Raw genomic sequence first — 72,089 nt, 5'->3', positions numbered from 1 at the left:
TTGGTTGTCTGTGGGATGAAGTACATGCTCCTTAACTTGCACACAAGACCGTAGGACACGTGAGTTTGCCTCTTCTACCTCTGTGGCAGCAACCTCCCCTGCTCCTCTCTGCCCTCGACTTGATTCTGCAGCAACCCAACCATCCTTGTTTGTTCCCATAAATGCAATGTCATCATTCACCTTGCTGCCTTTCTCCATGCTGTCACAGTTGTCTGGAATGCCAGCTTTGCTCAACTTTTACTCCTCCTTGTATACCCAGCCCTTTAATCCCTGACTTCAATAAACCTTCCCAGAGAGTCCCTTTCAGAACCAATCTCTCTTTTTGCTCTCACTTTTCGCACTGTCATAAGAGTCCTTGCATTTACAAGTCATCTTCACATTTGTCTCTGGACTTGATTCTAAGCTGGGAACCCCCAAGACTCCTAGCGTGGAGCTTGACATACAGTAAGTGCTCAGTAAAGTCTGTCTGCTTGCATTTTAATTGAGAATATAGGTGCAGAAGAGGGAACAAAAGATCTTGCTGTCTAGGGGATCTAGGCAAAAATGCAAAGCAGCCAACACAGGTCTGTATTTCCTCTCTGTTATGCCTATTTCCCCATCTTTCAGATCCAGTACCCTCACGCTTCTTCTAATGTGCTCTGTGCACTCCAAAAATTACCTCTTCCCTGCTGGCACCTCAAGTCAATTTTCAAATCTCCATTCTCTCAGTATAGCCGATCTCATTTGGGCATTAAGAAAGAAAGCAATTAGTTTCAGGTAATTCCAGGTGGGGTATGGGCAGTGGGACAGACCTTTGCATATATCTACAGAAAGCTCACTGGAAATATTTCATGGGAAGCAATGAATGAGATTCAAAGTTGTTCTTACCAGCCCATTAACTATTGGTTTATTTCTGTCCTCTTGCCAAATAAATGAATGCTCTTGAGTATATTGGATTCAACCACAAGATTCTATTCTTCCTATAAAATTGGCTTCATCTATATAGGACTATACAGGGACTGGGGCATGGTAAACCCAGGCCATGCTGAGCTAATATAATTAGTCTCTTCTAGTTAGTCCCAGTGAGCTACGCACAATAGCTATAGACAGTTTGATGGAATCACCTTGGAGTCAGAAGACTTGCATTTAAGTCTTAGCTCCAGCAAAGAGCGTCAGTTTGGGTCCTTCAGATAGCAGATACAAAGACAGAGTTAGAAATGAAAAGGTTTATTGGGAGTAACCGCTGTGACAGATAAAGAGGGAGAGAGAGCAGGAGTGGAAAGGAAAAGATTTCAGCTAACAATACAGATAAGACACATGGGAAAGGAGGGAGAAAGAAGGGAGGATTGATTAGGAAGAGCCTCAGACTGTGGTGTAGGTTTTAGAATGCCTCATCCACCCCAAGAGTGGCCTCTAGAGCGCTAGGTAGAAATAGCAAGACCCTAGTACTCCACTGTGCTGTCATTGGCTAGAGCTGCCCAAGGACAGCCTGTCCTGGGCTTGAATGCTGCAATAGAGACCAAAGGCAGTGCATCTGGATGTTGTCAACTGACTGGACTCCTTATGGAAAGTTCTCTCTTGGAAAATCTGAGAGGCACACCTCCATGGCTGCCACATAAGGGAAGTCATTTAATCTTGCCCCATTCCTACCTCCTCTTCTGTAAAATCAGGAAAACAAGATTTACCAATCATATTGATCAAATAAAGCAACATGGCTTACCTATTGGTTGGTTTTGATGTGGCAAAATAGGGGGTTGTATACAGAGCAGACTTTCTGTAAAAGCACAATTTAGATGATACTTTACCAAGTGAAAGGCTGACATAGTTTTGAAAGTCACTCAGAGAAAGAGAGTACATGTTTAATCAAATGATAGCTCATTATTTTTTATAATTGCATACCTTCCAAATCACTTTTATATACATTAATTAATATGCTCGTGGCAATATTGTAGACCTATATTTTGCTGTCCCTATATTGAAAGGAGAAAATGAAGACTAAGAAAATTTAAGTAACTAGCTTAAGGTTGCAGAGCTAGTAAGTGGCAGGACTAGGTTTCAAATCAAGATCTTCTGATTCCAAATTCAGTGTTTTCCCTATGATTTCACTATATCTCTTAAGAAAAATAGAGCTAGTGGCAGAATGAGGCAAAAATCCACATGACAAGTGACCTGGAATTTGTAGGGGACTTTTCAGATATACATGTCAATAACACTAGGCTGAGCCTACTTTGAGGTCCTATTACATAGTACTTGGTTCACTGATAAGGTACATGTCAAAGGACGTGTCTTTTTGATCTGTACTAAAAACTCCAAAGGATTCTTGGATCTTGCATTTAAGGAGTCAGCAATAGAATTTTACTGTAACAGCTTTATTAAGATATAATTCACAAATCATACAATCCTCCCATTTAAAGTGTACAATTCAATATTTTTTAATATATTCACAGAGTTGGGCAACCATGCTCACAATCGATTTTCACCATAATCATTTCTATCATCCGAGGAAACCTTGTATTCATCAGCAGTCACTCCTCATTCTCCTCAGTTTCTCGTGTCTGACCCCTTTCACTTAGCAGGATGTTTCCAAGGTTCATCCATGTTGTAGCATGTCCTTCATGTTGTAGCAATATTTCATTCAGTTTTATGGCCAAATGATATTCCATTGTACTGTTATACCACATTTTGTTTATTCATTCATCAGTTGATGGTTTGAGTTGCTTCCACTTTTTGGCTTTTATGGATAATATGGCTATGAACACTCGTATACGAGTTTTTGTGTGACCATATGTTTTAATTTCTCTTGGGTATATACTTGGGAGTGGCATTGCTGGGTCATGCAACTCTATGTTCAACTTTTTGAGGAGCAGCAATAGAAGGTATCTGGAAATGACAGTTCCAGAAAGACTGCCTTCTTCTCTGCACCAGGACAAGGAAGAACTCCATATCATGGGGCTGGTAAAAGTTATTGAGATCTCCTAGATCTGATCTGGTGGCTTCAGTTTCCCCTAGCTCTGGGGCTACAGCCTGCTGCCAATTCTAAAGTCTTCCATAACAATGTGTATAAGCTGCGCCTCCTGACATACCCTGTAGGAGGAAAGGGATGACTACCGGCAGGACAGTCACCTGCCCAAAGCTCCAGAGGCTAAATGAATGGCATGTGAGGATTTGGTACTCTGAGCCTCCCAGGAAAAAGAAGGAGAACCGCTTTATAAGGACAGACAGATTGGACAGAGAACACCAGAAACACTAGCCAGACTAGTGTTTCTTGCTCACCTAACATTCAAATTAAGGAAACCACATTACCTACATGATGGATAGTGTGGAAATAAGTTTTTAATGTTTGGTTTAATTGACCAACAGAGAAGACACGATAAAATTTACTGAAATTATCTTATTCTTTGGCCTTATATGTTTCCCTGTTCCATCTGAGGTTAGTTAAAAAATATAATTGGCTACAGTCACTGACAAAGTAATAAGTACTCTCTTCTTGAGGGATATGTTAGTGGGTATAAAGTGGGTATATAGTGACGTATACCTGTAAACAGAGAGAAGTAAAATTTGAAATAAGAGAAAAAGCCATTCAAGTGACGTTTATACCATACCTCCTATGCACCAGGCACTACACTAGATGTTCGGGTATTTTCTCTCATTTAATCTACCCAGGGATTCTGCGTGGTAAAGATGATTATCTCTCTTTTAAAGGTAAAAATCTAAGGTTCAGAAGTGTTTGATAACTTGTTCCAGGTCGCAGAAGCAGTAAGTGGCAGAGCTATATTTCAAACTATGACCTTCTGACCCCCAGTATGGTGAGAGTTGAAGAAAGGGGTGTTCTAGCTGCACATGCTAAATGACATTCCATTCCTTATTTCCCTGCCAGCACCAGCAGAATGGGCTGCTTTGTGAGGAAGTGAGCACCTCATTAATAGAAACATTAATCGAAGTAGTCAAGCATACACTGGACAACCACTTGTGGATAATATTGTAGAAAGAGCTTAAGCATGCACTAGAACTTGGATAAAATAACATATTATATTCCTTCACTGAGTTCTAATATTATATGAATCAGTGTGTATGTCAGCTTTGATGATTCATTGGTGAAAGTCATTAGACACAATACTTCATCATCATTCAAGATTTTAATGAAATTTCCCCTTTCCTGTCAAAAACTAGAGCCTCAATACCTGGAGGACAGAAAAAGCACAGGTATACATTACCATTTATTTCATTCATGTATTCAATATTGATTGACTACCATGTTCCAGGTACTATTGTAGGTTTTAGGGATACATCTATGAGCAAGACAGATGATGTTCCTGTTCTCATGTGACATATTATCTAGTGGTGGAAGGAGAGCAATAAACAAGGAAATGTTAAAATATATATGCATATATAGTATATATAGGAAGTCAGATGGTAATAAGCAGTATGGAGAAAAATCAAAATAAGAAGACAACGAATGACTGAGTGGGATCTACTTTAGATTGGACAAAGAGAGAATATTTGAGCTGAAGTGAGTATGATACAAAGGCGAACCATGTGACCATATAGAGGACGAGTGTCTCAAGGCAGAGGAACCAGCAAGTGCAAAAGCCCTGAGATAGGAAGGAGTATAGACTTTTGAAGAAGATGAAAGACGCCAACGTGGATGGATCAAAAGTGCAGGAGAGATCATAGTAGTTTAGACTGGAGTGAGGGTGGTGGAATTGGAGATAAATGGTTATATTCAAGCCAAATTTAGGAGGTAGCTCTAAGTGTAAATGGTAATGAATTGGATGTAAAGGGTGAGGAAAATATAAGAATACAAAGTAACTCTAAATTTTTCTGGATTGACAACTAGGTGAATGGAAATGACATCTATAGTGATGTGAAAGACAGGAGTAGGAAAAAATTGGGAGTTGGAGCTGAATCAAGAGTTCTGTTTTTGCCATATTAAGTTTTAGATTCTGTTCTGGCTATGGATTTATTGCATCTCACCTCCAAATTGACCATTATTGCCTGCTCTATGAAAAAAGTCTGAGCGCTTTAAATACGTTTGCTCTCAGCTGGCATGGTAAGTTTGGTCAATAGAGGGCGCTGCAGAGACATGGCTGAAGAAAGGAATTTTGCTTCCTGGTTCCCAAGTGCACTCTTGCTAGGTACCTGTAATACCGGTAGTTTCCACATCCGCAGCTTCACCACTGCTCGGCTCCTACAGTGAGGGCACCTTCCCCAGAGCGCAGCTCCCACAGAGCATCCAGATTCTCTAGTGCCCCTCTCCTGCAGTGTGGGCCGGTTCCCCAGCACTCAGCTCCCGTGGCACTTGCAACTCCCGTGTCCAGTTCCTGCAGTGCATTGTGGCCAACATCACCCAGCTACTGTATTGTTGAGTATTTGATTTCCATTGGGGTGATTGAAGTGATAGTCCAGGAAAATTTTTTGTAATTTTTGGGGGCATTTTTTTGGTTTGGTTTGGTTTTGGTTTTCTTCCTCTCCTCCAACTTTATTGATGTATAATTGACAAATAAATATTGCATTGCGTATATTCAAGGTATACAACTTGATGTGTTGATTTACATATACATTGTGAAGTAATCACCAAAATCAAGCTAATTAACATAGCTTTCACCTCACATAGTTACCATATTCTTTTTGTGTGTGTGATAAGAACACTTGAGATTTACCCTCTTAGCCAACTTCAAGTGTACAATAGAGTAAGTCTTTCTAGTCTCCCACGCCCCCAGCCCCTGGCAACCACCAACCTACTCTCTGTTTCTATGAGTTCAATGTTTTCAGAATCTACTTATAGGTGAGATCGCAGGGCCAGCTCTGGTGGCCTAGTGGTTAAGTTTGGCATGCTCCGCTTAGGCGGTGAAGGTTCAGTTCCCAGGCACAGACTTGCATGGCTCTGCTAGTGGCCATGCGGTGCTGGTGGCCCACATGCTGAAAAATGAGGAATGTTGGCATGGATGTTAGCCAAGGGCAAATATTCTTCAAAAAAAAAAAAAGTGAGATTGCACAGTATTTGTCTTTCTCTGAATTATTTCACTCATAATGTCCTCAAGGTCCATCCGTGTTGTCACCAATGTCCGGATTTCCTTCTTTCTCATGGCTGAATAATATTACATTGTATATATATACACCAGAATTTCTTTATCCATTCATATATTGATGTACACTTAGGTGGTTTCCAGGTCTTTGCTATTGTGAATAATGCTGCAATGAACATGGTAGTGTGAATAACCCTTTGAGATAGTGATTTCATTTCCTTTGAATGTATACCCAGTAGTAGGATTGCTGAATCATATGGTAGATGTATTTTTAATTTTTTGAGGAACCTGCATATTGTTTTCAACAGTGGCTGTACTAATTTATATTCCCACCAACAACACACAAGGGTTCTCTTTTGTCTGCATCCTCTTCAGCATTTGTTTTCTCATATCCTTTTGATAATAACCAGTCTAACAAGTATGAGGTAACATTTCATTGTGGTTTAGATTTGCATTTCCCTGATGATTAGTGATGTTGAGCACATTTTCAGGTACCTGTTGTCCATTTGAATATCTTCTTTAAAAAAATGTATCTTTAACTCTGTTACCCTTTTTTTTAATTCAGTAACTTGTGTTTTCCTATTGAGTTGTATGACTTCCTTATATATTTTGGATATTAACACCTTGTCAGATTTATGGATTGCAAGGTGTTTTTCCTACTTCATAGGTTGCCTTTTCATTTTGTTGATTGTTTTCTTTGCTGTAAAGAAGCTTTTTAGTTTGATGTAGTTTTTGCTTTTTTTGCTTGTGTTTTTGGTGTGATACCTAAAAAATCAATGCCAACACTAATGTGAAGGAGCTTTTCCCCAGGTTTTCTTCTAGAAGTTTTATACTTTCAGGTTTTATGTTTAAGTCTTTATTCCAGTTTTGAGTTAATTTTTGTGAATGGTGTAAGATAGTGGTCCAATTTTATTATTTTGTATTTGAATATCCAATTTGGCCACACTGTTTATTGAAGATGCCATCCATTCTCCATTGAGTATTCTTGGCTCTATTGTCAAATATTAGTTCATCATATAAGCATGGCTTTATTTCTGGGCTCTCAGTTGGGCTCAATTGGTCTGTGTGTCTGTTGTTGTGCCAGTACAATACTGTTTGCTATAGCTTTGTAATATATTTTGCAATCCGGAAGTTTGATGCCTGCAACTTTGTTCTTCTTTCTCAGGATTGCTTTGGCTATGTGGGATCTTTTGTGATTCCATATAAATTTTAGGATTGTTCTTTCTATTTCTGTAAAAAATACCATTGGAATTTTGATAGAGATTGCGTTGAATCTATAGATGGCTGTGGGTAATAGAGACATTTTAATAATATTTAAATATTTATTTAATTTTAATTAATTTAATTTAATTTATTTAATTATGAATTTAATTTATATTAGATATTTTTTATTATTAAATATTTAATAATATTCTTCCAATCCATAAACACAGGATATCTTTCCATTTATTTGTGCCTTCTTCAATTTCTTTATTCAATATATCATGGTTAGCAGTGTACAGATATTTCACCTCCTTGATTAAATTTATTCCTAGGTATTTTAGTGTTTTTGATGCTATTGTAAATGTGTTTGTTTTCTTTATTTCTTTTTCGGATAGTTCATGTAAGGGTATAGAAATGCAATTGATTTTTGTATGTTGATCTTGTATCCTGCCACTTTATTAGTTCTAATAGGTTTTTGGTGGAGTCTTTGGGATTTTCTATATGTAAGATCATAGTATCTGCAATCAGAGACAATTTTAATTCTTCCTTTCCAATGTGGATGACAATTATTTTTTTCTTCTTTTTGGCTAATTCCTCTGGCTATAACTTCCAATGCTCTGTTGAATAGGAGTGGTGACAGTAGGCAAACTTCTTCCTGATCTTAGAGGAAAAGTTGGCAACCTTTCACCAGTGAGTCTGATGTTAGCTGTGAGCTTGTCATATATGACTTTGATTCTTTTGAGATATCTTCTTTATATCCCATTTGTTGATTGTTTTTACCATGAAAGAATGTTGAATTTTGACAAATACTTTTTCTACATCTATTAAGACAATCATATAATTTTTATCTTTCACTCTATTAATGTTCAGTATCACATTTATGATTTGCATCCATTCAACCATCCTTGCATCCCAGATACAAATTGCACTTGATCATAGTGTATGATCCTTTTAATGTGCTGTTGAATTCAGTTTGCCAGTATTTTGTTGAAAATTTTTACATCTATATTCATCAGGTACATTGGCTTATAGTTTTCTTTTCTTATAACGTTCTTATCTGGCTTTGGTATGAGGGTAATACTGGCCTTTTAAATGTGTTTGGGAGCATTCCTCCCTCTTCAAGTTTTTGGAAGAGTTTGAAAAGGATTGGTGTTAATTCTTCTTTATATGCTTGGTAGAATTCACCAATGAAACCATCTGGTCCTGGGGTTTTTCTTTGTTGGGAGATTTTTGATTACTAATTCAATCTCTTTACTCATTAGTGATCTGTTAAGATTTTTCTATTTTTTCATGACTCAGTCTTGGTAGGTTGTATGTTTATACACATTTATCCATTTCTTCTAGGTTGTCCAATTTGTTGGTGTATAGTTGCTCATAGCAGTCTCGTATGATTCTTTGTATTTCTGTGCTATCAGATGTAATGCCTCCTCTTTCATTTATAATTTTATTTATTTAAATCTCCTCTCTTTTTTCTTGGTTAGTCTAGCTAAAAGTTTGTAAACTTCATTTATTTTTTCAATAAACCAACTCTTAGTTTCATTGATCTTTTCTATTGTTTTCCTCCCTATATTTCATTTTTTTTCCACTCTATTGTTTATTATTTCCTTCCTTATGCTAACCTTCGGCTTAGTTTATTCTTCTTTTTCTAGTTTTTTGAGGTGTAGTATTAGGTTCTTTTTTGAGATTTTTTTTCTTAATGTAGGTATTCATAGCTATAAACTTTCCTCTTAGATGTTCTTTTGCTGCAGTCCATAAATTTTGGTATGTTATGTTCCCAGTTTCATTTATCTCAAGATATTTTTCCTTTCCTTTTTGATTTCTTCTTTGACCCTTGGTTGTTAAGAAGTGTGTTGTTTAATTTACACTTATTTGAGAATTTTCCAATTTTCCTCTTGTTATTGATTTCTAGTTTCAGACTCTTGCAGTCAGAAAACTTGATATAATTTCTATCTTCTTGAATTTGTTTAGACTTGTTTTGTCGCCTAACATATGACCTATCCTGGAGAATGTTCCATGTGCCTTTGAGAAGAATGTGTTTTCTGCTGCTGTTGGATGGAATGTTCTGACCATGTCTGTTACACCCATTTGTCTATAGTGTTGTTCAAATCTGCTGCTATGGTCTGCTGCTACGGTCAGGTAAGCTGGGGATGAAAAATTGGCCATGGGGTTAGCAACATGGGAGTGATTGGTGACCTTGACAAAAACAGTTTCAGTGAAGTTTTAGGGGTGAAATCCTGACTAGAGTGTACTCAAGACTGTTAAAATTTACCTGGAGGATTTTAATTTATGGAGGTGACTAAGTGACAACAAGGAAAGGCTAATGCCATTAAAAGAAGACTTTTATTCCTTATATTTCCTCGCAGGAGAGGGCATGCCACACCATGCAGGGCCACATGAGGAAGTGCCAGACTTGGTTAGGAGCCAGAAGCAGGAGCAAGAGGAAAGCATGATGCAGAGCTTTTATTGTGTATTCCTTAAGAAAGGCAAGGCAGGACTGGGAAACAGCTTAGAATTGCCTTGTTTGAATAATGTCAGTGGGTTCTGGGCTATAGTTATTGAAGGCAGAGGAAATACTGGCTTGGTTTATGAGAGTTAGATAAAGGACATGATTGGGGTTATGGACTTGGAATTGGTTTGAGGGTATATAACATGATTTTTGCATGCCAGCAAAAGCTGAATCACACAGGAAACATAAACAACTTTGGCCATTAGTTTGGACCTCTGATTGATGGATACCAAATAGACAAATACAGAATCTAAGAAAACTCAGAACAAAGACAGAAGGGTTAGTGAGGAAGTACAGAAGACAAAAATGTTTTTATCTTTGCTTATTTATTTGCTATCTGTTTCACTCTGAACCTAGCCTGTTTTCAAACTAAATAGCCAACATTTTCTTATGCTTTCCACAGCTATCTAAGTTAAAATACATAAATGAGGATAACCAGTGAATTGACATTTCTTGTGAAATGTTCGATATAATGCTGTCTTTTCACAATACCAAGATGAGAAAAAAGGCAATCTTGAATCAAAGACAGAAATCAAATAACCATGAGATAAAGTATTACTTCCTGTTGACATTTTATAACACTTAATTTACCTTTAGAAATGTCAAATAATCTTTTCTCTTTTCTTCAGCAAGTCCTCTTTGCTTTCTTTCAAAAAGACTCCTCTCTTTCCTTCCTAGAATTTTTGAACACAATGTAATAGCTTAACTAAAATGAGAGAGTAAGAGAGGAAGCAAGCCACTGCATTATGGAAAATGCATTCTATTTTTCAGGATAACTAAAATTAAGGATTCTAAAATATTTAGTCTTTATATTCATAACAACTACAACTGCCAGAATTCCTAAATGGAAAAGTAATTTGGATCTCACCAGTTCATTAAGCCCTTTATCAGTTTAACCCATAGACAGATAAAACATTACAGCTAGAAGAGCCCTGAGAAATCCTTCACCACCGTTCTTCCTGTAAACACTCAGAGATCTCCAAACGTGTCCAGAGGGTTCAAGTAGTAATAGTGGGAATCATGTTCATTTCAATTTCTATTTTTAAAAATCAGTCTATTATAAAATAATTATCTGAATGTTTGATTTCCATTTAAAATATATATCAAGTGGCACGTGGTGGTTGATTGATAGATGAGCTTGTTCTTGATGCCTCTCTATCACCACCACTGAAATCGGAACTTTGACTGTTACATAATATAAACTGTTTTTATCCTTATCATATATGTTTAATTCTCACCCTTAGTAGATCAAGTTAAATACAGAAAACCAAGGGAACACTGATTCTGATATACAGCATGTGACATAGGAGTCTAGAAATGACAATAATTCTTCCAATTTGCCTTCTGATGATCTATGACTTCTGACTCATCAATATTCTCATTTAAAAATGAGACCATCTCTAGGACTTCAAAATCCAGCCTTAAAAGAGAAAATGATGAATATACAATTTGTCCATTTATTTACTAGGAATAAAAACTATCCCTATCCATAAAGTGTGATTTGTGGAGAAATGCTTTCAAATAGTACCTGAAGCTTTCCCTCCATGTCAATATTTAGAAACTGATACACATTATAGAAATAAACACCAGAATAGCCAACACAATATTGAAGGAAAAGAACCAAATTGGAGGACTGTACCTACCTGACTTCAAGACTTACCATAAAGCTACTGTAATCAAGAAAGTATGGTATTAGAGAAAGAATAAACAAATACATCAATGGAACAGAATAGAGACCCCACAAATAGACCCACATAAATATAATCAACTGATCTTTGACAAAGGAGTAAAGGCAACACAGTGGAGCAAAGACAGTCTTTTCAACAAACGGTGCTGGAACAACTGGACCTCCACATGCAAAAAAAAAAAAAAGAATCTAGACACCTTATATCCTTCACAAGAATGAACTCAAAATGGATCATAGGCCTAAATGCAAAACAGAAAACTATAAAACTCCTAGAAGATAATAGGAGAAAACCTAGATGACCTCGGGTATGATGATGGATTTTTCGATACAACACCAAAGACATGATCCATAAAAGAACTAATTGATAAGCTGGACTTCATTAAAATTAAAAACCTCTGCTCTGTGAAAAACACAGTGGAGAGAATGAGAAGACAAGACGCAGTCTGTGAGAAAATATTTGCAAAAAGCATATAATATATTTGGATGCATCTACAATATACAAAGAACTCTTAAAACTCAACTAGAAGAAAAAAAGACAACCCAATTAAAAAATGGGCCAGAGGCCTTAACAGACTCTTCACCAAAGAAGATACACAGATGGGAAGTAAGCATATGAAAAGATGATTCTTATCATATGTCATCAGGGAAACGCAGGTCAAAACAGCAATAAGATACCACTACACACCTATTAGAACAGCCAAAATCCAAAATATTGACAACATCAAATGCTGGAGAGAATATAGAGCAACAGGAACTCTCAATCATTGATGGTGGGAATGCAAAATGGTACCGCTATTGTGGAAGACAGTTTTAAGCATACACTTACCATATGAACCAGACCTCACGCTCCTTGGTGTTTACTCATAGGAGTTGAAAACTTATATCCACAGAAAAGTCTTCACATGTATGTTTATCACAGCTTTATTCCTAATTGCCAAAACTTGGTAGCAACCAAGATGTCCTTCAGTAGGTGAATGGATAAATAAACTGGTATATTGAGACGATGGAATATTATTCAGTGCTAAAAATAAATGAGCTCTCAAGCCATAAAAAGATCTGGAGGAACCTTAAATACATCTTACTAAGTGAAAGAAGCCAATATGAAAAGGCTACTTGCTGAAAGATTCCAACTATATGACATTCTGGAAAAGACAAAACTATGGTGACAACAAAAAGAGCAGAGGCTGCCAGGGGTTAAGAGGGAGGATAGATGAATAGGCAGAGTACAGCAGATTTTTAGGGCAGTGAAACTACTCTACATGACATTACAATGATGGATATATGCTATTATACTTTGGTCTAAACCCATAGAATGTACAACAACCAGAGTGAACCCTAAGGTACACTATGGACTCTGGATGATTATGATGTGTGAATGTAGGTTCATTCTTGGTAAAACACAAATGTACGATTCTAGAGAGTGATCTTGATAATGGGGGAGGCTATGCATGTGTGTGGACAGGGAATATATAAGAAATATTTGTTGTAAACCTAAAACTGCTCTAAAAAACAAAGTCTTAAAAAAACCAAATTGATTGTCAAGTACAGAGTACAAGGTTTTCAAATACCTACTTATCAATCAGTAATCCAGATACTTTCAAGTAATTTAAGATATCGCTCTAGCAAATTATGAAACTGGGAGAAAGCTGGGTAAGAGTTGGTTTTTCCATGTAAAGATGCTATTGTTAGCTCTCCAGTAACGATTTGCTAAAGAAATTGGATATGGCACCCTTTTCCATAACACATTATCTCAAAGTGCACACGGTGTGAATGCAATTATTGAATTCCTTATTATAAGAAGAGTGAAATAAAACCACCTATTTGTGGGTGAGAAAACTGATGTTTCTAATTTGGCCATTTTAACATGCATTCAGAAAGTCCCCAAATACAACATGATATAATATATATTTTACAAGTTATCTATCAACACAGAGTGAAAAAAATCTGAGAAGTGATAGTTTAGCCTACTCACCTCATTTTACATCAGAAGTAAAGGAGGGTCAGAGAGGGGAAGTAACTTATCCAAAGCCACACAGTGAGTTAGAGTAAAGGCAGAATAAGAACAGTTTTCTGTCCCCCAGACCCTATTGGTCATATAGTATATTCCTGCATCCCAGAGGAAAAGTCCATCAGAAGGTCTTTAGGGGCTCTTATTCTGCTTACTCATTTTAAACAATATTCTTTATAATATCAATATGTAAACTTGCTAATAACACTGGCAGAATCAATTAATTCAGATATTCCTAGCTCTTTTTAGTCCTAGTAGCAGTACATGGGGGAAAGAGGGAGATGAAGGGTGGATGGTGGCAGACCAAAGGCAAGCTAATAAAGGCAAGCAGTTAAAAAGGCTTGGGTGACCATCCAAATGTAAGGCAAGATGAGCCTGAGGAAATGATGACATGAACGTGAAGGAGGAGAAATGTAGGAGAGAAGGCTGAAGGCTTGACGGGAGTTAGTGACTATCTGCAAGTTGTCGAAAAGACAGAAATCAAAAAGGATTCCAAGGGTTTTCACTGAGGTAGCTAGGAGACTAGGAGAGCCATGAGAGAGAGAGAGAGACAAAGGGAGTGAGTTGAGGACTGACCCTCAAGGGAATGTGTGCCAGAGAGTGTTGTTGATATTCAACCCTATCACTTCTTTCTCAGGGACTGGAGGCTTGGAAACTCTATTTCCCAGATTGCCTTGCCATCGGCGTTCTGTGAGATTTGGAAGGCAAAATACAAAGAGAAGCAGGAGCAGATGGTAGACATGAAGTTTGCAGTGGCTTCTGAGCGAGCTCCCTTTGGTGCTGCAGGCTGCTAAAAACATGGCTAACAGCTTCTTACTATTCCTATACTTCCTGATTTCCTCAACCTCCTGACCTTTGCCCCATTCCAAGGGTTATGCAAACATAATGTTCCCTGGGCTATATCCTCCTGCTAAAATACCTGGAGTGGTTTCTGTATTTCTGACCAAACCCTGATTGATGTAGACCCTAGCTATTCAAAGGGTAGCAATCAGTATCACCTGGGAGCTTGTTAGACCCTCAGAATCTCAAGCCCCACCCCAGACCTTCTGAATTAGAATCTGCTTTTTAACAACATCTCCAGGTGATTGGTATGCGGATTCAAAACTGGAAAGACTTTCTGTAGAGCATTTAGAGAGGTAGGAAGTCAACTTTTGGAGAAGTTTCAGTGGATTGATGGGGGAAGAGAAGACAATTTATAGGAAGAAAGACATAAACAGGAGGTAAGAAAATGGAGTCAATAAATAGACGTCACTGTTTTGAAGAATTTATCCATAAACTAGAAGGGGCCAATCTAAGAAACGACCTCTCCCTCCCCTGTCGTTTGTGACTCTAAAACAAATCACATCATAGTGGCTATTACACAAGTGTTATTTCTCAAAGTATCTTTATTTTCCACTGGACTGTGGAACTCTAGAGCCATAATGTCCAATGGAGTAGCCACCAGCCCCAGGTGGCTACTGTGCACTTGAAGCATGGCTAACCCGAACGGAGATGTGCTGTGGTTAGAAAATCCAGAATGGATTTCAAAGATGTGAAAGGAAAAAAGGAGTCCAACATATCACATTAGTATTTTTTATATTTGTCACATGTCAAATGAGAATATGTTAGATATATTGGGTTAAATAAGTTTTAAAAATCAATCCCACCTGTGACTTATCTTTTTTAATGTGGCTACTGGAAAATGGAAAATTGCGTAAGTGGCTCACATTATATTTCTTCTTTTTTCCTAGACTTATTGAGATGTAATTGACATATAGCATTGTCCATGTTTAAGCTAACAATATGATGATTTGATACGGGTATATATATCAAAATGTTTTCCACAATAAGGTTAGTTAACGCATCCTTCACCTCACTTAATTACCATTTTTTGTTGTTGTTATGGTGAGAATATTCAAGCTCTACTCTCGTAACAACTTTCAAGTCTACAGTACAGTATTGTTAACTATAGTCACCATGCTGTACATTAGATCCCCAGAACTTACTCATCTTATAATTGAAAGTTTGTATCCTTTGACCAACATGTCTCCATTTCCCCCATCTCGCAGCCCCTTGCAACCACATTTCTACCCTGTTTCTATGAGTTTGACTTTTTTTTTAGACTACACATATAAGTGAGACCACACAATATTTGTCTTTCTCTGCCTGGCTTTTTCCACTTAATGCAATGCCCTCAAGGTCCAACCATGTCACAAATGGCAGGATTTCCTTCTTTTTTATGGCTGAATAATATTCCATTGTGTGCTAATATGTATGTATGTTTACATATGTGTGTATGTGTGTGTATACATACATATATATATATATATCACATTTTCTTTACCCATTCATCTGTCTATGGACACTTAGGTTGTTTCCATGTCTTGGCTATTGTGACTAATGCTGCAATGAATGGGTAGATATCTCTTTGAGATCCTCATTTCATTTCCTTTGGATGTACACACCCAGAAGTGGGATTGCTTGAATCATATGGTAGTTCTATATTTAGTTTTTCTATTTTTAGTTTTTTGAGGAACCTCCATACCATTTTCCAGAGTGGCTGTACCAATTTTCATTCCCACCAACAGTGCACAAGTGTTCTCCTTTCTCGACATCCTCATCAACACTTGTTATCACTTATCTTTTTGATAATATTCATTCTAACATGTATGATATTTCATTGTGGTTTTGATTTGCATACCCCCGATGATTATTGATGGTGAGCACCTTTTCATGTACCTTTTTGCCATTTATATGTCTTCTTTGTAGAAATATCTATTCAACTCCTCTGCCTGTTTTTATATGGGATTGTTTGTGTTTTGCTATTGAGTTGTATGAGTTCCTTATATATTTTGAATATTAACCCATTATCAGATAGACGGTTTGCAAATATTTTCTCCCATTCTGTAGGCTGTCTTTTCATTTTGTTGATCATTTCTTTTCCTGTGCAGAAGCTTTTTAGTTTGATGTAGTCTCACTCGGTAATTTTTGCTTTGGGCGTCAAATCCAAAAAATCATTGTCCAAACTGGTATCAAAGAGCTTTATCCCTATGTTTTCTTATAGTAATTTTACAGTTGGAAGTCTTACATTTAAGTCCTTAATCCATTTCCAGTTAATTTTTGTGAATGGTGTAATATTGGGTCCAACTTGATTGTTTTGCATCACATTAAATTTCTATTAGTGCTGTCCGAGGGTGCTGGGACAGGATCTTAGTCACAGTTGAATCCTCAGCACCATGTGCTCTATTTTCTCAGCAGTGAATTGCTAAATGGAGGAGGTGAAGACCCTAACGTCTCCAGCCAAAGCTGATTTTTTTTTCCTGAGTCCTCGCAGCACTTAATATTTACACTTCCTTGTACCTGACTATACACAATTTAGAACTGACTTGGCATAATTTCATATTATGAATTATAGCATGTCTGTCATTATTGTCACCACTTCTGTGCATTGTATTATTCCTATTATGCCTATCACAATGCTCCGTACACAGTAGAAGCTGATTAAATTTCTGCTAAATTAAAGTAGATGTTTTTAATTTTCTGCGCTCGTGGTGAACTTTACTGCCACAGTAATAATAGTTCTGTCTACATATGACACATGAGGCTGACCTACTTAAAGACAATCTATCTTGGATGTGAATATGACCCCATAAGAATGAATTAGCCCATTGAGATATTAATTCATTCAACAAATGTTTGACACCTACTGTGTTCAGGATTAAACCCTCATTTACAATTACTAAACCAATTACATTCTTTTTCATCTCTGTTAAAAAATAAAAGTAAAAACATAAACCTGAACTCTCATACCTTTTGTTTTTAGAACCATATATAATTTTTATTTCCTAAAATGTGTGTGTTTCTATATTACTCTTATCCAGAGTTACTTCTTGCAAATATATTCATTCTATTTTATTGTTTTGATTGCCAGTAACATAGGTTGGCTCAAAGGAGAAAAGAAGAAATGGGTCGAACAGCTGCTGTGGATTCATAAGTTCTTCCCACAGCCTTTCTCGAGGGCAAGTCAGAGCTTGGTGGAGGGTATTTAAATGGGTTTCATGATCAACAGTAAAGTCTCAAAGTTTCTCCATTTCTCACTCTCCCCCTAAAAAATGAAAGAGCTACAGTTTGATCTCCACCTTTGACGTATAGTAATTTAAACATCAAAAAGAGATTTACTAATGGATTTCACATTTTTGAAGGAAAAAAGTTTCCCATAGCTTTGTTGGCAACAGATAAAAGAATTGGATCAAAATAACCTAGATAAACTGCCTACGGAGCTCATCCGTAAAGTCCAGTTTCTTTGCTCAAAATAAGACTTTACTTAGGTCAACTTATTTCTTTAGAGAAACAATAACCCAATTCTTCTACTAAGTTGACCAACAAAAAGCCTATATTTAGATTTTTAAACTTTCCCAAAAGCCCAACAATGGCTGAAGTCACATCTGCTCATCCTCTGAGTCTTCATGTCAACTTGGTCTGAGGAGAGAACTTGCTCCGTTCTCTCGTGTGCCATGTTCAACTGTCATGTGGCGATTGCCTCAAAGCTTTCATTTATTGTCTGGCTTCATCGTGGAGATACAGATATTTTTGTCAGCTGCTGATGGCCAACTTGCAAGTTAATAAGTAGAAACCTTTACATTCTGACTTATTTTTTCTCCATACAATAATAATACACACACACCCCCCCAAACACAAAAAGATGCATATACACATATCTAATACATGTACAAAATACATAATACGGAGAGGGTCTCAGAAAAGCCAGCCTAAGACGGTTTGAGGTGGGCAAACATAAGAGTCAGAAGCACCACTTCTTCTGCAACTACTGTGTTGGGGGTCAACATCACTCTCACTCAGATTATTGCAACTGCCTCCTAACTGGTCTCCCTACTTCGACCCTTGCCCTCTTACAGTCTATTCTCCCTCAGAGTAAAATCCAAAGTCCCTACATTGACCTACAAGGCCCTGGATGATCTTGCCTAGAACCCCTTGCTTCTAGAATCTCCATTCTTAGCACTCTTCCACACTCACTTTACTTCAGGTACTCATCTCCTACTACCCCTCAAACATGCCAAACGTAATCATGCTCATAGTCTTTGCATTTGCTCTTCCTTCTTCTTGGAACAGATATATGGTCTTCCACATATCTATAGAGTCCAATCCATCACTTACTTCAGGCCTCTGGTCAATCGGTACCTTATCAGTGAGGCTTTCCCTGACTAGCCTGTATAAAACAGCAACACTGCTCCAACACTCCCTATCAACTTTCTCCTTTGATTATTTTCTTCAAAGCACTTACCACCATCTAATACATTATTTCCTTGTTCGTTTATTATATTTTCCCCTAGTAGAATATAAGCTAAATGAGGACAGAGGTGTTTTCATTAATATATCTCAAAAACCTAGAACATAGGAGGTACTCACCAAATATTTGCTGAATTAATGAATTTATAAGTGAATGAATACAAACTGTTTAAAGACTTGATTAAACACTTGGGATGAACATTGAATAAATATAATGAGACTGAATTGTAGGCCCTGGATTAAGATGAAAAGGGAAAAATGAGTAAGCCATGGTCACAATACCAGAGCAGGTGTATTTGGGAGGTCTCAGGCTCAGCCAAGCTTGGAGGCATATTATCTGGAAATTTCCTCATAGAATCAATAAGAATAAAATCAAGAGGCAGAAATAAAGGCAGAGTCACAGGCTGAAAGAAAATAACATGACAAACCAGAGGGCTGAGGAGAAGATTTAAGAAAGAATTTGGTTTATTCTTCCAATCCATGAGCATGGAATATCTTTCCTTTCCTTCTTTGTCTTCTTCAATTTCTTTCAATAATGTCTTATAGTTTTCAGTGTACAGGTCTTTCACGTCTTTGCTTAAATTTATTGCTAGATATTTTATTCTTTTCGTTGCAATTGTAAATGAGATTGTATTCTTGCCTTCTCTTTCTGCAAGCTCGTTATTTGTGTATAGAACTGCAACTGATTTTTGTAAGTTGGTTTTGTACCCTGCAACTTTGCTGTAGTTGTTGATTATTTCTTATAGTTTTCTTATGGATTCTTTAGTGTTTTCTATACATAGAGTCACGTCATCTGCAAACAGAGAGAGTTTCACTTCTTCCTTTCCAATTCAGATACGTTTTATTTCTTTTTATTGCCTAATTGCTCTGGCCAAAAACTCCAGTACTATGTTGAATAGGAGTGGTGAGAGTGGGCACCTTTGTCTTGTTCCCGTTCTCAGACGGATGGCTTTTAGTATGTCACCATTGAGTATTATGTTGGCTGTGGGTTTATCATATTTGGCCTTTAGTATGTTGATGTATTTTCCTTCTATACATTTTATTGAGATTTTTTATCGTGAATCGACGTTGGATTTTGTTAAATGATTTCTCTGCATCTATTCATATGATCATGCGATTTTTATTCCTCACTGTTAATGTGGTGTATCATATTGATTGATCTGTGGATGTTGAACCAGGTTATATCCCTGGTATAAATCCCACTTGATCATGGTGCATGATCCTTTTATAATGTATTCCTGTATTCAGATTACCAGTATTTTGTTTAGGATTTTTGCATCTATGTTCATTGCAATATTGGCCTGTAATTTTCCTTCTTTGTACTGTCCTCGCCTGGTTTTGGTATCATGGTAATGCTGGCTTCATAGAATGAGTTAGAAAGCATTCCATCTTCTTCAGTTTTTTGGAATAGTTTGAGAAGGATAGGTATTACATCTTTTTTGAATGTTTGGTACAATTCCCCAGAGATGCCATCTGGTCCTGGACTTTTGGTGTTTGGGAGGTTTATGATTACTGTTTCAATCTCTTCACTTGTGATTGGTCTATTCAGATTCTCTATTTGTTCTTGATTCAGTTTTGGGAGGTTGTATGAGTCTAAGAATTTATCCATTTCTTCTAGATTGTCCAATTTGTGGGTATACAGTTTTTCATAGTATTCTCTTATAATCCTTTGTATTTCTGCAGTATCCATTGTAATTTCTCCTCTTTCATTCTTAATTTTATTTATTTGAGCCTTCTTTCTTTTTCTCTTGGTGAGTCTGGATAAGGGTTTGTCAACTTAGTTTATCTTCTCAAAGAACTAGCTCTTAGTTTCATTGATCCTTTTGACTGTTTTTTTTTTTTTTCTAGCCTCTAGTTAATTTATTTCTGCTCTAATGTTTTATTATTTCCCTCCTTCTGCTGACTTTGGGGTTTTTTTGTTCTTCTTTTTCTAGTTCTGTTAGGTATAGTTTAAGATTACGTGGTTAAAATGTCCATATTACCTAAAGTAATCTGTAGATTCACTGCAATCCCAAACAGAATCCCAAGGACATTCTATATGGAAATAGAACAAAGAATGCTGAAATTTATATAGACCTCAAATAGCCAAAGCAATCCTGAGAAAAAAGAACAAAGGTGAAGGCATCACAATCCCTGACATCAAAATATACTACAAAGCTATAGTAATCAAAACAGCATGGTACTGGCACAAAAACAGACACACAGATCAATGAAACAGAATTGAAAGCCAGAAATAAAACCACACATCTATGGACATTTAATCTTTGATGAAGGAGGCAAGAACATAAAATGGAGAAAGGAAAGTCTCTTCAATAAATGGTGTAAGAAAACTAGAAAGCCACACACAAAAGAATGAAAGTAGACCATTATCTTCCATCATACACAAAAATTAACTCCAAATGGATTAAAGACTTGAATGTAAGACTTGCAACCATAAAACTCCTAGATGAAAATATAGACATGGGTTGTAGCAACATCTTTACAAATACCATGTCTACTAAGGCAAGGTTAACAAAAGAAAAAATTAACAAATGAGACTGCATCAGACTGAAAAGCTCCTGCAAATCAAAGGAAACCATGAACAAAGCAAAAAGACAACCTATCAACTGGGAGAAAATATTTGCAAATCATATATCTTACCAGTGTTCAGTTTCCAAAATATATAAAGAACTCGCAAAACTCAACAACAAAAAAAAACCCAATCAAAAAATGGGCAGAGGATATGAACATATATTTTCCTAAAGAAGATATACAGTTGGCCAACAGACACATGAAAAGATGCTCAACATCACTAATTATTAGGGAAATGCAAATCAAAACTACAATGAGATATCACCTTACGCCAGTCGGAATGGCTGTAGTTACCAAGTCAAAAAATAACAATGTTGGAGAGGATGTGGAGAAAAAGGAACGGTCATACACTGCTGGTGTGAATGCAAACTGATGCAACCACTATGAAAAACAGTATGGAGATTTCTCAAAAAGTTAAAAATAGAAATACCATACAATCCAGCCATCCCACTACTAGGTATTTATCCAAAGAACTAGAAATCAACAATCCAAAGAGATTTATCCACCCCTGTGTTCAATGCAACATTACTCACAATAGCCAAGATGTGGAAGCAACCAAAGTGCCCATCAACTGATGATTGGATAAAGAAGATGTGGTATATGTACAATGGAATACTACTCAGCCATAAAAATAGACAAAACTGTCCCATTTTCAATAACACGGATGGACCTTGAGGGTATTACGTTAAGTGAAATAAGCCAGACAGAGAAAGACAAACACCACATGATCTCACTCATATGTGGAAGATAAATAAATACATGGACAAAGAGAACAGATTAGTGGTTACCAGAGGGAAATGGGGGTTAGGGATGGGCACAAGGGGTAAAGGTGTACATATATATGGTGACAGATGAAAATTAGACTATTGGTGGTGAGCATGATGCAGTATATACAGAAACTGATAAATAATCATGTACACCTGAAATTTCACAATGTTATAAACCATTATGACCTCAACAAAAAAAAAGTGCAAAAGAAGAAAGAATTTGGCAAATGAAACAGTGCAGTGAATGGCACGAGGTGCTAGTTGCTGGGTGAATTAAGCCAGATAGTTCAAGTACTTTGAATCCAATGGCCAGAGCAGAAGTAATAGGCAAGGTACCATGTTCACATGGGTGGGTCATGGTTGGATTACAGAAAGCCAGAACAAACAGGAGACCTTAGGCAGAAGCAGAACCCTAAAGGGAAGCAGGATTTGGCATGTGGGCCTCATTTGAATGCTTTAATGGGTAGAGAACTGACACATTAGGAGACTAGAATCAAATTTTCAGTATCCAATGTTAGTGGTTAGGTCTGCACAACCAAGCAAGTAGCACAAGACTCCTGTTCTCAGGTGAAAGGCTATTTGTCCTCTGGCTAATCCTGAAGTTCCTATCTACCCAGTCCAGGCAGACAAGCCCTGCTCCCCAAGAGGTGACTAATTCTCTTACTTTATAGAGAAAATACAAACCACAGAGGTAAACTCCCGCATCTTCTCAACATCATTCCCCTACCTAATATCCTCATTAGGAAAGGAAGAAGAATCTGTACTTTTACCATAAATCAATCCTTCTGCAAATCTTATTTCTCTTTTTCAAAGACTTTATCTTTCACTTTATCCTTTCTGTGATAGGCAAAATTCTAAGCTGGCTGCCAAGATTCTGCTTCCCTGGTGACACGCCCTATACAGTCCCCAACCCTTGAATGTGAGTGGGACATGTGAATATGGCAAATGGTGATAAGATAGTGACTCCCACAATTATCTTACATTATATAAGACTCCCTCATAGCAGACTGGAGAGAGATTCTCCTGTTGGCCTTGACAAAGTTAGCTGCCATGGTGTGTAAGGTCCGCATGGCTAAGATCTAAGAGTGGCCTCTAGGACCTGAGAGTTACCCCTGGCTAACAGCCACCAAGAAAACAGGAACCTCAGTCCTACAACTGCTAGAAACTGAATTCTACCAAGGATGTGAGGGAGCTTGAAAGCAAATGAGATTATAGCCCCAAGCCAACATCTTGATTTTGTCCTTTTGAGACCAGGAGCAGAGGACCCATCAAACTTGAATCTGTACTCCTGACCCACAGAAACTGTAAGATGATACATTTGTGCTTTTTAAACTGCTAAGTTTGTGATAATTGTATTGAGTATCAATGTAAAACTAATACAGATTTTGGTACCTGGAAGTGGGGTGCTGCTCTAACAAATACCTAAAATGTGGGATCAGCTTCAGAATTGGAGAGTGAGAAGAATCTGGAAGGGTGTTGAAAAGCATGATGAAGAAAGCCGATATCACCTTGAACAGACTGTTAGTCGAAGTCTGATGTTTAGGGACGCTGTTGGTGAGGGTTCAGAGGGAAGTGAGGAAGATGTTATTGGAAACTGGAGGAAAGGGCATCTTTATAATATAGTGGCATAAAGCTTAGCTGAGTTGTGTTCTTTAGTGTGGAAAGCAGAACTTGTACATGATGAACTTGGATATTTAGCTAAGGAGATTTCCAAGCAAAATATTCAATGTGCAACCTAGTTTATCCTTGCTGCTTATAGTAAAATGCAAGAGGAAAGAGATAAATTGAGGTTAAGAACTGTTAGACAAATATACCTTTCCTCATCTACATTATCAGTGTCTTCCTTTTTTAAGGAAGATTCTGGTCAACATGAAAACATGCTCTAATCATTCTTTCTATCCTAAAAAAATACCTTTCTTTGACCCCATATCTTCCCCCAGCTCCTATCTAATAGCTTTACTTCCCTCTACAGCCAAATTTCTCTAAATTTTTCTTATGCTATGTCTATTTTCTCACCTCTCATTTTTCCCTCAACATACTCCACTGTTTTCTTCCCTATCACTCCATCAAAACTGCTTTCACTAAGGATATCAGTGACCTTCGTGTGTAGGCTAATCATTTTATTTGACCTCTCAGTAGCATTCAATAAAGTTAACCCACTTTCTTCTTTGTGAAACATTTCCTTTTCTGCTTCTGTTACATGACAGTCTTCTTGTTATCCCCTTACCTCACTGACCACTGCTTCTTTTTTTTTTTTTTTTTTTGAGGAAGATTAGCCCTGAGCTAACTACTGCCAGTCCTCCTGTTTTTTGCTGAGGAAGCCTGGCCGTGAGCTAACATCGTGCCCATCTTCCTCTACTTTATACGTGGGACGCCTACCACAGCATGGCGTGCCAAGCAGCGCCATATCCGCACCCGGGATCCGAACCGGCAAACCCCGGGCCGCCGAGAAGCCACTGCTTCTTTTTTTAATTACTCTATTATTGGTTCAATGTTCTGTATTTTTGTCCCGGACCCTTTTCTCCAACTAAACTCTCTTTCTAGGTGATTCGCCCGTTTTCATAACTTTAAGACCAAACCTTGCCACTGAATCCCTTACTCCAACTGTCTTCTTGACAGCTCTACCTGGATGTCTCATAAACATCTTAAAATTAATGTACAAAATAGCACTTGCAATCTTCCTCAAACTTGCTTCTCTTTCAGTCAAAAGCACCTCTACTCACACAACTGCTGAAGCCAGAGGCCTTGGAATCATCCTTGACTTCTCTGTCTTCTCCAATTCCCATGTTCAGTCACTCACCAGGTACTATAGATTATCCCATAAAGCATATCTCAAGTCTGTCCATCTATACTACCATTATCCTTCTATTTTCACTCATGATCTCCCCCTATTCTCCATTTAGCAGCCAAAGTGAGTCTTCTCATATCTAAGTCTGATGTCACTCCCCTGCTGAAAACTTTTGGAAGGCTTCCTATCACTCTTAGGGAAAAAATTCAAAGCCTCTCAGACCTTGTATGGTGCAGCCCCTAGCTACCACTCTGGACTCACTCCACCACTCTTTCCTTAGCTCCCGCCACTGCAGCCACACTGGAATTCCCTTGCTTCTTGGAATAGTTCAAGCTCCTGCTTCTGAGCTACACTCTCTGTGAGAAATCATCTTCCACACCACTCTTAACCTCTCTCTCCTAATCATGTTTCAGATCTCAGCCTAAGTGTCACTGCCTCAGAAAGGCCTTCTCTGAGCTTCCAAACCAGATCCTATCTGCCTGATATCACTTTTGGCGGTTCCAGTTATATTTTCTCAATAGCACCTTTTCATGGTTAATAAATTTAGCTGTGATAATATTTGATTAATGTCTATCTCCACTGCTAGGCCATAAACTCAGGGAAGGCTGGGACGGTCTCTGTCTCATTCATCCTCATATCTCTGGCGTCTTGTAGTACCTGATACATAGTAGGTGCTCAGTAAATGTGAGTTAAATGAAGCATTGCTGGAGTGGTCCAGAGAAGCAAAGGACTCGATCCTTTGAGTAGTTCTAATAATGCTAACAAATCCTCTGGAAGATTTCCAACCTTTCCAGTCCTTAAACTCTAGATGAGTTCTTAGTCACTGTTAATTAAAATAGGTCTTGTCCTCATTAAAGATGACACATTATCTTTAGGTTGACCACAGATGCCATGGTATGGGCAACTCTTTTACCTTGGCAATCTAAATCTTAACACATGTAGTTTCACCATGTTTTCCATTATACATTTAGCGTACTTTAATAGTAGGCAAAACATATCCACCCTGAGTTGTACCAATATATAATTTATCTATGCCGAAATCTATTTGCTCACATCAAGAAGCAAGAAGGAGTAGGAAGGAGCCAATAAAATACCTCAATTCAATAGCAGTTTTGGTTCCAATTTATACTTAGCCCCTTCCTCTAAAGGAATATATATATGTGTATGTGGGTGTATATAAATATATATTCATATATATGTGTGTATACATATATATTCATATATATATATATATATATACATAGGCATACATATTTTATATATATATATCCAAACCTCATACAACTCTTTTCCTACTGATACTGTAGATTATAAGAACAAGAAGGAAAGGGAGTCTGTCCTCTCTGATCTCAGAATACTACTGTAGCTAGCTCACCCTCAGATAATGGTACACACTGGTAAAACCTGAATACACATATTTATAAAATGGGGAAGTAAATGTAATTCTATCTTTTATATTTGGTGACACCAACATTTCCATTAAAGACTGTATAGTATCATAAATTTATTAGTATTAAATAGGCAACTTGAAATAAAAAGATAAAGCATGTTTTCTAACAATTACACCAAAGTCAGGTGGTACCATTTTGTACAATGGCAATAACGGCATGGTTCTTGGAGATTTTCAGTGAATCAGGATTTTTTTTCTGATACCACATTATGAGTAAGCCTTATAGTCAGGCTCTGGAAGGCTATTGGAATAGGTAATTAAATGCAGTCTGTGCACTGACTGGCACAGAAGGTGAAGAGAGAAGAAGTCATACTGGCTGGTGATGTTCTCTGTTGCTGTGACAAGATTTGAGAAACTGGATGAAACCAAACCCAGTGAGTTCCCAATCCAGAGCTGCCCACTTTCACAGTCACAGGTATATATGAATGGTTCTTGCTTGCTTCATGCTGGGGAATGTCCACTGACGTTGCCTGCAAACTTCTGGCCACTTGGAAAACCATAGCCTCTTCATCACTGCTAAAGTCAGTGCTGGAGCAGCTGAAGCCTCTCAGACATGTGTGACCCTGTTCCACACCCAGCACTACCCTTTATTTCTCTCATTCAAATACAGTCTTTGCCTTAAGGAAGCAACAAGAGTATGCCTATGACCAAAGCCTAGAAAATACTGAAAATAAAGATTGTATTCAGTTGTAGGATGATAGCTGATTTTTATTCCATTTTATAAAATGTATTTCATGATGTTATAATATTATTTTCCTAATGAAACCATCAAGTGCTTTGTGATTTCTAGGTTTGCCCCAAGGTGGCAGAGAAATATCCACATGTCCATCACTTCTGTGAAATGCTATTTGGAATTCCATGTCCAGTCACCCTGTTAACACTGTAACGCAGCACAGCACCACTTGCTAAGGATCTCTAAACGCTCTATGTGTGATCATTGCATGAGTGGTCAATTTCTTGTGCTAGGGTGACAGGGTAAGGAAAAACACCCACACTGGTGAATTGCTGACGAAGGTCAGACCTTCACCTCAGCCAAGCGCAGTACTTAAATAGTATGTCTTCAGGGCCTCTCCCTTTATACTTCTTCCATGCTTTTTTGGTAGGACCTCAAAATGATACATTTCAAAGTCTCCCTTTCCCATCAAAACATTGTCACATTTTCTTAGGGCTCTAGTCATTGCAAAGGGTTAATAGGTAGTAATGGATTAATTTCAGAAGTTGATCCCTTGCACTATCTACACAGTGTTGTAACTCAAGTAAAACACCTTTCACTACTATTTAGTCTCTTTAGGAGACAGGGGTTGGTCAGTTGTATCAAAATATTTCATATCACACTTGTAACATAGCTGCTCACTATAATTCTGCTTAAGGGTAAACTTACTCAAGAACATCAATATCATTTCTCATCAAATGATCAGAGAAACTTCCTTGTCCTTCATCCTCCTCTTCGTTTACAGCATCCCTAAATAATGATTCCAACAGCTAAAGGCAATAGGCCCGAGAGGATTTTGGGAATTTAGACAACCTCCTTCCTACTACAGCCAAACTATCTTTTCCAGTTCTGCAACAAATATGGAGTTTGCTAAACTGAACTTCTCTGAGCATCAGTTCTCTTAAGCAAAAAAGAGTTATTGTGATGATTAGAAATAATGTATGCAAAGTAGCTAATTACAGACCTGGCTTTCAGTAGGCAATCAATAAATTGTAACTATTTTTATTTTGCTTATAAGCTAGATTTTCTTACTGGGGTGGTACGTACTATAGAAAACTAGCAGAGTCTAGACAAGGAAAAAATATACAAAATTAATTAAAGCCACAACCAGATCCTCAGAAAATGTTTGCAAACCTGTTCTAAGATGCATGTGGCACCAGTGACTGTAGGATATATGACTTCTTTGGGCGCTGGACTAGGATTAGGCAAGTGAGGCACCTAGAGTGCAAAATTTAAGGAGGCATTCACTTTCAGGGGAAAACCCTGGACTCAGATAACCCTGGGAGTGGGTGCTTCCTTAAATCTGATACCCTGGACACTTCACTGCCTCAGCCTAGTCCAGGCCCTGTCTGACTTCTGCCTCCTTTCAGAGGGCATAGGAGAGAGTGTGGTCTACTGTGTGGAGTGGCATGGGGAGCCAGAGCAGCCACCAAGAGAACACCCTGGCCTCAGATATTAGTGCTCTGGGGTCACAGGAAAAAGAGGAGCTAGGGAACAATTAGGGGAGAGATAGACTACAAATCAAGTTGGCCCACTGCTATTTTAGAGCTCTTTTAGTAATGCATAACAGAGTGCTCTCAGGTAAAAACAGTCGGCATCTAGAAGGGAGGGCTCGTGCATTTCGGCAGAGGTTTCTGACCCAAGGGAAATGGTCTAAGACATGTATTTTATTAGTTGCCTCTGGCATAAAGATTATAAAAGCAATACTCCTAAAGAGGCTAATAATATAAAGGTATATGATTCATGGTTCTGCTAAGACCAATCTATCAGTATTGCCTTATATTTTTTAAGAACTTTCAAATTCCTCATCTTATCTGTTCATTACAACTCAGACAAGTGGCAGCCTGGGTACTGTTATTTCCATTTTACAGAAGAAGTCGCCTGAGGCAGAGAGGGGATTACTGCCCTAGTAACAACTTTTCAGGAGGGATCATGGCAGAGTGGCTAGAGATTGTCCTGGAGAAGCAGACTTTTGAATCAGGTGTTGCTTTGGATCCCAGATCCACCACTATTAGCTCAGTGGCCTCAGGAAAATGATTTCACATTTCTTTGCTCCTTGTTTCCTTATCTGTAAAATCTATGATACAAAATACTTAGCTGGTTGGGTTGTAGTGAGCTTTAAATTAGAAAGTGGGTAGAAACCGTTGAGAGCCACGTTTCGTACCATAGTAAGTCCTCAACAAATGCCGTCTCCCTTTCCACTTCAGATTCAATACTGTACTGATTCCTGGTCTCCCTGCTCCAGATTTTGTCATGAGCCCTTTTCTAGATGGCTTCCCCTCTGAATGCCTGGTCAGCTTCTTTGGCTGGAAGATAAATGACAAAGAAGGGTCCTTTGTTCATTAAACAAATCCTTTCACACAGCTAAATGGGAGGGGGCCCTGGGAGCAGAGCTGCAGTGAAGAAGGAAGGAGGCAGGCCATCATTTTCATTGGAAATCAATCAATGCATGAATCAGAGCAATGAAGCTCAGAGACCAGAGTGGGAAGCATTTTTAGAACTGTCACTTTAAAAATATGTTCCCTCCTGCCTTGCAGCTCTCTCAGTGGGCAGATTTTAAAATAGAAACAAGTAACTTTAATTAGGCTCTAATTAGCTCCACAAGTTTGGTGAGCTAGGATAGTTTATTTTAGAAAAAAATTATAATAACAGACGGAGGATTTTCCAGGCACCACAACTTTAATTACAATCCCAAACACCTCAAGCGTGCTTACTGGGCCAATTAAATCAGCAGGGCGATGGCAAAGCTAATGCACTCTATGCCAGACCCAGGCTATGATGATGCTTTCTACTCGAGTTTGTTTCCAAAGTAATTTGAAAAGCAGATAACTTACAATGCTTACTTAAAGAGAAGCAGGAGGCCTTTAAACTGCTGTTAATGCACGATTAACTGGGATCTCAGAGATAGGAATTTTCTAGATCAATGTTGCTCCAGTGCAGGCCCTTGGGCATATTTCCCTCCTCTTGCTTGCTTCTGACCTATCCACTAAGATGCTGCTGCTTGGGCCCTCTCTCTCCCACTCCCCTTTGAGCCTTGCTAGGAAATTCAGATAACTGATGCCAGTCCACAGAGAGAAAGAGACCAGCAAGAGACTCTGCTCTAGATGCCATTCTGACATCCTCTGACGCCTCAGTGGAGCCAACCCACAGTGGATTTCCTCTGAACTCAAGGAAAATGGGAGTAGTTCAAGGAAAAGCAGTACCTCCTCCATTGCAGTTACACGCCTAGACAGACAAACGAGACAAAGGAGGCCTAGCTTCTCCCTGACCGCGTTTGGGAGAAAGGTGAGGGTAAGCACCCTCAGCCAAACTGGCGACTCAACCCCCACCAGAGGTCAAAATGAGACGTCTATGCGGGTAAGGAAGTGCTTTCAATTTCTTCTCAAAACATGCATTTTCCATATCATGTGGGAGAAATACAACATTGTAACCAATGAATGGCCGGGTGGGCCCCGGCCACATTCACAGATCTAGGTAATATCCTGTAAGCAGGGGCCTTTGATGCTGTTATGTCAGGAAAGTGTTATGGTGCCTTGTTTTTTTTTCTTCAGAGTTATGTTGAAAAAGAGCCACTCCAGCAAATTAAAGTTGGCATCTCAAATGACTAATTTGATGGGAATAACAGAGCAATCAATATGTGAGTAGCCCTATACACACCCGCTACTAAACACTGAGAAGTGTACAGTGTTTGTGAGCGACCACACATTGAATGACCCCTTTTATTTTTCCTTATTTTCCATGGCATTGCTTATTGATCTGAACCTGGTGCTCTGTGTAATTCATTCATTCATCTAACAAACAGGTGTCTGGCACAGAGCTAGCTTCTGAAGGTACAAAGAAGAATGAGGCAGGGTCCCTTCACTTGAGGAGCAGACTGCCTAGCAAGGGTGGAATGCAGGGCCATGGTGTCAGGGAAGGGGAAAGAATGGGGAAGCGCTCACCAAACGTCAAAGCTCTGAACATTGGCACTTCAGTCTAAGAAAGAACCAAATCAATGCTGTTTGAAACCATTAGGTAGGTCTATTAGGTTCCATTTGAGATCAGCTAAATAAAACAACCACTGGAAACAACTGAAAAAAGGCTCTACCTTTCATGTCGCCAAAGGAAAGCGTCCCAAGACCAGTGACCTCACCAGCCCATTTACTGTAACCATAGCTTCTCAGGCCTCCCCTGCCTACGGGAAGAACGACAGCCTCAAAATGGTCTTTCTCTGGTTCCAGACGACTTCTCATTCCTTCCAAATAATTACAGGAAATCTCAGGAAGAGTCTCATTCTCTTACACACACGCTGACTGCTAAAAGGCATTTCATCTTTTCTTTTCAGTTCTCCGGCTTATATAAGCTGTGCTCTGGTCTCTGACAATACCAAAAGTGGTTTTGACGTTAATGATAAAACTTGACATTAATAATATTAAGCAACATTTAATAAGTGTGTACTATGTGCTAAGTGATTTACATTTGATTATAAATTTAGAGCTTATTTAATCCTCAAAGCAACCCTCTGAAATACATACTATTATCTTTTTACTTTTTCCATATAAAGAAACTGAGGCTCTGAGAAATAATCCTGCCCAAAATAGAAAGTGGTGGAGCCAAGATTCTAACTCAGAAAATCTAAATCAAGAGCAAATGTTCTGCCGTCAGTCTGAGCGGCTGCCATTGCACAGAGGCTGGTTGCACTCATGGTCGCTGGTGCCAATGTTTATGCCAAGAGCCCTAATGCCTGAAGTTATGGACTGAAGGCAATGACACCACGACTACCACTGTTGATGTCACTGTCTGGCTCATGAACATCTGTAATGAAACACTCCTGTTGTCATCACTGTCACCAAGCTGGATGAAGCCCTTCCAATATACCTCAATCAAGCAAAAAAGCTCTTTTTTTAAGAGCTCTTTTTAACTCTTATTAGATTCTTGGCTACCCCATCTTCCCAGAAGAATCAGGTATGAATACATAGGAGCTGTGCCAGAGGAAAATTGGAGTAGCAGATACTACACTGTTCTTGAAATCACTTTCCTCTGGAGCCACTGGCCTATTGTCTTTGAATCAACTCTCTCTCCTCAAATCTTACTTCTCCAGGTGGGAGTTCTTTCCCAGAGAGCATCTCAGACCCTCCTATAAAGGCTCCCTAGTGTATCCCCATGATCGTACTCTAGACAGCACAGATGCTGCGGCCACCTGCAGAAATAGAATGGACCCCACCCCAAATTTGGATTGAATGCTGAGACTAATGAAGCCACATATATACCAAGAGGATATGAAAAGGTGTGTTACCTCTCCGGGGAGAGTGGGGCAGGTCCCCAAGGTGTTCTAAAGTGGCTTGAGGGAGCAGGGAAAGGAGGCTGGCTTGGGCTCCTGTGGTTTTGGACTTGTGTCTTTTGGCTGGTGCCAAAGGCAGGAGCATCTGGGCTTTCTTATCAGGGGAATGGGAAGTGGTGAGACTTGAAACCTGTTAGGAGTCAAACATTAAAAATGGAGTCAGACATATTACAACAGATATGTTTGAATCTTAGGATAAAATGCAGTTTAGACTCAAATTAGAAAAACGCTTCTGCCCAACTTCACACAGTTATTTTGCTGCTGGAAATCCAGAAGACCATATCCCCATCAATGTGTTCTCAAAAATCCTGTCTATAAAAAGGCACAACTTGGTGTATTTCTTTATCATAAAAATCATCTATATTTGAGGCACTTGGGAGAAACATTATCTAATTCATATCATTTGACTTTTTGTGTCATTTGATTTTTTGTAGATTTAAAATTCTATTTCTTGTTTTGTTAATTATAGAAATTCTCTTGACACCCAACTTTGAAAGTCTCTCTTTCAGCTTTCTTACCCCTTTCTACCTCAAAGTTCTAGTCACTGGAATTTTACTTAGACAGCATATAGGTTGATAATATTTATGTTCCTTTTGTTAACATCATTTTATGTGCTTTGACTCCAGGTTGATGCTGAAAGTTAAAAGATTAATTAACAGCGTTCATACTATTATGAATAAGTCAATATTATAAGGTATAGAGCCAAGCTATGTGCTCTGATTACATTTTCTTCTCTGCAATTCCAGTGTCTTTTCTTTCATTTCCTTTTTATCTTTTTTTATTGAGGTGAAATTGGTATATAACGTTATATAAGTTTCAGGTGTATACCATTATAATTCCACATCCGTATACACTACAAAGTGTTTACCAGCAAAAGTCTAGACACCGTCCATCACTCTAATATCTTGACCATTGTGACACTCAAGAAGAATACTGACATAGATTTTCCTTTCTTACGTGTAAAATTATGCCATACTTTAGCTTGTTTCATAATGGAACAATGCCTGTCCTTACATTTTTTTGTTTATTTGTTTTCTGAACTTTCAGATTTCCTTTCTTTTTGTCTTCTTGGGAAAGGAAATTATATCTAGTACCTTCTTCACCACATCCCTAATGCCTTCCAATTTTTCACTCATTCTTTCCATCATTTGGAATGCTTTCCTCTTTTTTTCTTGAAGCTCACTAACCACCTGAACTGGTTGCTTCATATTTGGAGCATAGCTTCTCATACAACTCTTCCTTTATCCTAGAATTTGGAGTTGTCTTTCTATTTCTATTCTGCTTTTTGTCTTCTTGCCTTCGTCACATCCTCCCGTTCTTCCATTATCTCCCTCTATTCTAGGAATCCCTATTTTCCCTGATGCCCTTCTTCCCAAAGCCCTCCACTCTCCTGATCCTGTCTGGACTGATTGACCTGAACATCTATAGCAGAGTTTAAATTCTGGGACTTCTATTCACTCCACTCAAGAGTTAGAGCCACTGTTTTTTGTATCCATCCTCTTTCTTGGTTAACTCCCTAGGTTTGATGGCTTAAACCTCTAAACAACTTTCCTAAGAAAGAAAATAGGAGAAGTGAATTTTCTGAGTCCTGTGTATCTGAAAAATGTGTACATTCTCACCTCACACTTTATTAAAACCTTGGCTGGGGTGGTCAAATCTACTAGTAGTCTCCTAGTATCTTTTCCCTCTTCTTATATGGTAAAAAATATTTATCTGGTCACAGAGTTGCCCAGCATAAAGACTACACTGCCCAGCCTCCCATATAAGTAGGTATGGCCAATGCATATAAGAAGTGTCTTGTGGCAGCTTCCTAGAATCATCCATGAGAGGTAGTTCACATGAACAATTGGTACTCTTCTTTGTCAACCTTTCTTTCAAACTGCTGCTGCCTGGAACATGAATACTATCATCATGTACCCTGGAGTCAAGGCAATGCATGGTAGACCAACAAAATAGGAAAAGCCTGGGCCTCTGAATGTCATAGCAGCTCTGGAATGCTTAGCAGGACTTTGAGTAAGAGAGAAAGAAACTGAATTTTTTCAAGCCACTGTTATTTTGGGGTTACCTAACCCTGGGTGAAACAGTTTGGGTATAGAAATCTATGGTGAAAATATTTTCCCTAAGAACACAGAAAGCATTATTTCACTGATTTCTACCATCCACTGTTGCTAATATAAAAACCAGTTCTTGAGGCCAGCACCTTCGCATGGTGGTGAAGTTCAGCATGTTCCACTTCAGTGGCCCAGGTTTATGGGTTCAGATCCCGGGTGTGGACCTACACCACTCGTCAGCCACACTGTGGCTGCGACCCACATACAAAGCAGAGGAAGATTGGCACAGATGTTAGCTCAGGGCTAGTCTTCCTCAAGCAAAAAAAAAAAAAAAACGAGGAAATTTGGTAACAGATATTAGCTCAGAGCTAATCCTCCACAGCAAAACAAGAAAGAAAGAAAAACTGTTCTCATTCTTTATATATGACCTGTTTTTTTTCTTTGAGAGCTCCAAGGAACTTATCTGTCTCTGACATTTTGAAATTCACAGTGGTATTTTTTCATTCATTTCCTAATTTGCACTCCTTATTTCAGTTGAAAGACTAACCTCTCTCTACTCAACTCTAAGATTCTTGTTTTATTTCTTAGCTCATTCCTTCCTCATTATTTTGTCTATTCTCTGTTTCCAAAGGGATACTTTTTTCTACTAGTTGGACGGTAGACATCCTGATTTGAGACTCTGAGTTTCATAATTTGTCTTTTCAAAATTTTTCCAATGTCCAATCCTTCTACTGAATTTTAAATATGATAATCATGTTTTAATTTCCAAGAGCTTTCTTGTTCCCTAATTGCACATAGTATCCTGTTCTTGTATACCTATGCAATTTTTTCTTGAGTCGCTCTGTGTTGGTTTTCTACCAATTTGTAGTAATACCCCAAACTTAGTGGTAAAGCATGACAAACATTTATTATCTCACAGTTCTTGTGAGCCAGGCATCTAGGAGCCACTTAGCTGGGTGGTTCTGGCTCAGGGTCTCTCACAAGGCTCCAGTCAAGATGTTTGCTAAAGCTCCAGTCATCTCAAGGCTCTGCTGGCAGAGTATCCGCTTCCAAGCTCACACACATGACTATTGGCAGGATTCAGAAGATCTGCTTCCAAGCTCGCTCACATGATTGCTGGCAGGCCTCAGTTCCTTCCCACACGGACCTCTTCTCACAATATGGACGCTGGCTTCCCTCTTCCTAGGGTTGCCTCACAAAATGCCTGTTGCTTCCTCTGGAGAAGTAAGTGTTGGAGCGGGGAGACAACTAGAACCCAAAATGGAAGACCTAGGCTCTCAGTATTTTTTAACCTAATATTGAAAGTGGCATCCCATTACTTCTACCATATTCTATTTGCTCACTGGAGATGATTTACTAAGTTCAGGCCACGCTCAAGGGAAGAGGATCAAGGGAAGGAGTATCAAAAATTTGTGGACATATCTTTAAAACTACTATGTTCTCTGGAATGCGACTTAGTTTGTTTTTAATAGCTGTTTTGTGATCTCTAAATTACCACTGTTTCCTCCTGAGTCAGTTCTGCTTTCAACTTGCCTTTTCTTAGTCATGCTGCAGGCTTTCTTCAAATATCTAGAAAATCCTAGTTGTTGATTTAAATGATATAATGAGAAAATGTGAAGGTTGACTGGACTTGCATGTGGAAGGGTTTGGGACTAGCAGGTTTTAGGGTGGGTAGTCAGGGAACTGGTTGGTTCCTAATTAGAAAATGAAGAGGTCTTTATGCTGAGATCCACTCCCCACACTACCTGCCTTAGCTCTTCCTAGACCAGTAGTTCACGTATTTTAGGAAAGCGTTCAAATTTTACTTGGAAGCAAATGCCTGGCCAGAAACTGTACAGGAAGGGAAGGGGAGGGAAGAGACTGATTTATCTATGCACAGATTCTCGATTAATCCTTGCAGCCCCCTCTGAGGCACCTGCTGTTTCCAGGTCTGGCCTCATAGAGATGACAGTGCAAGCCTTTCCAAGGAGCCCATTTTCTCCTGTGTCCCAGGAGGCAGACTCCTCTAGAGCTACAGAATTGCTAAAATGAGAGTCCTGACTTCATTGCTAATTAGCTCTGTAATCTTAGCAGATAATTTTCCTACACTTATCTCATTTATAAAATCATAAGAATGGACTAGATTAACCTCACATTTCCTTACAATGATAGTAATCCAATTCAGCTAGGATTTGAAACTTTTCTTGAAACTATAGTTCATATATTTTAAAATATAAAAAATCGAGTACATGGTAAAAAACAAAATAAAATGAACTCAAGTTGAGACTATATAAAAAAGGTAAGAACAAGCTTCCAAAATGGATGGTTCTGGAGTTTTTCAAGGTGACAAATATTGCAAGAAACCCTCCTATACTTGTTGGTAGAACTCCATGTGATGAACGTTGAAATAAATCAAGAGTGTTTTCCCACAAGGAGCACAGTTTTTGGAGCATTTTAGTCATTTAGGAGGAAAATATGAAGATGAGGAACACCAGCACTTTCTTGTAAGGACATAGCTTGGACTTCTGGTCTTCAAACAATTCTGGGAGAAGTAGTTCTGGGTAACCGACATTGATGATCTTAAACACCATTTTCTGATAATTTATAGTTTGGATATCCTCCTAGCACCTACTCTAATTCTTTGATTGACTTTTTGTTTTTAAATATAAAGTTCAAGGAGATACCCTTTGTCCTCTAAATTATGGGTAATTAAAAGCCACCCAAATATTTTATAATTTTGTTTTCTAGTTATACTTCACCTTAATTTTATTTTAAAGCAATATCAATATGATGATTTTGGTTGATGAATCTGGCATGCCATGTTTTGAAATAAATAGGGGAAAGGAGTAAAGTCAATGAAGAATTATGAAAACTCAAGAAAAGTATTTTTAGTTCAGGTACAATGAACCACCTGAGAATAATAGAAATCTCAAGATGTACTCATTGGCACAACCTAAGTTCAAGACTCAGGAAAAGCATGACAGTTTATGGATAAACATTTATCAGACCCAGCAGGTATATTGTACTAAATGTGCATAGAACTCCTTTAAGGATTATTCACAATAAGTCAAACAAAAGTCAAAGTAAATCTTGGGACACAGACCTTTGTAGTCTCCTCTATCAGAAATTTATCAGAAAATCTCAGACTTGCAGAGGGCCTCAAAAGTCATATGTTACTATTGCGTTTATCACAAAGTAGAACTTCATTCTTCAATATCATTGTTTTGATAAATCCAGTCAATGAAAGTCCATTACCTCTTAAGGCAGCTTTCTTTGAATGCTCTCTAATTATTGGCAGATAACTACTTTTATCTAGATGAAACTTGCTCCTTTCTAACTTCCACCCATTGCTTTTCATTTTGCCCACTGGAGACATATTATTAGTCTAGCCCCTTTCCCACCTAACAATTCTGAAAGCAACTACCATATTCCCTTTGAAACTTTTCTTCTCCAGATTAAATAACCCCCATTACTTCATTTAGTCTTACAAATCTCCTTTGCCCTCAAGATCACCTTCTTCTAACTTCTGTTGCTCACCAATAAGCTTCTTCTGAAGTGAAGATGCTAAGTCAGCACTGGTTTTGTTCTGGTCCCACTCTAGGGATAAAAGAGAAGGCAGTGCACAATTAGTCAATGATATGAAACATATGGGAGCTTTAGAAGTCATTTGTTAATGCTGGAAATAATATAGAGGATTATATCCTTCCCCCCCTTACTTACTTTCTTCCTTACTTCCTGAAACATTTTACTGAGGGCCTGCCCTGTGCCATGCAGATATAAACATGAAAAAGAAATCAGTATCATAGCTGAAATCTATAATCTTCTCGATGTGACAAAGAACACAGTAAAAGACTAAAGAGGAATCACAATGGATTGGCAAATGGAAGAAGCTCAGAGCCCTCAAGCTGTCTCCAAATTTTATGTTTTTTACATTTCAGTAATTTATTACAGGCAGAATCTTGGAAGAATCTTGGTTTTTTGTTTTTGTGAGGCATAGAAAACCAGGTATTAGAAGCCCAAAGAGTAATATAACAGAGAAAACTCTTAACTGAAAGTCAAGTGACTTGGGTTTAGGTCCTGACTCTACCATCAACTGACTGTGTGATCTTGGACATGTTAGTTTACCTGTTTGGAGATCACCTTACCCATCTACAAATGTTAAAAATAAATAAGCTTCATTACTTATTTGAAGATAAGAACCTGGACTATATGAACTTTAGAAGTCCAGTCCAACTTTAAGATATAGGTTTCTTTTCTGCAAATTCAGGCAGAGGTGGACAAAGTGGCCACATTGCTTCACAAAGCACCTTCCCTAGGGAATGTCCTCTCTCCCTCACCTAAACCTCCTCCTGGAAGGACCCTTGTGGCTTTCAAGGACTCATAGGAGAGGCAGGTATGGAGAAGGGTAAAAGGATTTGGTAATTTCCAATGGTAAATATCATACCAAAGTTTGGATAGACAAAAGTTCAACAGAACAAGCATAAAACAATACAGTAGTGCCCCCAAACACATACACAAATAGAAATCAGGAACTCCTGGGAAATACATCCTTCCTTCTTTGCATAACTGGTCAACTCCCACTTTTCCCTTAAGACCCAACTTAAATTCAATTTGCATTCTGTGGTTTTCCCTGACAATCCCACACAGAATAGATCACATTTCCTCTGTGTCACTCAAGCATTTTTGCATACCCCCATTATAGCCCTGGTCACAATGAGTTGTAGCCATTTGCGCATATGTCTGTCTTTCCCACTAAGTTGTGATTTTCAAAGGAAGTGGTTCATCGTAGAATCCCCCGGATCTTGTACTGTGCAGGGCCTAGAGTAGGTTCTCAGTAACTGGCTGTTAATTTGATCGTAGGCATGAATCTAACACCAGTTCTAACAATTTCTTAGAACTTTCCTTTAAAGGAAATTTGGATACAACTCTAGGAAGAAGAGTGTTCGATCAACTGGGCCAGTTTGAGTTTACTAGAACACCAGGAGGTTTGTGTGTCCTGCTCAGGGGCACTTCAGGCTGACACTAAGCTCTGTCCTTGACCTGTAAGCCTGGGCTTCACATAAAGCTCTGGGAGTGAGTGTGAGGGGAGCAGATTGACTCTCAAGGGTTGGGAACCTCAGAGTCATCCCAGCACTGAACTGAGTGAAAGCACTTTACTCAGAAGCTTGAACTGAGTATGGGGAGGTCTTGGTCTTTACCATTGGATGGCCTACTTACTGCCTCCCATGCCTAAGAGCTTCAAGAAACCTTTAAAATACAGCCAAAAAAGTTTCACTATGAATAGCCCATGAATTAGGAGGCAAGGAAAGCTCAAGCAGACATGGGATAATGCTGTTTGGTTGCAAAATGCTCTCTCTGCTCAGTCTAGCCAGTGTCCCCACCTTCCTAAGCACAATTTGCCCCTCCACAATGACACGAACACACACACACACACACACACACACACACACACACATGCATCTCCGTAACCACTACAGAGTGTGCTGATGGTTTCATGAGATCACGAGGAAGCTGAGGCTAGCTCTTTGCTAATACTTTTCTAGCATCCCCCACAATACCCATAGAACACTTCAGAAGCAATCTAGCTCATTCATTTATAGTAGGGTCTCAACTAGCTACACCAAACTCAGATGTGCCAGGAAAATATAGCTTCTTTCTTTCCCTGAAACTGCTCTGATCTCCTTTGTCCCTATCCCCTCCACATCGTTATGAGGTCAGAGGGGAGGAAGGAGCTAAAGACTAGATTTAACTCAATCCAATATACTCATACTCATTCATGATTTGAAGTGTCTCTTTAGGTAATTTTCTCTCTCCTTTGATGGCTCAGATTAACAGCCAGTCTTTCAGAATTCAACCTCTTTTCAAATATGGCATCCAGATGATACAAAGGGAAGGGTGTAGCATAAGTGACCATAGTGCCATAGCAAGTCTATGGACTCTGAATTATAGTCTAGTGCACGAATGTACTGGTACCCACTGCTGGAACCCATGGTTCTAGCCAACTGTCTCTTGGGCAAAGTCCCTACCCATGGCTGCCTTTGTGTCCAGACCCAAGTTCACTGGAGGATGCTCTCATCCTCCCACAGAGCACTCTGGAACTCCTCACTCACCTTCACTGTACAGTAGGCAAGGGTGTGGCTTTAAGCTACCCAGACCTTTTGTGGGCACTTCTGCAACACTGTTCCTTCTCCTGTGGAAGGACTGGCATGGGACTCCTCCAAGAGACTGGCAGAATCTTGCTTCCAGAATGCTCAGGATAAGCACGCCACTGGGCTTTCTACTTTCTCAACATCATATCTTTTCTTGAAAGCAGAGTAGCAACTCATAGACAGAAACACTTTGGTCTGAGTCTTTGTCTTTCTGGGTATCTGTCTATCTCTCTAGGCAAATCTTGGCTTGAAAGCCCGTTGTTTTGCTGTGGACTCAACCCAAAATGTAATTTCAAGTGAGCAATGACTTCTCAGTTCTAGTAAAAATATGGCAATGAAATCTATAGAGATAGACCTCTCTCAAAATATTTCAAAAAATGCATTATCTGTGTTATACTTTCATTCACACATTCACATGTACTGAGCAACTGCTACAAGGCCCACCCTGTCCTAGATGCAGATAATACATAAATACACAAGGCAGACAAGCTCCCTGCCCCAAAGAAGTGCACAGACAGTGAGGGAGAGACAAGCAAACAGAAAATTTCAGTATAGTGCCAGGAGTCCCAGACAGTGATTGGCTCCAAGGATTTAATGCTCAGAGAAAGCACGTGAGAGAAATAGAGCATGTTTGATCTGGAAATACCCTTAGAGATCTTCTAGTCTGGTGGTTCTCCAGGCTAGTACTCCATCAGAATCATTCATCATTCAGGAGTTATAAAATCAGGCACATTCCCTAGACCCCACCCCAGATGCTGAATCAGAATATCTGGGGACTTCACCCAAGATTTCACAGTTTACAAAACTTCTCAGGTTATCATGATACCAGTCCAGAGTCTTGTGTTTGGGAATCACTGATCTAGTCCAGAGGTTTTCAAACTTTTTTCAAGTCCAGAAACTGATAATAAAAAGAAGAGAAACTTTCCTACCACTCTTGGATACCCAAAAGTAATGAGTCCATTTGTGCATCAAAAGACATGTACAAGAATGTTCATAGCAGCTCTATGCATTATAGCCACACACTCTAAACAACCCAGAGGCCCACCAGCAGAGTGACCACATAAACCGTGATGTATTCATACAATAAAATACTTAAATACTACCCAGCAATGAAAAAGAATGAACTACTTCTACAGGAAATGACTTGGGTGAATCTCACAGATGTGATGTTGAGCAAAAGAATCCAGACACTAATGAGTACATGCTGATTGATTCCATTTTGAGTGCTAAACTCAAGAACAGGCCTAACAAAGCTATGGTAATCCCAATGGGAATTATAACTACCTTGGGGGCAGTGGGCAGGAGGTGAGGGGTGGGGGGTATTAGCACTTGACCGGGAAGAGGCACAAGAGAACCTCTGAGGAGATGGAAATCTTCTGTATCTTGATTTGGATAGTAGTTACACGGATGTGTTCATTTTGTAAAAGTTCATTGAGCTGTATACTTAAGATTTGTGGACTTTACAGTACACAGCTTATATCACAATAAAAGTTTAAAATCCAACAAGCCATAGTCACCTCCCCAGGAAGCATGAGTGAGCACAGCGGAGAAAACTGACATGTTCTGACTGAAACTGAAAGGCAGGATGGCCTTGTTGGGGGTTCCTGTAGCAGCATCCCTGATACACAGGGTGAACACAGCACGTCCAGTTAGTCCTCTTCACTGCTCAGATGAAGGAACTGACTTCCAGAGAGGGCGTGTAACTCAAAGTAAGGGGATGGCAGAACCAAGAGTGAAAATAAATCCACCAGAAGTAACTACATTAGAAACCCATGAGACATAAAATGAAAAAAGCACTGTTACTGTCGCTGCGACCTAAAACAAAGCAAGATAAAAGCAAAGAAGGCCAGGTGAGAACGTTTCCTCCTGAGTATCTATTCATTCTCTGGATCGCCTTTGCCCTCCTCAGTTCTTTCTGCACTATAATAAAGCCTCACTTATTCAATCTCCACTAATTGGGAACTGACGATAATTTAGATGGACGCTCGACTCAAGTTACCTACTCAGCAAACCCTTTCTTCAAAGATTGGGCAGATAAGCTGTAGAAACACAATCAGAAGCAATGTGTCTGTGATACTTAAAAAAAATAAACAGGTGCCAAGTAACATTGAGCACATTAGAAATGCTTGACAAACCCTTGTCATCCTTCAAGGCTGGGCTCAAGTGCTATCTATTTCCTGTGGCTTTCACGGACTGACCAGACAGAACTGATAGCTACCGTGGCTGTATTCCTCAGCAACTGGATCCCACCTCCACTGAAACATTTTCCTTGTTATTGTCTAATTATTTGTTTAAGCCTTGACTTCCTCTGCTAGGTTATGATCTCTTGGAAACCCTTGGTCAGTGAACAGTGATTAGTTGGACGTGACCAGCGCAAAGGGTATGTCTGGGGGTCGAGGTATCTGGACATGAGATCAAGATGAGAGTTGAAGCTTGATTCTAAATCCATGTCTAAAGTTCCAGCTTTCACAAAAGCAATGTGGCACAGCAGAGTGTCAGAAAATAGCAAGTAGCTCCTTATGGCTAGAATATAGGGCAAAGGTGGAAAGGGGAAGGAGGGAGGAAGTAGATAGCATCAAGGCAGGCAAGGACTAGAGCAGAAAGGACGTTGTAAGTCATGTCAGGACTTTATTGGGTAGCAAATGACGATCCATTGGAGGCTTTTGAAGCAGGGAAGTGAAAAGATCTGATTTCTGTTTAAAAGCTTACCTCTTGCTGATTGTGAATTGAGGAGGAGAAATAATGAACACAGGTAGGCCAGTAGGGTTCGCTGAGGGTCTTAGGGTGCAGGGAGTGGTGAGGGGGAGCAGAAAGGTGGATTCTGGAAATATTTAGGAGGTGGAACCATAAGATGACATTTCTGGATTGAACAACATGGGTGGATGCTAACTTTTTCAGTTGATTGGCAACTCCTTACATTGTACATTCACAGGCCAAGTGTTCATTAAATTAAAAATTTTAAATGATGAACCAGGGGGCAAGCCCCATGGCCAAGTGGTTAAGTTCATGCTCTCCACTTCAGTGGCCCAGGATTCACTGGTTTGGATTCTGGGCGCAGACCTACATTCTGTTCATCAAGCCATGCTGAGGCTGCATCCCACCTAGAAGAACTACAGTGACCTACAACTAGGATATACAACTATGTACTGTGGCTTTAGAGAGGGAAAATAAAGAGGAAGATTGGCAACAGATGTTAGCTCAGGGCCAATCTTCCTCACCAAAAAAAAGCATAAAAAATTTAAATAATGAACCAGGTGACTGTCATTTGTCTTTGTTACTGCTTTGCTGTCTAGATTCAACCCCATCTACCCAGAGACAGAGCCCTTCTCTGACCCTGACCTCATGCCCAGAAGTCAGATCCTAACCTTCACATCCCCAAAATAAGAGCATATGCCAGACTGCCAGTATTGCCCCATCTCAGTGCCACTCAGTTTGGACCTAGCCCTCCTGTGCTCCATTCTGGATATACAAAGATGCCCTCAAGAAGGTTCCAGGCTTTGTATATCCAGCATGGAGCACAGGAGGCTCCAGGCTGTTGGGGGAGGGGGTGGGTAACTGTATAAACCAAGACAAGGTAAGGCTTAAGTGAAAGTAATTCTTATTCACCCATCCATCCATTCAACAAATATATTTGCAGCGTCAATCTGTTAATTGCTGTTCTGTGCATTGAGGGTGAAAGTTGAAAGAATACAGTTCGGGCCCTGTGTTGAGAGGCTCTCAGTTCCCTGGTCCCACTGAGCCCATTCCTGACTTCCTGCATTTCCCTCAAGTCTACCACTAAGTTTTCAACAAGCTTTGCAACCAAGCCTTTCTAAGACGCATATTACACATCTTAGATCCTCTATTTCTGACATCACAACTCAGGCTAACATAAGATGTGACACTGCAGACAATTTCAGGGAAACCTGGCATCAAAGCAAGTTCATAGAAGTAACAGTCTCATAAAATATTCATTACGTATGAACATACTCTGGGATTCTTATTTCATCTAGAAGAGCTGGGTCTCTGGGGGAGCATTCCTCCCTCAGAGTTGTCTGCTATAGAAATACCTGAGCAATTGTGTGCCTTTCCAGCGGCCAAGAAATAACACTGCTTTCCTTGCTCTGCTTTCCCTCTCCAAAGGGCTCTGACCTTCCCTTGGAGTCTTCTAGTCCCCTCTGCAGTTTGCAGCATTTCCAAAAATTGAGAGACTCTCCAAAACCAGATTGAATTTCAAGACCTGGAGGCTGTGTTGATTGGGACAGATTTGTGGTATCCAGAATAGGGGCCCTGCCAGGCCCATCGATTTTGTTCATGGCACCAAACTCACCAGATACAACTAAGCTTTTTGGTTCTCTACACTCAACCCTAGGAATTTGGTTTTATTTCTATCTCGAAATTAAACCTGACTTAGAGGTCTCAGTGGAGGATGAGGAAGCACTAGAGAAATATCATAACCTACGAACAGACATGAGGCATCTTCCTGGACTGTTATATTCCCTCTGTTCTAGCATATTCCATGGCACTTGCTAAGCACCCTTAAGTAAGGGTTGGCTCTTGGACCATGGTAGGTGCTCAAAAAACACATGAAGAATACCATCTTATAATAAGGTAAATTTTTGTTTCACTCATGTAGCATCAAGGAAAAGTCATCCCACACACTGAACTGATTTAGAAAGCCTATACAAGGAGCATATAACCAGATGTGAAGGTGGGAAACAGCCGAGACAAGCCAATAATAACATTAGCTACCGTTTATCTAGTGTTTCCCATGTGCCAGGCACATTTTCTTATTTAATGCTCACACCAACCTTGAGACACTGGTATTATTATTATCCCCATTTTATGCATGAGGAATCTGAGGTCCATTGATGTGAAGTGACTTGCCCAAGGTCACATGGCAACTAGGCGGCACAGCTGCAATTTGAATCTAGGTCTGTCTGACTCCAGAGCCTCTTAACCACTATAATTTATGGTCTCTTAACAAGAAAGCTTGCTTTTAATATTTTCAAAACCAAAAGGAATAAAATTCAAGAATCCAGTGGACAAAAACCAGTTCAAAGATGGTCATGGTATGTGGTGGGGAGACATATTAATTACCAGACCATGGGTTGAGGAATGTTCTGTGATTGATATAATGATATAAAGATGAAGCAGACACTGACAATGGAAAAAGCCAATTTGATTGTGACTGGCGCAGTCTCATGACTTCTTACCTTGCTCTGCAATTCCAAGTTCCTCTTAGCTGGGTCCACTTGTCCCTGGAGCTGAAAGTTTACTCCCATTCTGTTTTGGGGCTAGTCCTCAGGATAGAGGAAAGACAATGCGCCTGCCCCTCTCTCCGCCTCTTTTCCAGGGGGTACATTGGTCTCATTCCCCGTGCTGACACCTGGGCCCCTGAGTTTCTTCTTCCCACTCCTCTGCCCCCATGCATGAAGCACAGATCTTCCCACCCAATGAGCCCCATTCCCAGGACTGGGTTTTTCCCCTGCTCCCTGGTGCTCTGTCTCCTTTTACTGAACTGCTACCCCAGGGACTGCTGCCACACCCCTAACTCCTGCCCAGGGGTGGTGAGCAGAAAATCGGCTAGCTTTCTTGCCTGGCTTTTGCCAGGCCTCTGCTCTATAATCAAGCTGCGTTCCTGGGTTGCGTCCACAGATGGACCTCCTAAATGTTCAGTTGTTTCACTCCCCGGTTTCCCTCTGCTGCATTCCTCCCACCAGAAGAAACCCAAGCTACTTTCTCTTGAACACTCCAGTGCCAGCCATTGGAGACTGGGTTTCACACCAGTGGCATCTGTTCACAACTGATGTCTATACCACCTCATTTCCCCAGCCTCTGTCCCATTGTAAAGGACAAGTCCCCTATCAGGTCCCAAAATCCTTGTTTTTTCACACATGCCTCGTGCCTTACTCTTTAGCTATGATAAGATCAAAGAATTAAGCTGTCTAGCAGTAGGGGAATATGAGGATTAAAGGATTTTCATCCTGGAAAGGAGTTCAGCAACTATTTTCTTCAAGCCAGACATTATTAAAGATGGCCAAACTGAGGCTCAGGCAGACGCCCCAGGTAAAGATGCCTAAGAACTGGCCATTCTACAGTACCAGGATTGTGCTGACGAGGTGGCTGACCTCAACAGTCTCGGTCCCCTTCCCTGAGAAGAGTGGATTTGCATCTCAGAATTGAAGCATTTACCATCTTGATTTCACATCAGTTACTTCAATAATTAGCCCTGATGATGTAAATATTTGAGAAGACTACATGGAAAAGGTAAATAAAAAGAAAGGGCCAAGCCAGAGTGGGCTGCCTCGTGTAAATTGCTCTCTCCCAAACAAAGGATTTCCAAAAAGTCAGGTGGTCAATACAGATTAAGCAAGATGCAGTGTACAGTTAATACAAGGGCTATTCAAAGTGATGGGCAAATAACCTTGAAGCAAATTTTGTTATTAGGAAAGCAAGACAATCTTGGTCATGGGAGAGGGCTTATATCATTTAGAAAAGCAAACAGGAGATGGATTATGAAAAGTGAAAAGTAGCACACCTGTTTTAAAATTCAGAATCAAATATAAGTTTATTATCCCTGTGAGATAAATGCTGGGGAAACAGTGATCATTGTTCTGTGGTCCTGGCGAACTATTGTAAAGAAAGCCGACTCCATAGTTACACTGCCTGGGCTTGAATCTTGGCTTGGGAAAGGGATTAAGCCCTCTGAGCCCCATTTTTCTCATCTTCGAAGCAGGGATAATAATAATGCAGGATAGGTTACCAAGATGAAGTGAAATAAAAGATGCACGTGCCTAACACAACGTCTAATACTCATTGGAAGCTCACTTAATGGTAGGACACTACATCTAAATAATGACTAATGGTATCTGGGCAAAGCTAGACCAAATATCTCAAGACGCCTTTTCAGGCCAAAGACAGGACAATATCCCATAGTACTAGAAAGAGAACAGACCCTCTAGGTCAATATCACATCAAAGATGGTCATAAGAACCCTCTCTGCTTGGAACCTCCCACCTGGTTGTATCTGCATACCAATGGCAAATGGAATTTTGGCCCTTTAGGATTAACCTTGTGGTGTTCAAGGCAGGCAATATAGAGGAAAACTTTAGAGTTGGAAGATCTAAGATTAAGTCCCACCTTTACCACTTACTAAGTGGTAAATAACCTTGAATAAGTATCTAATATCTCAGAAGCTCCATTCATTCAGTTAGCATGGTAAATTTGAAAAACGGATGTGGAAACACAATGGCTACTGAAAAGCATCATATTTGTAAGGGAGCCCTAGGAAGTAGCGTGGATGGGGAAGGGCATGGTAGTATCCACCATAATCAACTCCATGGGCGTTTTGTGCAAGTCTCAGCATATCGAGATAACCAATGCTGTGGTTAGACTGACCCTTGTGGTTCTTATTATGGTTGCAAGATGTCATTTCAGCAATAATCATTAGGAAACTTTGGGGGTAAAAGGGTTTATTACTTACAGGACCTGGAAACTACATGACACACCTGGGGCCATACGGTGAGGTCACAGGTAGAGAGAGAGAAAGTGTGGCCCTGGGATTCTTCTTTTACTGGGGTCAAGAGTGGGGACCCAAGGTTTTGCAGGCTCATTCTTTATTGGTGAGTTTAAAACATAAGAGAGAGAATTTAAAGCACAGAAAGAGAAAAAATAAGTGGGCCAAATGGTCAGTTATTGAAATCAACCAAGATCTCTAAAACAAAGGAGCCCAGGGGTGGAGGGGAGAAGAGGTGGCCCGGTTCCTGTGTCTAGCAATGCATTTACTCAAGATAGCCATCTTTGAAGTGGATGCCTCCCCAGTCAAAGCTTCAGTCAGGCACTTGCATTACAAAAAAGAAAAGAAAAACCAACTGTCAGGGCTTATACTACAATAGGCCAAAAGGGGGTAGTTTTGCTCCATCTAGCTCTGACTATCTCGAGATGAAGTACTGATATTCATTCAGATGTGCCTGGTGAAGGTCTTATGCCCACACATTAACCAATCACTCTGGTCAGGGGTATGATGTGTGCTGATTGGACTACGCCTGGGGCACATGACCAACTCCTCAGGCTCCATGCAGATTACATGGATTAAGATTGGATCAACAAGGGCCAGCCCCAGTGGCCTAGTGTTTAATTTCAGCATGCTCCACTTTGGTGGCCCTGGTTTAGTTCCCAGGAGCACGGACCTACACCACTCATCAATCCGCAGCCATGCTGTGGCGGCAGCTCACATACAAAAAGAGGAAGATTGGCAGTGGATGTTAGCTCAGGGAAAATCTTCCTCAGCAAAAATAAATAAATAAATAAAGATTGGATCAACAATCATAACTCAGGGCTATCTATTTCTGATAGAAGATGGAATGGATCATGGAGAAGAAAACAATGCACGTCCATTAGAGTGCTCTACCCTTGAGAAGGTGGAGATGTGAGTGAATAATGGCCCCCCAAGATATCTGTGTCCTAATCCCTGGAACCTGTGAATATGGTACCTAACCTAGCAAAGGGGATTTTGCAGGTGGGATGAAATTAAGGGTCCTGAGATGAAGAAGTTGTCCTGGATTATTAAGGTTGGCCTAATGTAACCATAAGTGTTCCTGAGAAATAGAAGAGTGAGGAAGAAGCCAGAGTGATGCAATATGAGGACTCGACTCTCCTTCACTTTTTTTTGAGGAAGATTAGCCCTGAGCTAACTACTGCCAATCCTCCTCTTTTCGCTGAGGAAGACTGGCCCTGAGCTAACATCCATGCCCATCTTCCTCTACTTTATATGTGGGACGCCTACCACAGCATGGCTTGCCAAGCCGTGCCATGTCTGCACCCGGGATCCAAACTGGCGAACCCCGGGCCGCCGAGAAACGGAACGTAGGCACCTAACTGCTGCACCACCGGGCCGGCCCCTCCTTCGATAGCTTTGAAGATGAAGGAAAGGAGCCATGAGGCAAGGAATGCAGGCAGCCTCTAGAAGCTGAAAAAGACAAGGGAATGGATTCTCCCCTAGAGCCTCCAGAAGGCCTGTGGCCCTGCCAACATTTCGACTTCAGCCCACTGAGAATACTGATCTCCAGAACTGCAAGATAATCAATTGTATTGGTTAAGCCATTAAGCTGTGCTGATGTGTTACAGCAGCAACAGGAAACCAAAATACCATCCTCTTACTTACTGATACTATGGTGAAGAAACCGCAGTTACCTCTGAAGCCAGGGCAGCTTAAAGTTTAGATGCACATTTTAGTGGGAAACTGCCACAGAAGAGGGCCCCGTCCCAGGCCTTAGAGTTCTGAGCTGAGGCAGGGTAAAGGACAAAATATGCAACCAAGCCAGACCCAGAAAGACAATTTGGTTCTTCATTCACTTTAAAGTTTCTCATAGGTTCCAATATAAGTTTCTCTCATCAAGCCAACAGAATGCTTTGTTGGGTTTCCAAGTGGAGCGTTACTTTCGGAGTGGGAGCTCTCAGTTAACCTACGGTGAACTGAGAGAGCAGGTTTCTATACCTCACAGGGCACTTTAACAAGACAAGTTCAAAGACCAGCACACCAGCATCACTCATGACGAGGGTTGTGCTCAACACTGTGCATTTCCATCCCAGTTATAGACACAGGAAATGATGGAAGCCGAGAAAAGACCTCATTTAGAATAGAAAGTTAAGAGAAAAAAAAATCAAAATAGAAAATGTGCCAAAAAGGAATAGATAGAAAATGAATTGAAACAAACAAGAGCAAAATTTAACAAGTCAATTTAAGATCCATTAAATATTTATTCACGTTGAGGAATTCTGAAGTCGATCGCATTAAAATATCTCTAAGCTTTGAAGGATCTCAGGTTTCCAAAATAATTTAGACTTACGTTGACATAAATCTTATTTTCCTAGCAGATATTTCAACTGCCAAAAAAAGCCACAAGAGAGAGAAAAACCTCACTCCGAGGAGGAGGAAAACAAGGCTGCATGGCCCACAGCCCCGAAAGTATGCTGGGGAAATGGGGCCCGAGCAGTGCTCTCTGACTCCACCAATGGAACAAGCGGCAGAAATGACATGCTTGATTTCCCCAGGGAAAGCAGGAACTGACTTCTAAAAGCCCTCGCTGTTGGCCGTGGGTGAGCCACAGCCAACAGCACATCCAGCGGTGCCTTACGGTGCCATGGGAAAAGATGGTTTTGAGCCAGTGGGCAGAGGAGTGAACACAGCTCATACCAGGGAATCCAGGAGACTCACCATGCACACGCTTATTGGCCTTCCACGTCAGCTACCCACTTCCGGCCTCATAGGACAGCCTCACACAGGCAACGCTGAAGCCTGCAAGCTCCATACTCAGGGCACGTGAAATGTGTTTGAGACAGAAAAGGTCAAGTGTGAGGAACAGCAATACAAGCTACAGCTGGAGAAATTTCACTGTCCTATCAAGAGAAAATCAACACTCCTTGTTTACCTAGCAATTGGGGGTTCACTATAATACCTCGGCTTTAGAGTTGAATCTGAGGTGATGGAGCCCCTCACTACACAAAGCTAGTCCCTAGAGCGGCAGTGTTGTCATCCCTGAGAGGGTGATAGAAATGGTGAATCTCAGACCCACCCCAGACCTGCTGACTCGGAACCTGTATTTTCCCGAGATCCTCTGGTGAGTCACGTGCACATTAAAGCAAGAGAAGTACTAGACAAGTCTATTCCTCTCTTGGTGTAGATGAGGAAACTGAGGCCCACATCTTTAAGGGATCTGCTCAAGGCCACTAGGACAGTTTTTAACAGAGCCAGGATTAGAGCTGTTCTCTTGTTTTGCTTTCCTCCTCCTCAGAGTGAGGTTTTTCTCTCCCTTGTAACTTTTATAGGCAGTTGAAATATCTGCTAGGAAAATAGGCTTCATGTCATGGTAAAGCTAAATGATTTTGGAAACCTGAGATCCTTCAAAGCTTAGGGATATTTTAATGCAATTGACTTCAAACTTCCTCAATGATGTGAATAAATATTTAATGGATCTTAAATTGACTTGTTAAATTTTGCTCTTGTTTGTTTCAATTCATTTTCTTTTTTAGTAGCATTTGATCATTTTAAAAGAGAATTATCCTAAAATATACTACACATTACCTTACTTTGGCAAGTGAAAATTCGGAGACAAACGGAACTTTTCCTAGTGAAGCAATGTTTCCATCCCTGTTTGACTACACTGATTTAACGTTCTTCTGTCTCCCTGTGACTACCAGCTATGGTATATAGGTTACTGTGGTCATGAGGAGCCTGAGCTTTGCAGGCCTATAGAACTGAGTTCAAATCTGGATTCTGCCACTCCTAGGCTGTGCTACCATGATTACGTCACTTAACCTCTCTGTGCCAAATTTTGTTCACCTGTGGAATGTGGCTAACTGTACTCCATACAGTTATTGTAAGGAGTCAGTGAAATAACACATGTACAGCCCTTAGCATTAGACTTAACATGGAATGAAAAGTCAGCAAACTTTAGCTCTCGTGACTTAGACAACTAACAATGATCAGGAGCCCTGTGAAAGCTTATGGGGAGCAGCACACCCTGGGACAGGCATTATTCTTAATGCTACTCAGGTGTGGAGGCTTTTTCTTTTTCCTTTCAACCCCTCAGGTTTGCTCTGGATGGATGAGGTCAGCAGATTGCGTCCTTCATAATCTCTGCAGTGGGAAGCCCAACAGAATGAAAAAAGAGGAGCTGCATTTGGATCTCGGCTCTACGTCCCTCGCACTTGAGTAAGTCAGAGCTTCTGTTTCCTTCCCTACAGAGTAACAGCCACTCAGTCTACCTCAGAGGGTGTGGGGCTGAAAACAAAATCACAGGTAAGAAGGTGCATGTTTATTTAAACACTCGAATCTTAGAATGCTAGAAATGAGAAGCCTCCGTAAGAATCATCTAGTTCAGGGGCTGGCCCTGTGGCCGAGTGATTAAGTTCCCGCGCTCCGCAGCAGGCGGCCCAGTGTTTCGTTGGTTCAAATCCTGGGTACGGACATGGCACTGCTCATCAAACCACGCTGAGGCGGCGTCCCACATACCACAACTAGAAGGGCCCACAACTAAGAATATACAACTATGTACTGGGGAGCTTTGGGGAGAAAAAGGAAAAAATAAAATCTTAAAAAAAAATCATCTAGTTCAACCTACTCACTTTATAAATGAAGAAACTGAGCCCAAGAGAATGAGTGTAACACTTATCCAAGGGCACAAGTATCAGAGCCAGGGGTAACTAATAGTAAAATTGATAATAAATAATAGCTACAACCTGAGTGCCTACTGTACCCTAGGGTTCTTATAAACCTAATCTCATTAAATCCTCGCAATTTTCTTAGATGGGGACTATCATTGTTTTCATTTTGTAAGTGCAGAAATTGAGGCACAGAGAGATTCACCAACCTAAGACAACACTGCAGGAAGTGTCAGGGCCAAGATTGTCCTCCAGGCCTGACCACACCAAAGCCTGTGGTCTTTGCAGGGGTCCCCACTCCCTGCACATGCTGCGCTCAATGATCTGGAGACCAACAGTGCAGAAGGGGAAAGGCAGAGCGAGTGGAACAGCGTTCCACAAAGCTGTACTAACTATTCTCTGTGATTTCACTTGGAACTCCACTTTTGAGTTGCTGAGCTTCAGAAAAACTGTGATTTCCTCCACTCAGGCTCAAGGTTTGAGCTTTGTTTCTTAGCTGCTTGTGCCAGTACTTGGTCAAGCCTTAAAGCTGTCGGCTCCTTGACATACTGCTTGAATTACAAGTATCCATTCCTACGGCATTCAAGTGCCAGAAACTCAATGGTTGTGATTAACTTCTTTGAATATAATTCCCTAGTTATAGTCCCCGGTCTTCCCCATAGGAGTTACAAAATCACAGTATGCAGCTTCCTGCAATAATGTAGAATATCAATAAGAGCCCTAGAATGGGTGCCAAGAGAGTCGGTGCTACCACTACTGTGAGACCTCAGACAAATCACTTTCCCTCTCTGGGCCTCAATTGCCTGACATCAGAACCTCCCATTCCCAACCCAGCATGGGTGAAGGGCCCCTCATCTGGGCTGTGATTGACTCATAGGCTTCACTCTACCACAGCACTTAGCACTCCATCTTGTCACTGTTCATTTATTTTTCCTCCTCTGCCTATCACCCTGTAGTTCCCTAAGGTCATGGACCATATCGTATTCATTTCTGCATCCCCCGGGCCTAGCGTGGTGCTCAGCGTGTAACTAGTACTAGACAACAAGCTGGAAGCTCCTTTATGCTTCTCAGTTTCAGATAGTGTTTTACCCTGAATAATATAGAAAAACAACAACTGAATCTCTCAGTCGTGGAACTGAATTTGTCCTGGTTATTTCTGATATAAAAATTATCCAGCGCTTCCTAGGGGAAACCAGAGAATAAATAGAGAGAAGCAGCCATGTTAACGGGGGGACCTTAGGTCTCAATAAGATGAAACAAGTTTAAGATTTAAGACAGAGCTGGGATCAATCTGTTATGATCAAAATCACTGACCCCTCCTCATGGCCATAATTTCTCTCATTTCATATCTTTTATTGCTAAAATAGGGGTGGAAAACGGGGCATAACATAATAATACTTCCTGGAAGCTTCTGCTAAAGTTCATCATTCTTATTTCTAGTGAATCCTGAGCCATGAAGAATTTCAAGGGGCAGGGTCCATAGTGCAAATTATTGGGATTCCACTGAATCCTCTGCCTCTTGGAGCTACTCACTCTACATCTTAGTCCTTCAGTCAGCCAGCCACACGGACATATTGAGAATTCTGCTTCTGTGTTCGTCACTGTGCTGGGGTACATGGAATCCAGGGATGAACAAGATTTACACTCTTGATGGATTCACTGTCAGTGGGAGGCACAGTGATTTTGACATAAAAATAGAAAAAAATTATAATACTAGCATAGTAACTGTTACAATGGAATGAAAACTGCTGTGGGAGCTGAGGGGAGGTGGTGACTAACCCTGCCTGTGGGGGTGGAACTTCAAGAGAAAAGGAAAAAGGAGAAGAAAGAAAGAGAGGATCAAAAGCCTAAGAGAAGAGAGAATATTCAAAGAGTGTCCAGGAGAATTAGCACAGACTTGCCAGGTGGAGGACAGGGATGGGTAGTGGGAGCATTTCTGGCAGAAGGAACCACCTGTATGTGGAATGATGAGAAGGCAGAGTGTGCGCAAGGAAGAACGATGAGCTCAGTGTGGCTAAAGATCCTAGGGGGCTGTAGAAGGAAAGGGGGGCTAGAGAAGAAGCTTGCAGCCAAAGCTGCAATGAGGATGGGAGAAGAGGGAGAAGTGGGAAAAAGTAAGCATAAAGTCCTGAGGAAGGCATGCGGGCCTGGATGAGGTTGGTGGAAATGATGGTTTAAAGCAAAGGAGTAAGGATATTTTCTTTAAATCTGGAGATGATTGAGAAGTTCTGAGGTATTTAGGTTCGCTAGGGAGCCAATATGGGAAAAAGATTAGTTTCACCAGTTAACGAGTTCAGCTAACACCAATTGAATCCCAACTGCAAACTGGGCACTGTGTAGGACAATATAATGAGTGGTCCTTTGAGCCAGGAATAAAACAGTACATGGATGGCTTCTATTTGCAATTCATTCCCAATACGGTAAATATGAAATTGCTGACCTTCCGATGCTCAGTGACCCAACCATGATTGTTCTTCCTATGATAGCAAATCATGTTACTAGAAGAAATCCCCAGGAAATGTCTGGATCTACTCTCTTGACGCCAAGTGCATTAGTATTTTATGCTGCCAAACAAATAACCAAAAATTAATGGCTTAAAACAACACATTATTTTGCAATTTCTATAGATCACAAATCCTACAGGCACAGCTCAGCTGAGCCCTCTACTTCAGGTCTCACAAGGCTGTAATCCAGGAACAGTCAGAGCTCTGTTCTCATCAGAGACTTGACTGGGGAAAGGTTTCCCTCCACACTCCCTCAGGTTGTTGGCAGAATTCATCTCCTCATTATTGCAGGTTTAAGGTCCCACTTTCTTGCTGCCTATTGGCCAGGGGAATACTCAGCTCCTGAAGGCCATCTGCAGTTTCTTGTTGCATGGCCTTCTCCACAGGTCCTCTCACAACATGGCAGCTTGTTTCTTCAAGGCCAGCACTGGTGAGAGAGTTTCTCTGACCTCAGGGAGTGCCCAGTCCCTCTTTTAAGGGCTTTTCCCTAATTAATTCAGGCCTGCCCAGGATACTCTCCCTTTTGATTAACTTGAAATCAGCTGATTAGGGGCCTTAACTATATCTGCAAACTCCCTTCACCCTGCCATCTTCTACCGGCTAGAAGCAAGTCACAGGTCTCACCCACACTCCAGGGCCGTGATTACACAGGCACAGACAGCAGGAGGTAGGGGCCATTAGGGGGCACCTCAGGGTCAGTTCACCACACCAAGTTCTGCTCTTGGGCATATTTGAATATTTGATAACTCCCAAAGTAAACACATCATAGATTTGAACAAAACTACATATGAAAATAATAAGCTTGTTTTACTTCTGCACTCAGTTATCTTGCTGGGGATCCATTTATACAAATCCCCAAATCGCTAATCTCTGACAAAATCTGTTCACTTGTTAAATGTAAGGTAAGAATGGCCATTTGAGGTTACAAAAAGGAATTTCTCCTTTAGCCCCAGTCATACTTCTAACAGCCCCTCCACAAACTGCTGCTCCACAGAGGCACACTGTTGCCAAAGTGTCAACAAACTCAGTTCCACTAAACGGAGCAAACGTGTGAGTTTACCTTCCAGCTCTCCAGAGGTATAGCCCCAGATTATGCCTTACTGAATCTCTCTCTCCAACAACAGTTATAATGCCAACAACTAAATAATGAAAGAAGTGATGACAATGGTTAAGTGAATTGAAAATTTCATGAATGCAAGAGGAAAGAGAGGTCTGGAGATTGCCATTTTAAATTCTAAGTTTTTTTCAGAGACTGAACTTGCCTTGTCCTTGTGAAATGAGCAAGAACAGCACTCTTCTGTTTGCATGACCCTGATTGCACAAGGGGACACGGAACAGAGAAGAGCCACCAATAATTCCTGGAATTTTCCAGAAAATGCTTAGTAAGACTACAAATGCACAAGGAAATCAGACAGTCTGTTTAGAAGTTTAGATTTTCCAGAAGTTACTCCTCCTAAATTATTTATTTCAGGCATGGAGTCAATAGGAAAATGCTTATGTTATACATATAGGAGCAGTAGTCTCCAAAATGATGATGTAAATATAAGGGTATGAAACAGAATTACTATTATATGTTAAAAGTGAAAATCACTCTTCCATTAAAAAATATTGGACAAGTCAAAGCCTCTTTGAGGGGCATCACAAATCCTTCCTCAGCACCTATGTATACAGTTTCAAAATCATTTCACTTCCACTGCATGACAAAGTTTTCTGTCAAAGGCACATGCACTTGGCTCTACCTTCCCGTCAACAATGACAATTCTAGAAAAGTGGCCTAATGCTTCATCTAACAATAAAAAGGGTGTAGTTTGCCTAGGATAGGGCCTAGCACATTGTGGGTTCTGAATAAATATTCTTTGAATGGGTGAATGAATGAAAGACTAAAGGAAGGGAGGTTCGAAAGTTAGATAAACCTAAATTCCAATCCTGTTCTGCACCTTACACATCGTGTGACCTTAGCAAGATTACCTAACCTCTGAGTCTTCATTTCCATATCTATAAATTTCTGTGCCTATAAATTGGAAATAGTAATACCTCCCTCACAAGAGGGAGTAGAGCAGAGAACAAGCAGTAGAACAGAGTAGTCATGAGCATGAACGATAGAAGCAGACCCCCGGATTTTACTTCCAGCTCTCACACCTGCTCACAGATCCTCTTGTGCCTCTGGACTAACAGCAGAACCTGCTTCATTGGTTTGGTGCAAAAATGGCATGAGACACTACTTACAAAGGTTTTAGGGCGGGGCCTGGCAGTTTGTATTCATAAAATGTTAGCTGTCTGTACTTGATCATTATTAGTGAAACCTACTAATGACTCTAAGTAACATAACAGGCTGTTGTGGTTACTCGATAAATGCTATTTACCTTTCCCACTCCAGGTGGCGTTAACTCTTTCCCTCTTCTAAGTGGATAAAGACCTCTCTTCCTTTCCTCTTCAAACTGGACAGAGCAGATGATGGGGGGTTAGAGAGGACACCCAAAATTACTGGCTTTCAAATTCTTTTTTTTTTTTTTTGGTGACGAAGATTAGCCCTGAGCTAACATCTGTTGCCAATCTTCCTCTTACCCCCTCCCCCAGCCCCGACCAAAAGCCCCAGTAGATAGTTGTATACCCTAGTTGTAGGTCCTTCTAGTTCTTCTATGTGGGATGCCACCTCAGCATGGCTTGACAAGTGGTGCTAGGTCTACGCCCAGGGTCCAAACTGGTGAGCCCCGGGCTGCGGAAGTGTAGTTCATGAACTTACCACTACACTACTGGGCCAGCCCCTCAAATTCTCTTTCTGTTTAATCCATTGTATCCTTTCTTCAAAGGAAAGTCTATGGGGGAGACCTATAAGATTAATACATAAAAGCGGCACTTCTATTTGAAGCTGGGTGCTGGGGAAGACCCCTGGCCTGCCTCTTTCTCCCTCTCCCTCCCTCCCTCTCTGTCTCTCTCTCTCCCTCTCTGTCTCTCTCTCACACCCCTCCCCCTCTCCCCCCGCTCCTTCTCCCCCTCTGCCCCTCTCCCCCTCTCCCTCTCACACACACGCGACCCCTCTGATGAAGCTCTAGTGTTCTGAGCAGCATGATTTGATAACCTCTAAATTTATCAGAATGAAATATGGACAGCTAGGACATGGGACCACCACAAACATTGTCGTTCAGTAGGTCTGGCTCACTGTAGTAATGTCTTCTGTGACTATCAATGTCCAAAGTAGGGACTAAGCTGCTCGAGCTCGCCAAGGAAACTGCTACAGCTACCACTGTAAAATAAAGGTACCAAGACTAATGGGTATGCTGCCAATTTCTGTGGGGAAAAAAAGCTACCAGTTCTTGACATTATGGACCCTGGTGCCTTCCTCTCAGCCCCTAAACTGCTCACATCTCTGTAGCAGACACTGTCGATTGCCTACCCAACAACATTCTCCACTCTATTCCTTACTGGCAGTTCTGATTTTGTTCAAGTGGCCATTCCCCCACTATATGATTCAGGAAAGAGAATACCCTTTTTCCATCCCCTGAAGAAAATCCTGATTGTTCTAAACGATCACTATGGCCCGTTCCTCTTCCTGGGAATTGGATTTAGACTAAGGATGTGAAACAATTCTGCCAATGAGGAGAAGTCTGCTGAAGAATTTCTGGGAAAGGTTCTTTTACTAATAAGAGAAATACAGAGGAAGTGACAGTCCCTCTTCCTCCACTGGACACTGCCTAGATACGCACCTATATAGTGGCAGCCATCTTGTGACTGTGAGGTGAGCTTACTTAAGGCAAAGCCACTCCACTGAAAATGGCAAAGTGAAGGATAGAAAAGCTCTTTGCCCTCGAGGACATCATTGAACTCTCAAATGAGCAGGGGGCCTCCTTTGCTTGAGATTTCTTTTTGTGTAAGATAACCATTCTTTTTATTGTTTAGGCCAGCATTTCTCGAAGAGTAAGTATCAGCATCAGTGTGTTAGAAATGCAAATTCTCGAGACCCAACCCAAAACCACTGACTTTGAAACTCTTGGAGTTAGATGCCAGCACTCTGGGTTTTAACAAGCCGTCAGATAATGCTGATACATGCTCAGGTCTGAGGACCACTGAGAACCAAGCCATTTTGAGTTGGTTTTTCTTTTCTTTATAACCAAGCATCTTAACTGATACTAAAATCTCTATAAAATTTCAAAACCTAAGATGATTCTTTTAGTTTTCATGCACTCATTGATGGTAGTCCCTCTGCCTAGGGCTTAGACTTGGGTTCATACAGTTGGTCCAGGGAAGATGTGTGAGTAGCAGGCCATAAGTGCCCTGCCCTACAACCCTCCTCTCCCATCTCTTCTCTTCCTTCTCCCACAGGCTCGTGACTCTGAGCCAAACTGTAATATGTCTCATTCTTTCTTCTCCTCTTCCTTCCTCAGGGTAGATGCCCCAAACCCTCAGTCCTTGCTGCACATCAACTTCTTGTAGGCCTGTCCGGGCCTCTAGAAATGCCTCAACACGAAAGCTATTGCTTCACCCAATTTGTCTTTTAACGCTCACAACAGCCCTTTGAGACAAGTGTTATTACTGTATTTTTCATATGAGGGTAAAAACCCAAGGTTTTGAAAAGATAAGGAGATTTTCAAGGTCACTCAGCTGGCAGGGTATAGAGCCTGGGTTTGGACTTGTATCTCCTTCATTCCAATGACTATTTTTCATGAGCAGCTGCACCACAACTTGCAATGGCTATTTGCATCACATTTTGGTTATTTCTTTTGGAGAGATGTAGGCCAGTCTAAAGTGACTCAGAGGGGTCCAGGACCTACCTGCAACCTAGTCGCCTAAGATATTATTCAGAAACATCTCTAGTATTGGTCCTACTTTCAGAAAAAGTTACTGCCATTAGAGAGTCCTCTTCGGGAGGTTCAAAACCAAAGGTGATGGAAAAGATTAACCAGGAGGCTAAGAGCACAGACCACTTAGAGGTCCTGGAAATTCAACTAGATATGTTTAAAGACTATGAGACGTACGTAGCTCTGAGGTCACACACAAAGTGTTACGCATCATATCCACAGCAACTATGATTGGGACCTACAGGAGGTAGCTACTCATTGAATAACTTTCTGAGCATCTTGATGAGAAATTCTAAATACAGCCTTTTCTTTCTTTGAAAAAAATAAGAGATAATTGAGACTTAGTTAAAGGAGGATGTCCCGTGACAGCTACCTTGTCTTTCTTTCTTCATGCCTCCTGGTACCATTTTACATTTAATAGACAGTAGATAGGTAGTGATGGTGAGAAGACTTAGAGTGACAAGACTTAGAGTGACAAGACTTAGAGTGACAAGACTTAGGTTGAACTTCTAGCCATGCCACTTACTAGTCACTATGGGGACTTAGTGCAACTCAACTTCTCTGAGCCTCAGTTTCCTCATTTGTAAAATAGGGATAATAATCTCCCTACTATCCTCATAGATCTTTTTTTGGTTGGGGGAGCACTAAAGGAGATAACACACATACAAATACCTAATCAGTGGTAATATAGTGGGTGGCATTAAATCTTAATAAAAAATAGTTTCCACATATTGAGCATTCACTCCTTGCCAGGCAGTGTATTACGGCTTTACATGTATCATTTCTTTGGATCCTCACAACAATTCTATGACAACTCTCCTATTATTTGTCCCATCTTACAGATGAAGAAGCAGACAAAGGTTAAATAGTAGCTTCCCCAAGTTTAAATAACTAGCATGTGGCAGCACCGAGATTCCATACCAGGGCTGCTTGATTCTAAAGACAAATATGTGAGTACTATCATTGTGCCCATTTTACAGATAAGAAAACCAAAAGCTTAAGGAGGTGATGTAACCTGCCAAAGTAGTAGATGTCAAAGCTGGGATACAAGCCCAGCTATGAGTATAAACCCAGGCTCTTAGTCACACATTGCTGCACTGCCCCCAGCAGATACTTGTTGAAGGAATTAACACAGCATGAGCAAAGGGCAAGGCCCCAAAGTCCCTTTGTGAATACCCGGGTTTCAAGCACTGATCTCTATTTGTTCCCTTGCTTTTATTTTGGCAAACTTGGCACTGGTCTTAGCAACACCTGAGGATTCTTTATATGGCAGTTTTGTTAGGATGTTTTGCTTGAAGATAGAAGAAACAAAAGGAGTGTGGTGATGTTTACTCAAAGAATAAGATGCAAATGGCCAAGGAAGTGGCTACCACTTTCGCATTAGGAATCACATTCAATTGAGCTAGAGAAAGATAGGATCATTGGAGTATTCCTTTCCAGTACATAGATGTAATACATCTGCTGCCATGAAAGGTCCAGGCTGTGGGTGTTGGGAGGACCCTGCTTTTTTTAATATGTGTTTTACTCAGGAATCATCTCTTAGACTAAACCAGCAAGCATTTGTTCTCATATTGTGTGTTTTGTAAGCATTCCTGACATTGAAATGGACTAAGACCTTTAATTAACATAAAACAATATTTGTCAGTATTGATTCACTGGCTGGTGTACAGAGCTGGAAAATCCTCGTGCCTTCTGCGGCACTCTCAAACACTTTTGCCCTGTGCATAGAACAATTTCTTCTGGCTCACCAGCCAAGATCTGACTCCTCAATAGTCACCGGCTAAAAGTCTCTCCCAGTTATTGTCTTGTCTTCTCTTTCACATGGTTTTCACTCCAGCCTCCGAGGGAGGCCTCTTCTCTTGAACCAATGGGTAAGACCACCTCCCCATGCCCCACCCACAGCACAGTGCCACACCGTGGGCTGGCTGATTCACACTTACATCCAGCTGTGGCCCATGGGAAATTGAAAATGAAAACCTTTCCATTAGACTACTGCTAGACTGACTAGATGGGTACCAGTGGCAGAAGCTTCTTTATTTCCAGATTGAGTCATCCATGGTCTTGTAGCAAAACAGATCAATAGGTAACACTGCCACATAACTGGAATAGAGAAACAAACGGAGATGCAGATCCGAGTAGAAGCAGACAAGCAGAGAGGAAATTAGAACTGGAACACCTGAAGAGTAGGGCATGCTGACAAATTGAAGTGAAGCACATGGTGGTCAGAGTCAGGACCGGCGGGGAACCAGGCTCTAGGGAGACAACAAAGCTCAATGGTTCAAAAAACACGTTCCAGAGCCAGAAAGGTGTGAATTCAAAGCCTTAGTTTTTTACTTACTCTGAGACTTTGGGAAAGTCACTTCACCCAGTTTCTATACTCAAAAAGTGGAGATCAGGTCTACTTCCCGGAGTTAGCTCTGGGGAAGAAGTGAAATGAAAGGGATACCACAGTCCTGGCACATAAATGTGCTCAAAAATTGGTTGTTCACATTTCTTTCTTTCTTTTCTGTAAGAGGCAGAACTAGGGCTGGCGAGAGAGGAAGAATAACTGCAGGTGGGTGAGGGCCAGAGGATGCCAACCACTGGGCACAGCATTGCCAGGAAGGTGCCCCCCTGGGCTCAGTTCCCTCACCAACCCCGCAAACTCACTACTCCTGCTTCACAGTAGGCTATTCATAGCAAGTTTTCATAGCAGGCTTTTCACAGTAGATCTGCACATCCAATTTTTAATACAACTATTATTTACAAATTCTTATTTCTACTGTACTTAAGGGTACTTGAAACAACTCTCTCTTAAGCAAGTAAAACATCACCATTGAGGTTTTTTCTGTAGAAATGTACTTAATGAATATTTTAAACAATTTGAGCCTGTGAATTCACATGTGGTGGAGACGAAGATTGAGGAGGAGTGGGAAGGAAGAGATAGCAGAGAGGGTTAGAAGGCATCATGGATGAGCCAGCCCTGATGGCCTAGTGGTTAAAGTTTGGTCTTTACCACTTCCACAGCCTGGGTTCGGTTCCCAGTCGCGGAACCACACCACCCATCTGTCATTTGCAGTGTTATGGCAGTGGCTCACAGAGAAGAACTAGAACAACTTACAACCTAGGATATACAACCATGTACTGGGGCTTTAGGAAGGGGGAAAAAAAGAGAGAAAGATTGGCAACAGATGTTAGCTCAGGGCTAATCATTACCTGCAAAAAAAAGAAAAAAGTTCCTGGATTTGAGCATTCGTGTAGCTTAAGGAAATCACCTCAGCACATAGAAAGTGAGGACTTTTGGAATGGTCCTTGCATTTTCTGGAAGGTAGAGCATACTTAGACCCTTTATGACATCTCCTTCAAATTTCCACATACTTTCATGTAGTAGCCAGATGATATGTAATCCTTTACAATAAGTGTCTCATTAAATCTAAATTGAGTGCTTAAGATACTTAAAATGTGATCAATTTTGTGCTGTGGCATGTTTCTTCTGTGGCTTAAAATCATGCAAAATGTGTTTATGGTGCATTTCTGCCCCAGTAAATCTGACAAGAAGAGATTCTTATTTATGATATCCCACTCGTGAGCCTGACAACTGTGCATTGTAGAAAGAGAAGTCTCAAGAGGAAACTCATAACTCAGAAGAGAGATGTCATCCAACACGTTTAAAAGGGAATTTGAATTAGACCAACCCACCCATTAACATGGTTAGGATAAGTGACAGGGCATGATTCAATTTGCAAATGAACCTTTCTTTTCTTTTTTCCTATTTTTTCAAATTAAAATGTCTGCCACTAATGTATTCAAATTAAGACACAAGGAATTTGGGTACTTGTATGTGCCTATGAGGTCATAGAAAACTCACTGTATCTGTGTCTGGGGAAATCATTTCTCTTTCAGCATTAATAAAATTAAAAAGCTAATGGCTTTATGATAAATCATTTAATCACGTTATAGTTCCAAAAACTCACTTTTTAATTACAATATTAAAGGCACCTTTAATTGATGTGCCTGCTTAAAATGAACAATGCTGGTGACAGAACTCTAGAAACAATTAAGATAATCCTGTCAAATGACTAGAAGTGGCGTCTTCTTATTAGCCCATGATGCCTGCTGGAATCCAGGATTCTGTTCTCCTGTTTTCATTTCCCTGTTCTTCTCAAAGTTCGTCCATTGAAAAGTAGTCCACTCCCTCGTTTGTTACTGGTCCAGCTGAAGTTGGGCAGAGGAGGAGATCTAAAGTATGGGTCAAACTTAGGGGTGAGGATTTGCTGCGCCCCCATTTTCCTCAGTACTGTAGTATAGTCTAGCAGAGGTAAAAGGTGATCTGGCTCCTTAGGAAGAAAGATTAACATAGTTAAGCCAGGGATATTTTCTTAAGGATGGAGCTCCATAGATCTTCCACTCAAGCTATTGAAGGCCATGCAATTCCAGTGAAAAAGTGGCACTATTTGAGGTGAGTAGTGTCTTTCTGTAAGCGACACAACATTCATGGTTCTTTTATTCTCCTAAGTATCTTTGGAGGAAACGTGCCTTGGGAAGAACATGCATTCTATTCTCTCTCTTTTTGTTCCTTGATGATTGGCCCTGAGCTAACATCTGTTGCCAATCTTCCTCTCTTTTTTCCCCTCCCCGAAGCCCCAGTGCATAGTTGTATATCCTAGTTGTAGGTCCTCTAGTTCTAGTATGTGGGACGCCACCTCCACATGCCTTGATGAGAGGTGCGTAGGTCCATGCCCAGGATCTGAACCAGTGAACCCAGGCCCAGGCCACTGAAGCAGAGCACGTCAACTTAACCAAGATGCCATAGGGCCAGCCCCAGTCCACTCTCTTTATTAAGCCCTTACTCTCTGTCAGGAACTGAGCTAAGGGCTTTGCTTATTTTACCTCACGAAACCTTTAAAGCAATGCTACATGGGGGTGTGGCTGAGCCTGCTGCCTGGGTATCAAAGATCCAAACTTCTTTCTTGCTTCCTAAAAAGAACTATGATTCTATTTGGGGTAGCAATGCCACCAATGTTTCCTACCCTCCCCTGCAGTTATGTGTGGTCATGCTAAGTTCTAGTCAATTACATATAACTGGAAGTATTATGATTATGTCAGACTTCAAAACTAACTTATTAAAGGGGTCTATCTCAACATAGAGATGAGCTCTTTTTGCCTTTCCACCATCCTTTCTTCTTGTGCATGGAATATAGTCCAAATGGCTGGATCTTCAGCAGCCTGCTTGGACTATGAAGTGACTTGAAGATGTAAGTCTAGGTGCTAGTGTGGTAAAGCAGAAAGAGAGAAGGGGACTAGATCCTTATTAATCTTAGAAATGTTGTGCTAGTTCTGGACTTCCTGCTTCAAGACTTCTTTCATCTTTTTTAACTACTATTGTTGATTTTCTGTTTTATGAAGTCAAACCTAAACAATCCTAACTAATGGAGGAGGATACTATTATGTCCTTTCTTACAGATGGGAAAATTGAAATTTATAGAGGTTTATTAACTCACCTAAGGCCCTACAGCTACTCAATGGTGAAGTTTGGCTTTGAACTCAAGTATGATTTGTATGTGTGTAGTAGGTGGGATGCATGCACACACAAATACGCGCATCCTGTATACTGCCTCGAATGAATATTAGTTACATTTATACTTTGTACCTTTTTTTGGTATACCCTCATCTGTAAAATAAACCATATAGTTAACATTTATTGAGCACCTAAAAGGTATCAGGCATGTTGTTAAGCACTTTTCAGGCATTAATTCATTTAATCCTCACAGCAACTACAGGGAAATATTATTCTACTTTCCACTTTAGAGATGAGGAAAATAAGAATCAGAGAAGTTAAGCAACTTGCCCAAGACCTCACAGCTAGGAGTAGCAGTTAGTACTCAAACTCAAGTCTGTCCAATATACTGCACTCTCATGGAAGCTGTATTGCTAAAGGTATCTGCCTACCACCCACATAAGAGTAGGGAATGTCCATCTCTCATAGTCCTGGGGTCTGGTAACCAAGAAAAGTTGGCAGTCCCAACAATGAAGACAATATACGTAGGCATTCCAACCCCTAGGAGAGAAATCAATTCGGATTATGTCATCCTTGTGTTTATTACCCACCAGTGGCTTCTCACTGCCTTCAGAATAAAAGTCAGACTCTTCACCAGGGACTAGAAAGTCATGCATCATCTAGTGTTGTTCTGCCCCTTACTCAATATGTCACAGCCATACTGTCTTCCTATTCTTCAAACTAGTCATGCTCATTCTGGCCTCAAGAGCTTGAAGTTTCTGTCCCTTATGCCTATAGTTTTCTTTCCCCACTATTTTCACATGGCTTTTTTCTTTTCACCTTTCAAGTCTCTTAATTAAACTCTTTCTCAGAGAGATACTTCCCTGAAAATCTAGTCTAAAGCAGCTACTGTCAACTCTGTCGCTCGTTTCCATTATCTGACACTATCTGGTTTATGCGTTAACTTGCATGTTAGCTATCTTGATTCACTGAAATGTCAGTTCTATCAAATTAATTATCAGAAAGGCTAATTCTTCTTGATCTAATCTTTTATGCAACAATAATTCACTCAGCAAACATTTACTGAGTGTCTCTTCTGTGCTGGGTCACCTGATTCCTTTACATTTTATGACTGTCTAAGTTGGGAGACTAAGGAATGATGATCACAATAGACACTTTTTTGGAAGCAGAAGACTCATTCCTGTTCTCTGATGATGGTGTTGCAAGTATAACCCTTATGTCTCTGTTCAAGGAACTCTCTTAGTATTAGAAATTTGCTCTGCACAAATAAAGGCAACACTCCTGATTCTCCAAGGTTTGAAGTTCTGTTCATTCCCCTACCATTTCTCTCTCATGATAAAAGACACACTTTAATCACCAAAGAAGGAGGATGGGAGATCTGTGGCCGGGAATTGGTGTAAATATAAAGAGCCTAAGCAAGGAGTAAATTCATGACTCTGATGCTGTAGCATGCCTAAGCAAATGAATTATATTGCACTCATGGTTTCAAAGAAGATGCTCTTAAGAAATGTGCTTCCATTGGAAGCAAGCTATTCTTTCTTACAGTATAGGTACAGTTCTTACATTATACGCTCTCAGGATCAAAGCGTCATACACTAGCCACTGGAAAAAAGTCATCATTGCTATTGTTCTTTTTTTATTACCATCTATAAAAACAAGATAGAGCTTTGAGGGGACAAAGGATGAGATCATTCTCATTCCAGGTACTAGCCTGTTCTTAGTAACATTTTATTTTGATATAATTGTTTGTTCACATGCAGTTATAAGAGATAATACAGAGAGGTACTGTGTACCCTTTACCCAGGTTCGCCCAGTAGTAATCTTTTGGGAACTGTAACAATGATATTGCATCCTCATCCAATCAGGGATTGGTAAAAATCAAGCATATATTTTTTCCCTGTGTTTTAGAATTAAACTACTGTCCATGTAAGTCAAGATGGAGGAGGTTTATTTGTAAGATGAGAATTGCCTGAGCCCATACTGCCAGTGTTTTTGAATTCCTGACTACCACAATCTACACGGGAGGTGTGAGATTAAAAACAAGCGTGTCAGCAGTGAATAAAACATTAGCGATTTTATCAGAACACCACACTGGGGCCGGGACTTATAGCCTCTGTAGAAGAGAAGCTTGTCCAATTTTCATTTCAGAATGAATTTGTCCAATTACACATTTTTTAAAATTAAAAGTAAACCACCTAAACTTTAAACACACACACACCCCCAAGCATAATAACAAAGCAACTGTTTTATTGGACATATTTTGTTGTCTCTGAGCTCCATGAGGAAACGGGCTGTGTCTGTCTTATTCATTGCTACAGCCCCAGGATGGTGCCTGGCCCATAATAGGTGATCATTACGTAAATGTTGAAGGACCTTTTTGAACAAATATATATCTCATCAGCAAGTCACAATGTTAAGTATTAAGAGGCTAATCATTGCTAGAGAAGATATAGTAAGGTTTCATTTTCATACTTAATTACAATAGTTTCCTTAAAAATACTTAGCACAAATTCCTATGTAACGATAAGAAGACTTAGGCAATCTGCCTTAATGTAATTTAGAGCATCATTGCTCTAAAGCAATGGAAAGAAACATTGTTAATCAGTCTTTACTAGACCTTTAATACAATTTGAGAGAAACATGCTTTACATTTTACTTAGTCCATCGGTTGGGAAATATATTGATATATCAGCCAAGGTACACACAAGTTTCTTGACCAATGTTAAGATCTTAGCTGCCAATGCAGCCTCTCCAACTAGCAAAACAAACATCTACACAGAAATGCAAGACACTGTCCTGCCTCACAAATGAACTTATATTCTCTTGTGTGAAAGGCCCAAGGCTTTGGGGCATCTCTTTTGATAAGCATCCTGCCTATTTATAAGTAAAACCTGAGAATGTTGAGAATAAAAAATCTGTACCATAGCTATTAATATGATTGCTGATTACTTCTTTCTTTTTCATAGATTTCATTTTACACACAGTATATGGTTTTAATGATGATTCATTGGAATCTGTGCTATTTTTAAAATGTGTAAGTAATTGTAAGTAATAAATAATTTTACCAATACCCACTTTTGAAGCATAATAGTTTTCAAAGTACTTTCTTATCCTCATATTTATCCTATAGGTAATAAGAGCACATCACACTCTGAATGTCATTTTAGAAAAATCACAGTACTCATGATCTTAAAACGTCTATGTGATGCCAACTTAAACAACTCATTGATTGAGGAGACATTAGGTAAATTATTTGCTTAACTGAGTTCAGTTGCTATCTTATCATTATTTCCATTTCTTATTTTATCAAGCATTTCTAGAGTGCTTTATACTAAAGGTGACCATAAAATTTATGGTTTTGCAAGTGAAAGGAGGCGCTGTTAATAAGTCCACCAGGACAAGGGACATATAGCAGGACTGTCACAGGAGAAGCAGGACATATGGTCGCTCTATTCATAGTTTACAAAGCACTTTCACTCACATACTGTCCTACGTCAGGATCTCCCAGAAGCAGACCCTGAGCCAAGGATTGGAGTGCAAGTGATTGATTGAGGAAGTACTCCCAGGAGAAAAGAGTAAGAGAGTAGAGGAAGCAGGACAGGGGAGGGGAAGGAGCCGCTCAAGGGTGCAATTTCAAGTAAAGTTTTAGCTTCATCCTGATCCTAAGCGGAACTGGAGAATAAATTTACACTTCAGAGGAAGAAACTAGCTCTTTTTCCTCCCATGCCAGTCAGCCCTCCCTTTGGGTTGCCCCTCGCAGAGGTGACAAAACTCTCAGGCACTTCTAGCTCTTCAAACTGGCAAAGCAGTTCCAATGCCCGAGCACAATCCTTTGAAGTTTGCACAGAAATTTGGGGATGGGCCAGGTACCACCAGAGTATGCTACATCTACATTAATGTCTATAATCTTCCCAACAACTCTGCAGAGGTACAGTTTGTAAATCTCCATTTTAAAGACGTAGAAACTACTGTGAGTCTATTCAAAGAGACTTGTCCAGGGTCACATAGCATGTCAGCAGCAGAGCTGGCATTGAGACCGGGGTCTCTGGACTCTGGTTGGATAGAGCGTCTAATCTGTAATATCTACCAAGAAATGCAAGTAAATAAGTCTATAATATGTGTAGTCCTTAGTATAAAACACTATTAAAGAAGCAGTAGTTGGGGCTGGCCCAGTGGCGCAGTGGTTAAGTGCACACGTTCTGCTTCTCGATGGCCCAGGGTTCGTCAGTTTGGATCCTGGGCGTGGACGTGGCACCACTTGGCAAGCCATGCTGTGGTAGGCATCCCACCTATAAAGTGGAGGAAGATGGGCATGGATGTTTGCTCAGGGCCAGGCTTCCTCAGAAAAAAGAGGAGGATTGGCAGCAGTTAGCTCAGGGCTAATCTTCCTCAAAGAAAAAAAGAAAAAGCAGTAGTTTATGAAAGTGTTGGTGTCCAGGTTTGGCACAGTCATGTTTCCATGTTTCCTTTTATGGACACATTTTTGTAGTTAAAACTAGGAGCTTGGGACAAAATCGTTTCTTCCATATAATGTTTAGTGAGGAAATTTAGCATATTATTCAGGGTTCTCCAGAGAAACAGAACCAAAGGATGTGTGTTTAGATAGACAGAGAGTCATTATAAGGAACGGGCTCATGTGGTTATGGAGACTGACAAGTCCCAAGATCTGCAGGGTGTGTCAGTAAGCTGGAGACACAGGGGAGCTGATGGATGGTGTAGCTCCAGTCAGAAGACCAGCAGGCTAGAGACACAAGAAGACCTCATGTTTCATTTTGAGTCTAAAGGCAGAAGAAAAAATGGTGTCCCAATTCAAAGGCATTCAGGCAGGAGGAATTCTCACTACATGGGGGAGAGTCAGCCTTTTTGTTCTACTCAGGTCTTCAACGGATTGGATGAGCTTCACCCACTTTAGCGAGGGCAATCTGCTTTACTCAGTCTACCAATTTAAATGTGAATCTTATCCAAAACATCTTCACAGAAACACCCAGGACATAATGTTTGCCCAAATATCTGGGCACCATGTGGCCCAGTGAAGTTGACACATAAAATTCACTGTCATTGTTAGTGTTGCCCCAGTGCCCTGTGCATAATTATAAAGAAAAACATCATTAAATTAAAAGAAATTAAGTTCAAATTTAACATTTAAGCACATTTTATTCAGCTTCCTCAACTTAAAAATACATATTTTCTCTTCTTATGATCTGCTGGTATTCGAGACTATTTCTACCTCATTTAATGAAAATTACATGTGCTTTCTCAGGAATCTTTTTAGTTTTTTGTGAGCAGAGGCTACAGCAATGAGCCATCCTGGAATCTGTAAAGTCTTTCAGGAAATCAGCCATCCCATGTTACTTTTTCTTTTCTCGTAGTTCAGGAATAAATGTCTGGACAGAACAACAAGAAAATTCCAGAAAAAAATGTAAGGATCAGTTCTGTTATTGTTGCCCTGACATAAGTCACAGAGACACTGGCTATATTGGAAGGTTCGTCTCTATTATATTTCCAAACGTCATTGTACTAAACAGGTTCTACCTCCACCCTCAAGTTCCTTAGGTTTATAAATCCAAGACCCATTAAGAGAAATCTCCAATGAAAATCTGTCAATATTAAGGCCGAGTTCTTATTAAAATGAACCAGATTTGAAGCCAACATAATGTTTAACCTATCACATTTGCAAGTATTTAAAAGAACAGTAATACCCAATTTGGTGGGGCACGGTGAAACCTGCCCTCATATATACTGCTAATGAGACTATAAATTGGCGTTATCTTTCTAGGGGAAAATTTTGCAAGATATATTAAAGCCTTAAATATCTCCAAATTCTTTTACCCAGTAACCTTATTTCTAGCAATTTACCTTAAGAAAACTATGAATTTCTACAAAGACTTACATATAATTATATTCATCACAGCATTGTTTATATTAGCAAAATAACAGAAGCAATTCAAGTACCTTATAGGAAATTGTCAAATCATGGTATATCCATACAATGATATTCTGTATACTTTTACTATTGGGATAGGATAGGGTATTCTGCCATAACAAATTAACCTGAACATCTAATGGCTTACAAAATAAAGGTCTATTTCTCACTTGTGCTTCTTGTCCAACATAGAGTGGCAGGAGTCTCAGCTCCACATAACCACTCCAAGACAAAGCCTGATGGAAAATCCACCACAGAATATCTCCCATCACTCAGCAGAAAAGGAAAGAAATTGGTGGTTGGCACATTCCAGCTCTTCCACGCTTTGGCCCAGAAGTTTATTCCTGATTTTCGTCCTTTCTGCCACTAACCATTGGCCAGAATTGGTCATGTAGTCCTATCTAACGGCAGAGGGGATGGGAAATGCAGAGGGCCAAATGGAATTCTTGGTAAGCAACAATATCTCTATAACAGCAGTTAAAAAAAAAATTTTGTAGACTTACAACAGAATTAAATGCTCATGACATGTGAGTGGAAAAGCAAGCTTACATGCTCTGCATTGAGTATAATTTCAGATTTGTAGAAAATATTATATTTCGTCTAACTTAATGCATTTTGAAAACATTCTTCAATTAAATGGGTCACTTTTACAATAAAATTATCCTTGATAATTAGCATTTGGCTTTGGATATCCAATTTAAACTTATTTTTAAATTTATGGGTGCCTACCTTAGTTAGGCATC

This window comes from Equus caballus, chromosome X (assembly GCF_041296265.1).
Source record: "Equus caballus isolate H_3958 breed thoroughbred chromosome X, TB-T2T, whole genome shotgun sequence".
In the NCBI taxonomy this organism is placed as follows: domain Eukaryota; kingdom Metazoa; phylum Chordata; class Mammalia; order Perissodactyla; family Equidae; genus Equus; species Equus caballus.
This window is presented reverse-complemented; position numbering follows the sequence as displayed.